The sequence below is a fragment of the Homo sapiens genome, chromosome 2 (assembly GCF_000001405.40).
Source record: "Homo sapiens chromosome 2, GRCh38.p14 Primary Assembly".
Classification (NCBI taxonomy): Eukaryota; Metazoa; Chordata; class Mammalia; order Primates; family Hominidae; genus Homo; species Homo sapiens.
The window spans coordinates 107,614,025-107,674,972 of record NC_000002.12 but is presented as its reverse complement, the minus strand read 5'-3'; the positions used below and the strand labels follow the sequence as shown (position 1 = coordinate 107,674,972).

The following is a 60,948-nucleotide window of genomic DNA, read 5'->3' as shown; positions in this document are numbered from 1 at the left end:
TACTTTCAAGACGAGTTCTTTATCTACAGTTTAACTGACTTGGATTTTACCAGTGCCTAACCAACCTGGAAGAGGGGATTACCCAATTCCAGACCCGTCTAGCCTTTCTATTTCATCTAGGGTGGGGAAGGGACTGAGAAGCACTTGGGAAGGTCACAGCCCAAGGACAAAGACTCAGTAAAAGCCTGAGAGCAAATTACAGGCCCACAGAATGCTATGCCTTCCTCTCACAGCTTATTACTACCTCAACAAGGCCTCTGTGACTGGGCATTACATTGCACAAAACTGCACATCTCAGACCTTATTTAAGATGAAGTGATACAGGAGTTAAAATGAAATTATTTGGGCAGTTAATGAGGGTAAGAGAGTCATTGGTAAGGCTTCCCTTTTAATGAAGAGCAGCCCCCAAATTGCAGCATATAAATTTGAGCTGCAGACATAGGTAAGCAAGCTGGAAGCTTGCACTGGTGAATGCCAGCAGGTGTGCCATTAGGAAAAGGCTACCTGGGGGCCAGCTGTGTTCAACATAGAGGCTTTCTCTTCCGTTTTCTATGTTGCCACATGTACAGTAAAGAAGCAGGCAACATGGTGCTGGCCAGATAGGGACCCCATCTGCATATAAAATACTAGGGTGGGATGGCAGGCTTCTTTGCGTGTTATATAAATGGCACACCTTGTCCAAGCAATTCTCTGTGCCCTATGCAAATCAGACACTGCCTCCTCAAACTCATCTATAAAACCCTGTGCATTTCACCATGGAAGCGGAAGACCCACTCAGGAGCCCCTCTCTGCAGGAGAGATAACCTTTCTCTGTCTTTCATCTGTTAAATCTCTACTCTTAACCTCACTCCTTGTGTGTCCATGTCCTTGATTTCCTTGATGTGAGACAATGAACCTCAGGTACTACTCCAGATGAACGACATCACTTCAGAAGTGTCTAGGGAAACTCAAAGACAAGAGGGAAGAAAAAACAAGGACACCAGAAGAATTTTAGCCTCTGATATCCACAGCAACAGCAAACAGTAAACACTGTCTAACTCGTGGCCCAAGAAACATAAAATCTCATGTTAAAGACCTTTTTACCTGTTTCCATTACCCATTACAACATGTCTGTCTTTCAACACAAAAATCACGAGGCATACAATAGGAAAACACAATTTGAAGAGACGCAGCAAGGATAAGAACCAGACTTAGATATGGCAGAGATACTACAATTATTAGACCAATAATTTAAAATAATTTCAATTTAAATATGACTAATATGCTAACGCCCAGAATGGGAAAAGTGGATGACATGCAAAAGCATATCATTAATATAAACAGAGAGATGAAAACTCTAAGAAAGAATCAAAAGGAAATCCTACTAATAAAAAACACTGTATCACAGGCATGACAAATGCCTGTGATGGGCTCATTTGGAGACTGAAAATAGCAAAGGCAATAATCAGTGAGCTTGATGATATGTCAATAAAAACTTTGTGAAATTAAATGCAAAGACAAAAAGAATGAAAAATAAAACCCAGAACAAAAAACCAGGACATTCAAGAATTGTGGGATAATCTCAAAAGGTATAACATATGTATAATGGGAATGGTAGAAAAAGAAGGGAGAGAAAAAAAAAACAAAAAAAATTGAAATTATCACTCTGCAATGTTTTCCAAAATTAATGACAGACACAAAATACAGGAATCTCAGAGAATATCAAACAGGATAAACATCCGAAATGACCCCAAATCAAAAAAGCAAAAAAAAAAAAAAAAGCACCTACTGTATTGTATTCAAATTGCAAAAAAATCAAAGACAAAGAGAAAACCTTGAAATAAGCTGTCACGGGTGTGGAAGGAATACAGGAGAAATAAAAAGTGTTCTCAAAAATGTAGAAAAAGGAAACATTGGCCAGGTGTGCTGGCTCACATCTGTAATTCTAGCACTTTGGGAGGCCAAAGCAGGTGGATCAGATCACCTGAGGTCAAGAGTTCAAGACCAGCCTGGCCAACATGGTGAAACATGGTCTCTACTAAAAATACAAAAATTAGCAGGGTGTGGTGGCAGCCACCTGTAATCCCAGCTACTTGTGGGGCTGAGGCAGGAGAATCACTTGAACCCAGGAGGTGGGGATTGCAGTGAGCCAAGATCATGACACTGCACTCCAGCCTGGGACAGAGCGAGACTCCGTCTCAAAATAAATAAATAAATAAATTAGAATACATAAAACATTGAGGGAATTTGGCATCAATAGAGCTACCTTGCAAGAAATGTTAAAAGGATTTCTTCAAAGAGAAGAAAATATACATTGATTAGAAACTCAGATTTACATAATGAAAGGAAGAGTTTTAGAAGAATAAAGTAAAATAAAATAGTTTATTCTTAATCTATCAGATAATAGTTTGTTCAAAATAATGGGAGTGATATATTCTGTGATTTTAGCTTATTGATAAGTGAGATGAATAACAGCAATTTTATAAAGAACAGGAGAGGGAAATTGAGACACTCGTTTAAGTACTTGCACTCCTTTGAAGAAGTATAGTGTTATTTGAATGCAGACTTAAATTTGTTGTAAATGTATATTGCAAACTATAAGATAGCCACTAAAAAGAGTAAATGAGTATAATTGATATGCTAAGAGAGGAAAGAAAGTGGAATCACACAAAATTCTCAATTAAAGCCGGGTGCAATGGCTCACACCTGTAATGCCAGCACTTTAGGAGGCCGAGGTTGGCAGATCACAAGGTCAAAAGATGGAGACCATCCTGGCCAGCATGGTGAAACCCCATCTCTACTAAAAATACAAAAAAAAAAAAATTAGCTGGGCATGGTCACACGCCTGTAGTCCCAGCTACTCGGGAGGCTGAGGCAGGAGAATTGCTTGAACTTGGGAGGCGGAGGTTGCAGTGAGCTGAGATCTCACCACTGCACTCTAGCCTGCGACAGAGTGCGACTCTGTCCCCCACCGCCCCCCCAAAAAGACCAAAAAAACCCAGATAAGGCAGAAAAATAGTGGAATAAAAAAAATAAAAAGGACAGCAAATTCCTAAAAGCAGTAACAAATATACGGTAGACGTTCATCCAACAATAGCAATTATCACATTAAACATGAATAGCCTAAATATGCCAATTATGACAGAGACTATCAGAATAGGAGAAAAACAAAGATGCAACTGTATGTTGTCTAACAAGAAATCTATGTCAAATGGAAAGATTTTGATAAGTTGTAAATAAAGTAATATGGGAAAATAACTGTGCTAACACTAATCATAAAAAACACTAAAGTAACTATTAATTTCAGATTAAACTGACTTAAGAAAAAATATCAAAGATTAAAGAGGAACATTACATAATAATGAGGGGTTAATTCTCCAAGCATGCATAACAACCCTTATATGTATATACTGAAGAACAATCTGTCAAAATATGTGAAGCAAAAATGAACATCAAGGAGAAATAGACAAATCTCCTCTTATAATTGAAGATTTCAACACCCTCCATCAGTAATTGACAGATCCACTAAGGACATATTTGAAGGGAACAGCACCATAAGTCATCTTGAGTGAATTGAAATTTATAAAATATTTAATTCAACAACAGCATAATTCACATTCCTTTTTTTTTTTTCTTTTTTTGAGTCAGGGTCTTGCTCTGTCACCCAGGCTGGAGTGCACTGGCATGATCATAGCTCCCCGCGGCCTCAAATTTCTGGGCTTGAGCAATCCTCCCACCTCAGCCTCCTGAGTAGCTGGGATACAGGTGTCAGCCACCACACCTGGTGAATTTTTTTTATCTTTTGTAGAGAAGTGGTCTCACTAAGTTGCCCATGCTTAATTCACTTTCTTCACTAGCTCACATGGGTCATCCACCAAGATAGATCTCATTCTGTGCCATAAAACATGCCTTAACAAATTAAAAAATTCCAAATCTTACTAAGTATACTCTCAGATCATGATGGGATTAAACTGGAAATTAGTAACAGAAAGATAACAGGAAAATCCGAACATATGTTGAAATTAAACAAGACACTTCTAAATAACACGTGTTAACAAGAACTTTCAATAAAAATTAAAAAAAATTGAACTAAATGAAAATGAAAATACAACTTTTCAACATTTGTGGGATGCAGCATAAGCAGTGTTTAGAGGAAACTTTATAGTGTTAATGTGTGTATTAGAAAAAGAGAAAGTTCAAAAAATAATAATCTCAGCTTCCACTTTAGGAACTAGGAAAAGGAGAGTAAATTAAATATAAAGTAAGCAGAAGAAAATAAATATAAACATTAGAGGAAAAATTAATTTAGTTGAAAACAAGAAACAGAGCAAATTAATGAAACATAAAGCTGGTTCTTTTAAAAAAATCAATAATTTTGACTCTTTAAATAACAGTAACCAACATATAATCTCAAGGACACCATATATTATTGGAGCTGGTAATGTCTTTCCCCTAGAGAGTAGGACTGTCTTTTGGAGAATCCTGGTTTTCTTTCACAGTGTGTGTTCCTCCCCTACCCTGGGAGAGAGAGGAAGGAATTTTTAACTCTGTATTGTGAAAACCTGGTGGATTCGCTGGAAGTAAAATGCAAAAAAGCATGGAATGCTCCCTAAGACTGTAGCCCCCCAAGTTTCTTGCCCTCATGCCAGTCCACACACAGGCTCCAGTAGTTAGACAAAATTACCATTTTAGTATTCCTAGAAGTTTATAGCTCCATTTGCTTCTGCTCCAGGTAAGCAGATGTCAGCTACCACTCTCTAGATTCATCTGTTCCTGCTGATTTTGGGGGTGATAGTTTGCCTTGAAACCTCAGTTCTCTGATGGGCTCAAAAAAGTTGTTAATTTTCAGTTTGTTTAGGTTTTGTTCTTCAAGGGCAGGATTGACAACTCCCATGCTCTTTATATGTAGCAGGTTAAACCAGAAGTCTAAGATGTATAATTCTTATACTATAAATCATAGGGTTTTTACAATCTGCCATCAGCACAGCTTACATTTTCTTCAAATTATGTTGTGATATTTAGTAGTGATCAGTTAATTTAAAGACAGCAAAATGCATTATTTAAATTGGAAATGTCTTCACAGTTTCATGAGTTTATTTAATCTGTATCTTCCATTGTGGTAACTTAATTGCTTCAAGGCTAAAAATATACATTAATTTTCAATAACCATTTACTAAATTTTTACAAATTATAAGGCTCTATGCGTGGGGAGCTGTATGATACAAGGATAAGTGCAAAGTGAATGTTTTCCTTAAAAAAATTAGTGGAGTAATACATAAAACAGAGAATGTATATCTCACTGCAATGCTATGCAGTATGCACTAGACCAGGGTTCTTCTTCCTGGGCATTGTTGATATGTGGGCCAGATAACCCTTTTATGTGAGGGACTGCTCCGTACATTGCAGGATGCTTAGCAGCATTCCTAACCTCTACTTCGGATGTCAGTAGCACTTCACTCCCAGCTATGACATCGTAATGTCACAAAATATCCACTGAGGGGCACTGACACAGTTGCTAATTCCTGAACTAAACAAATTCCAAAATCAAAATACACCAGTGGCCAGAAATGGATAGAACTAAATGTGAAACTCAAAACTATAAGACTTCTAGAAGATAATAGAGAAAAAAAATCTAACGACCATTGGTTTGGTGGTGACTTTTTAGGTATGACACCAAACACATAATCTATGAAAGAAAAAAAATCAGTAAGTAGGATTCAACTAAAAGTAAAATACGGTTGGGTGGAGGGAGGAAAAAAAGTAAAAACTTCTGCTTTAAGAAAATGAAAACAGAAACCATGACTCAGGAGAAAATATTTATAAAATGTGTATCTGATAAAGAACCTGTATCCATAGTATATGGAGAACTATTAAAACTTAACAGTAAGAAAATAACCCAATTTAAAAGATCAGCAAATATCTGAATAGACACACCATCAGAGAAGATATACTGATGGCAAATAAACATATAAAACTATGTTCAATATTATATATTATTAGATAATTGCAAATTAAAATAATTACTACCCATTTTTTTTCTTCAAATTTTATTTTAAGTTCCAGGGTACATGTGCAGTATGCACAGGTTTGTTACAGAGGTAAACGTGTGCCATGATGCACAGAAGCCATGATGCACACACAGATCAACCCATCACCTAGGTATTAAGCCCAGCATTCATTAGCTATTCTTCCTGATGCTCTCCCTACCCTCACCCCCTCCCATGACAGGCCACAGTGTGTGCTGTTCCCACCCATGTGTACATGTGTTCTCATCGTTCAACTCCCACTTATAAGTGATAACATTCGGTGTTTGGTTGTCTGTTCCTGCATTAGTTTGCTGAGGATAATGGCTTCCAGCTCCATCCATGTCCCTGAAAAGGACATGATGTCATTCCTTTTTAAACCTGCATAGTATTCCATGGTGTATGTGTACCATATTTTCTTTATCCATTCTATCATTGAAGGGTATTTGGGTTGATTCCATGTCTATGCTATCGTGAATAGTGCTGCAATGAACATACGTATGCATGTTTCTTTATAATAGAACGATTTATATTCCTTTGGGTATATACCCAGTAATGAGATTACTGGATTAAATGGTATTTCTGCTTCTAGATCTTTGAGGAATCCCCACACTATCTTCTGCAATGGTTGAACAAATTTACACTCCCATGAACAGTGTATAAGCATTCCTTTTTCTCCACAACCTTTCTCGCACCTGTTGTTTCTTGACTTGAGAAGTGTCTGTTCGTGTCCTTTGCTCACTTTTTAATGGGGCTATTTGTTTTTATCTTGTAAATTTAAGTTCCTTGTAGACTCTGGATATTAGACCTTTGCCAGATGAATAGATTGCAAAAATTTTCTCCCATTCTGTAGGTTGTCTGTTCACTTTGATGATAGTTTCTTTTGCAGAAGCTCTTTAGTTTAATTAGATCCCATTTGTTAATTTTTGCTTTTGTTGCAGTTGCTTTTGGCATTTTCATCATGAAATCTTTGCTCATGCCTATGTTGTGAATGGTATTGCCTAGATTTTCTTCTAGGGTTTTTATGGTTTGGGGTTTTACATTTAAGTCTTTAATCCATCTTGAGTTAATTTTTGTATAAGGTGTGAAGAAGGGGTCCAATTTCATTTTTCTGCATATTGCTAGCCAGTTCTTCCAGCACCATTTATTACATAGGGAATCCTTTCTCCATGGCTTATTTGTGTCAGGTTTTCGAAGGTCAGATGGCTGTAGGTGTGCAGTCTTATTTCTGAGTTCTCTAATCTCTTCCATTGGTTTATGTGTCTGTTTTTGTACCAGTGCTGTGCTGCTTTGGTAACTGTAGCCTTAATTACTACCATTTTTTACAACAGCTAAAATCCAAGAAAACAGACAATATCAAATTCTGGTAAAGATGTGGAGCAACAGGACTTCTCATTCATTGCTAGTGGGAATACAAAATGGTACAGTCACTTTTCAAAACAATCAACTCCTAGGTATTAACTCAAATGAGTTAAAAATTTATGTCCACACAAAAACTTGCACATGGATGTTTATTGTAGCTTTATTCATAATTGTCAGAAATGGAAAGTCACCAAATATACCTCAGTAGGCAGATGAACAAACAAACTGCTACCTCCATTCTGTGGAATATAGATCACCAACAACAAAACAATGAGCTATCAAGCTGTGAAAAGACATGGAAGATACGTAAATACATATTTTATAGTAAAAGCAGCCAGTCTAAAAAGGATATATACTGTATTATTCCAACTATAGGGCATACCGGAAAAGAGAAAACTATGGAGACAGTAAAAGGATTAGTGGTTGTCAGGAATTGGGGAAAAGGGAGGGATGAAAAGGCAGAGCACAGAGGGTTTTTAAGGCCATGAAATTACTCTGTATGTTACTTTAAGAGTGGATAAATGACATTGTCCATTTGTCAAAACTCATAGTGCTGTACAACACAAAGAGTAAATGCCAAGGTAAGCTATGGTATTTAGTTAATAATAACATATCAATATTGGTTCATCAGTTGTAACAAAGGTACCACATTCATGGGTGATACTAACAATAGGTGGACTGAGTGGAGGTGAGAAGACGTATAAATGCAAAAATTGTTTAACTTTCATAATTAAAAGAAAGGCTATGGTCTGCTTGTCTTGAATGATTATGAAAGCATCACATAACCCATAGATATTTTGTTTATTTATTAAGAACAGTACATATATGTGGAAATTTTTAAATTGTGGTTATTGAGTTTTGTTTTCTAAAGATAACAGTTTTAACATTTTCAATTAAAATGAAGTTCTTTAAAAAAATCTCACAACTCTTGAAGAACATAAACTAGGACAACTTTCTGCTTCGGGTATCAAGGAATAGTCACTCTGGGATGGGAATAGTAAGAAATCAGGAGACTTTCCTAGATGTTCTTCCTGCTAGCTGTATGCAGAGGACAAGTGGTGTAGCCATTGGATGAGAGTGGCCTGAATGCCTGGAGGAGAATCAATGGCCCACCAGGATCACCAGCCTTTGAGTGTTAGAGGAGTGATAAATAAATCACTGTTGTAATTGAGCCATTTGCATTTTGGGTCTATTTATTAGGGCAATCTAGCTTACATTAACTAATCCAAGTGACATGGGGCATCCAAGTTCCATCTCAGGAGGTGGAGCAGTGGAGGAAGAGTCAGTTTGTCAGAGAGACAAATAACATTTTTTAACTGGTGAATTGGGAACAAATGTTAAACAGTTAATATTCTTTCAGAAAATTCTGAAAGATATTTAGAGTAGGCTGGGCGCCGTGGCTCACGCCTGTAATGCCAGCACTTTGGGAGGCCGAAGCGGGCGGATCACGAGGTCAGGAGATCAAGACCATCCTGGCTAACATGGTGAAACCCTGTCTCTAGTAAAAATACAAAAAAAAAATAAAAAAAAAAATAAAAAAATTAGCTGGGCGCGGTGGCGGGCGTCTGTGGTCCCAGCTCCTCTGGAGGCTGAGGCAGGAGAATGGCATGAACCTGGGAGGCGGAGCTTGCAGTGAGCTGAGATAGCACCACTGCAGTCTGGCCTGGGCGGAAGAGCGAGACTCCGTCTCAAAAAAAAAAAAAAAAAAAAAAAAAAGATATTTAGAATATTCAGAATATTCTGACTCGGTCACAATCACATTTAACAAAATTTCTGTCCCACAAGAAATTTGTGTTCAGGCTTTAAAATACTTACTAACCAGTCCACTGCAATGGATTCTGTTCTGAGAGGTAATTGTTCCGAAGCACTGATTTAGTGTTCTTCAGTTATCTCCTTGACACAGAAGCTTACCTTCTCTCCCTCTGCCCAAACTTCCCATCAAAGAACATTTGCCTTAGCTCAACCCTTCTAATTATTGTTTTCTCAGAGTTTCCCTGAGTAGCTTATTCTATTGCTCAAATATTATTTTTACCAAAATACAGTTATCCTGCAGAAATTAAAAGCCAATACCTGTGATCACACAGCCATGTGATTGAGCAGCTGTTGGTTGGCCTGAGAAGCTAATATAAGGTTGAATTGGAGTGAAACTTGGATGAAAGACCGCTTATCCAGTGATTTCTATAAACACTTTGCTTCCATAGACACATTGTCTGATATTTTCTTACATTCTCCTTTGCCTGACACTAGAATTTAATGCCTGTCCTGATAAAGGTGTGTTTGCCACCTGTCATAGATGTAACTATTTATTGACAAGTAAAAATTTTATAGGTAACATTGATTCTTTCAAAATCTAATAACATGAATAATATTTCATTTGAATTATTAAAATGTTGCAAATAAATATGCAGCAGAAAATGTGGAGCTTTAACTTTTCATAGAAATGAACTCATGCCGAACTACTATGTCTGCAAAATAAGCAATGTGCCACCATGACTCCATCAATACATATGCCCTAATGATCTCCTGCATAGTAAGGCTATTTTTCTTCTACTGCCATGTGTTTTATTTAGGTGATGAGAGTAATTATTCTGGCTATCATTAAATATGATTGTCACATTTATTATGGTACTTTCGTAGTTACTTTTTGGAATATTTAAAATGCCTCAAGGCATGGTTCAGAGGAGAGTAATGGCATTTTTTTATACACATGTATCCATTCAGTCAACAAATATATATAGGGAGCCTATGATGAGTCAAGTGCTCTGGGTAATGTGGGATGAACATAATGAGAATGTTTGATGACCTCTGGATAAACAATATATACCACTTAGCTATTTATGTAGAAATAAATTTAACACATGAATTAACTAGTGATACATGCTTAAGATTTCTCTATATCTTTTTATGGCTTAATGGCTCATTTCTTTTTATCAATGAATAATATTACATTTTCTGGATATTATTTACTCATGCACCTATTTAAGGACATCTTGATTATTTATGAGTTTTGACAATTATGAATAGAGCTGCTGTAAACCTCCATGTGCAGGATTTTGTGTAGACACACTTTTTAACACATTTGAGCAAATATCATGGAGTAGGATTGTTAGATTGTATGTTAACAGTAATATTTAGTTTTGTAAGAAACTGCCAGCAAGGTATGGAGACTTCACATTTGTAATCTCAATATTACCAATGATGAATCCATACCAGTCTGCAGCAAATTTGATCCTTGCCTCCTCAGAGGAAAGAATTTGGCCTAGGGCAGAAGTAGGTTTACGGCAGAGAGAAAGACCAAGGCAAGTTTTAGATCAGCAGTAAGAGTTTCTTTATAAGTTTTAGAGCAGGAGCAAAAGCAAGCAAAATACATCTGGAAGAGGCCCAAGAGTGTGACTTGAGAGGTCCAAGAGCCCCATTCAGCCTTTGACTTGGGGTTTTCTATATTGGCTTAGTTTCAGGGTTTGTGTTTCTCTTCCCTTGATTTTTCTATGGGGAGGGCTGTTGCTCAACTGCTGCATGTGTAGTGTGGGTCTGCACTTGGGAGAGTGACCGAATGCATAGTGCATTTACTAAGGTTGTGCTCATGCTTTCTAGGGGTGATTTTCCTTTACCCATTGAACGCCCCCAGAGGAAGGTCATAATCCACTATTATTGCCTCTTAGTTTGCATACTTGAGCCCACTTGCCCAACTCCTGAGATCTTATCAGGAAACGTCTGATCACCAGCTCCAGGTGTTTTCTGTCTATTGGGAGACTGGCTGTCCCCTGGCACCAGCTGCAACCAATTATCATTTGAGAGCGACAGTGTAGCAACTGCCTCACCATCACCTGATGGTTGCCTGACATTCCTGGCAGGCGTCCTCTCCTGCCCTGCTTATATCTGTGTAACTGCCTACTCTAACATCGCTTTGGGAAGCTGAGATCGCTTGAACTCAGGAGTTCAAGATCAGCCTGGGCAACAAAGTGAGACCCCATGTCTACTAAAATAAAATAAAATAGAAAATAAAATTAGCTGGGTGTGCTGGCATGCGCCTGTAGTCCCAGCTGTTTGGGAGGCTGAGGTTGGAGGGTGGCTTGGGCCTGGGAGGTTGAGGTCTAGCCTGGGTTACAAAGTGAGACCCTGCCTCAAAAAATAATTAATTAATTAAAAAAAGAAAGAAAGAAAGAAAGAAACTGCCAAGTTTTATTCCAAAGTAGCTATACCATTTTGCATTACCATCATCAATGAATGAGAGTTCTTTTTGCTCCACATCCTTTGCAAGCATGTGGTGTTGTCAGTACTTTGGATTTTGGCCATTCAAATAGGTATGTAATGGTAGTTCGCTGTTGTTTTTATTTGCAATTTCCTAATGACCTATGATGTTAAGTATCTTTTCATATGCTTATTTGCCATGTGTAGATCTTCGGTGAGGTGTCTGTTAAGGTCCTTTGCCAGTGTTTAAGTTAGATTGTTCTCTTTCTTATCATTGAGTTAAAGAGGTCTTTGTATATTTTGGAAAATAGTCCTTTATCAGATATGTGTTTTGCAATTTTTTTTCAGTAGACTGTCTTCTTTCCTCATTTTCTTGGCAGTATCTTTTCAAGAGCAGAAATTTTTAATGTTAATGAAGTTTAGCTTATCAGTTAATTCTTCCAAATGAGGACTAAGCTCTGATTTTTTTATCTTCCCAAAATTCCTATCTAAAGGGTCTGGGAAGTCATACCGTACAAACCATAAATTATCGTCAGATGGGTTTCATTTAACCCTATATATCATGACTTACTTTCCAGTCTGACTCTGGCGTAACATTACGCGACAAAGAAGAAAGTCATGTTTCTTTGCCATATTTTGAAATGGCCCTCCAAAGCTGTCCTTTGTAGGGGATAATTTGTATCTGTAAAGAATCTCTATTAACATAGCTAGATATTTTTCTTCCAGGCCCTCCCAATCCTGAAGAGATTAAGAGTCTAGCACCTTTATTTATTTATTTTTTTTAATTTTTTTTTTGACTCAGATTCTTGTTCTGTCACTGGGCTGGAGTACAGTGGTGCGATCTTGGCTCACTGCAACCTCCGCCTCCCGGGTTCAAGCGATTCTCCTGCCTCAGCCTCCCAAGTAGCTGGGACTACAGGTGCATGCTGCCACACCCGGCTAATTTTTTGCATTTTTTTAGTAGAGACAGGGTTTCACCATGTTAGCCAGCATGGTCTCAATCTCCTGACCTCGTGATCTGCCTGCCTTGGCCTCCCAAAGTGCTAGGATTACAGGCATGAGCCACCATGCCCGGCCGTGTCTAGCACCTTTTAAAGGTCTGAATAGGAAACATTTGTCATCTATTCTCTCTAAGGGCAGCCACTGTAAGACTTCAAAAGAACCTTGGTCTCCACAATCTTTTATCTTAACCTGAACATTTCCTTTCTATCAATCCCAGGTCTTCAGACAAACTCAACCAATTATCAACCAAAAAGTGTTTAAATTTACCTATAGCCTAGCCTAGAATTGCCACCCTCCCACCCCTCTTTGGGTTGTCCCACCTTTCTGGACCAAACTAATATATTTCTTAAATGTATTTGATTCATGTCTCATGCCTCCCTAAAAGCATAAAACCAAGCTGCGCCCCGACCACCTTGGGCACATGTTCTCAGGACCTCCTGAGGGTTGTGTCATGGGCCGTAGTCTCTTATATTTGGCTCAGAATAAATCTCTTCAAATATTTTAGAGTCTGACTCTTTGCATTGACACATGGATCCTTTGGTGATGTGTATAGAAAGACATCACCATACCCAAGATTATCCAGATTTTCTCCTATATTATCTTCTAAGAGTTTTGTAGATTTGCAGTTTACATTTGAGTCAATGATCTAATTCGAGCTAATTTTTGTAAAAGATGTGAGGTCTGTGTCTAGAAAAATATATTTGCATGTGAAACTTCAGTTGTTCCAGCACCACTTATTGAAGAGATTATATTTTCTCCATTGTATTGCCCATGATCTTTTGTCAAAGATCAATTGTTACTATTTATGTCTGTCTATTTCTAGACTTTCTATTCCCTTCCATTGAACTATTTGTTTATTCCTTCTGTAATACTACACTGCCTGAATTACTATAGCTTTATAATAAGTCTTGAAATTGGGTAGTGTCAGACTTTTGACTTTGTTCTTCTCCTTTAAGTTTGTGTTGGCTATTCTGAATCTTTTGCCTCAGCATAGAAAATTTAGCATCAGTTTGTCAATATGTGGAAAACAACTTGCTGAAGTTTTGATTGAAATTTAAGAGAAAATCTACTTTTTTGTCAGCTTCAACATGTAAAGTGGTTAGAAGTTGTTGCTTTCAGCCTTACAACAAGAAAAAACTGAACAAATTTGAAAGCAATGACTGTTCTTGGATGCAGGGATAATTTAGGTTGTAGGACAGACCACCACCACCACATCTGGGGAGATGAGTGAATACACAGTCACAGCAGACATTTCACCTGGAGCAGGAGCTGCTGAAGCCATAAACTAGTAAGAACAGTTCAGTGATCATTTTGAAAAATTCTGGAGGCTTAATGTGGAGTACTTTGAGAGTGAGAAACTTATAAGGACCATAGTCTTAGGGGAGTTCCCACACTAATGTGAATTTTAACTTCAGGAACCCTACCAGATTTTCATGTTGAAAAGTCAAGGAAGATCTCCTCCTGTCTCTGGCAGGAAATGGGAAGAGTAACCACCATGAAATGTTCCCATGGTCTTCTCCATAACAAACGCCTACTCCAGGAAAAATGACGTTACCATAGCAGAATCCCACTAGGAAGGACAGTTCTCAGACTCTCTCTCTCTCTTGCCTTCCTACCTCCCCTAAGGGAGAAAACTCAAAACAACAAAACAAAACAAAATAAAACAGACTTGTGAAGGTCAAAGGCCCACCAAAAACTGAAAGGTAATTATAATATTACTGAATTCTTACCTTTCCCCATTGGTTGTCATTACCTAACACGTCTCCAGTGTAACAGATGAAGGAGCTGCAGGATGCAAACTCTAGCTAAGAAGGAGTTCTCAGGGAATCCTGAAACAACATGGGAGATGAAAACAAAGACACCAAAGTAATATGTAATATGTAATATAAAGCCTCTGGCTCCTGCAGCTACAGAAAACATTAAACGTAGTCCAATTTCTAGTCAAATAACATAAATCCTTACAGTAAAGGCCTGTTTATCTCAATTCTAATCCATGATGTTCAATAGAAAATTAGATGGCCTATTAAAAGGCAAGAAAAGCACAGTCTGATGAGATGAGACAAAGCATGCATGAGAACAAGATACAAATATGGAAAAATTGTGAAATTGCCATGCAGGGAATTTAGAATAACTATGAATAATATATTATGGGCTCTAATAGAAAATGTAGACTACATCAAGAGCAGATGGATATTGAAAGCAGAGAGGTGGAAACTCTGAGAAATAATTGAAAGAAAATGCTAGAATTAAGAACTTCTATGGCATAAATGAAGATTGCCTTTGATAATCTTATTGGTAAACTAGACACAGCTGAGGAAATAATCAGTGAGCTTAAAGATAGGTCAGCAGGACTACCCCATACAAAGATTCAAAGAGAAGACAGAATGAATAAACATGGCACAAAACATTCAAGAACTGTGAGACATTTTTCAAAGATGTAACAAGTATATAGTTGGATATCAGAAAAAGATAAAAAAAAGTATAGAAAAGAATAATATTTAAAGAGTAATGGCCAAGAATTTTTCAAAATCAATGGCAGAATGAAAAGCAAAATCCAGGAATTATAGCTAATACCAAGCAAGATAAATACCAAGAAGAGGGGATGGAGAGTAGCATGAGATGTTTAAATGTGGCAGTGAGTTATGATTCAGATTACAGGAGAATTTCTAGATTTGGACATAAGTGTTAACTCCTATTTTATTGGGATTGAGGGGACAGTTATAAATGTAGCGGGCTTGCTTGATGTTGGAAAGATTAGGTAATATCAATCTGTAAGTAGTTTATCCTCCCTCTCCTCTCTTCCTCCTCCTTTTTCCCTTTCTTCTTCCCCTTTTCTTCCTCCTTCTCCTCCTCTTTCTCTTCTACCTTCTTCTTCTGTAATGCAGAAATAATTCTTGACCATGTGCTCAGGTTTAGGAGAGAGAGCACTTTCAAATTTAAAGATTTTGGTGAAGTTTTATTGAGTACTGAAGCCCAAGATGAGGGGAGCAACTATATATTCAAGATTCTACGATTGCTATCACTGGTACTCAGGAGTCTCAATGTAGTTGGTATGAAGAGTCTGGACTTTGGGATTTATGAAGAGAGTTCTTGCCAGTTTAGTAACTCATGTAGTGGAGGAACTACATGGAAACTTCTCCTCCTGTACCACCTCCCCTAACCCCAGTCTTGCCTTCCCTCATCTTAGCATGAATTCTCCCCCTTCTTATCTTCTCATAGTTCTTATTCATGCTTCTCATGCAACACATTTACACTGTCTAGTTACTTCTTACATTCTTTCTTGAAACAAAATATGGTATATAAAATAAACATATATAATCAGTAATATGCATAATTTACAATGATTTATATGCCTTATTTTTTGTTGCTCCTTCCATATTGTAAATGTGATAGATAGTATGTATAAAGTAGTAATACATGGTAAGATAATACATGAAAAGATTATTTCATCTACTGTTAACCCTCTTGTGCAGCCAACTATCTCAGATTTGACAATCAGATGAGAAGGCACTAGTAGAGTAAAGAACCAAGAAAAAATACCCACATTTATACTTAGTGTCTAAGTTCAAATTAGGGCCTAGTGTAGATCAAAACAGACTTGAAAGACAACACAAACAGGTAGAACAGGTATCTCCTAGACTCTCCCCCCAAAGAACACTATGACCACCAAACTGGGTTGGAAAAGAACACATTTTGAGGAGAAGAATAGAGTTGGAACTGTCTTAGTCTATTAGTGTATTTATAGCAAAGTACCTGAGACTGAGCAAATTTATAAATAATGGAAGTTTATTATCTCTCTCTTCTGAAGGCTGAGAAGTTCAAGATCAAGGTCTCAGCAGGTTTGATGATCTGATAAAGGCTGTTCTCTGTTTCCAAAATGGCATCTTGTTGCTGAATCCTCCAGAGGGGTGGAATGCTGTGTCCTCATACACTGGAAGGGACAGAGCAGGAGAAAAGTGGCAAATTCCCTTCATTTAGTCCTTTTATAGTAACAACTAATCCCATTCATGTGGGATTATCCCCTCATTGCTAACTCGTCTCCCAGGGACAACACTTCCCAATACTGTTGCATCGAAGATTCAGTTTTAACATGAATTTTGGCAGGAACGAAAACATTCAAACTGTAAAAGAAGCCCTGTGTGGGCCATGTATCTTCCCCAATGCCATCATCTTGAGATGAGAGAGATGAGCAGCAAAATAGAACACTCCTTGGTATTTTGGAAAATGTAGAAGTGCACAGGACTTATAATCTACTTTGAAGGCAGCAGGCTCACAAATGCAACACCCCACGCCACTAAGGTACAGAGTAAGTAGCCACCAGAGCTCCAGAACTTCACCTGGCAATTTTTTGGAATAAAAGAAGATCTGTAAATTACCATGGGGCCCCAGCAGGGTCCTGAAGTCGGCTGAGAGGGGGCACATACCTCCTCAGGAGGTCAGCAGGAAGGAACAAGAGAAAATGCACCAAAAGGATGTTCTATGAACTGCCTGTCAGGGGATAAGAGAAAAATCCATTGCAACTTGATATATAAGTGACACCAGGAAAACAAAGTGGGGCTGGTGGGGGTTCAGAAGCCTGTCAAGCCCTGCTAGAAAGAGAAGGTCTGTTGTCTGTGCTTACTACCAAGACTGGAGCAGGGCTTAGGCAAGGAGACCTGCAGAGAAGCCAAATAAAAAGGCAGACTTTCTTTCTCCATAGCCTTGATGAGACAGGGGCCACATCAATTACCAGAAGTCTAGGGACCACCCCAGGGAGGAGGGAATGAATGGGATATTTCTTTTCTTTTCTTTCTTTACTTTTTCCTTCTCCTTTCCTCTTTCCCTTCCTTCCTTTCTTCAGTCATATGTCTAAATTGTAGGTTTGAATTGACTGAGGAATCACTGGATTGGATTGAAGACAAATCTGGAGTTGACTTGATTAAGTTGTCTGCCTAGGCTGGGGCCTACAGCCAAAAACCTAAATTGAGTTAAAGACACACAATTACAACTTCACCCACCTAGGGTTTTGGGGCTTGTTGTGATTATACAATTCATACTCACTAAATAGACTTCCTGGCAATTAGCACCATGTAGAATGGTATTTGTTCCTAACATTTTATTATGCGATTGTTCAGGCACCTGCACTAAAAATGGAAAGAACTTCACAGTGAAAATAAATATGCTGACCACTTAGATTCTACTAACATTTTAGTGTAATTGCATTATCACATATCCATACATTCATTCGTTCCTTTATCAGTCTATAAATATATCTTATTTTTTGAAGCACTTTGGAGTAACTTGCAGATATCTGTGTAATTCCCCAAGTATTTATTTCAGCAGCTTTATTATTATTAACTGAAGTTCTATTTTTGACGTTTTTTTATTTGATGTAAAATATGCACAAAATGAAATGCTAAACTATTAAGTGTATATTTTCTGAGTTTTGAAAATGTTTCCACCTGTGTAACCAAAATCTATATTATGACATAGAACAGGAGTCAGCACCTGTTTCTTATAAAAATCCAGATAGTATGTATTTAAAGTTTTATGAGTCATGTATGACTCTGTTATATATTCTTCTTATGTGTTTGTTTATAATGTTTTTTAAAATGTAAAAACCATTCATAGCTTGCGGGCCACACAATATAGGTTATCTGGGAACTTGGGTTCCTCATCTGGTACTATATCACCTTATTTTTAATGGGTTTTCCAACTTTAGGCAACCCATGACGCTATGAGAGAATTACCTACAATTATTTTTTCAGTGAGTCAGCCTATCATATTTGGTTCCTTTATAAAGAAAAATATGCTATTCAAACCTTTATTCTTTCTTTCTGGATGGTGTCACACTGGCCAGTTCAAATTTGAAAAATACACACGCAAACAAGCCCTTTGAGGTCCCCAAAGAAAAGTAATTAAAGTGGAGTGAACTATTCTGATTCAAATGTAATGTAAGATTATTTACCAGGGAATGTTAATACTGTAGGTTCTGGATTTTTGTATAAATATATTGATTTCCCTAACACACACTGCAGTAAAAATAAATAGAAGTAAATAATTTTGCTTTTAAAAAATTGGTTGCCACTCTTGCCATTTGTATTAGCCATCTATTGTTATTGCTGTGTAATAAATGATCAGCAACTTAATGGCTTCAAAACAACACACCCCAACTATCTCACTGTTTCTGTGATCAGGAACCTTGGGATAGTTTAGCTGGATTCCCTGCTCCCAGGTCTCTCACAGGACTGCAATCAAGGTGATTGCCAGGGCTAGAGTCTCATCTGAAAACTCAATTGGGCCAGTCTCCACTTCCAAACTCACTTTTATGATTGCTGGCAAGATGTGGTTGTTTTTAGGGCATTGGCCAGAGGGTCTCAACTCCTAGCTGGGTCTTGGCCAGAAGCCACTCTCAATATCTTGCCACTTGAGCCTCTTAAAAGTGCCAACTTGCTTCATCAAAACTAACAAGGGGGAGAGTCTACTAGTGAGATGGAAGTCAGAATCTTTTGTAATTTAATCATGGAAGGTATGTCTCCTCAATGATATGGGATTCTATTATTTAGAAGCAAGGCTCACAAGAGGAAAAAATTATACAACACTTTGAATGTCAGGAGGTGGAATCTTTGGGACCATCTTAGAAGCTGTGGACTACACCATTTTATTTTGCACTTCAAATGGATCAAGGGTAAAATCTGATGATTTAATTAATTGTGTTTATAATCTGGTCATTGCATAAACATATGCTGTAAAAAGACTTTCTTTTCTGTGAAAGCAGGTAAATGTTGTTCTCAGGAATTAAAAGCCGATATTAAGGGCGCCCTTCTTTTATATTTCCCTGCCAACTTAACACAGGTTTTAAAAGCAGCTTGGGGCCTATATCACTTGTGTCGGGGCACTTCAAGAAAATAGCTAGAGAACACAGCAGAAAAACTAATTTTCTTTTTATTTGACAGGGAACTCTTTCTCAGGAAAGTGTTTCACAGTGCCATTACTCTCAAGCTTCCCCTGAAAATCTTTATTCAACTGAGTGAATTTCTTCTCTTTTGCCTCTATGCAGCCAGTTTCCAAATTAGTCTTCTGTGTGATAATTAATGCCTGGTGGCTACATGAAAGCATAACCTGAATGAGGATTTTTCTGAAAATACTGTTTTTGAAGTGGCTGAAAGGAAAATCATAATTAGCCTTCAAAACTATTAGAAGACAGGTAAGAAGAGCAAGAATGGATTAGGCTTCATCAGTGTTATCCTTGCCTAGTTGGGGAAAAAAATCACAACGCTTTATTTCAGCAAACTGGAATGTCATTAATTCTCTAGTTCTGGATGAGCTATTCCTCATTCCATTTTTACTCACCTTACAACTTTTGCTTTAGTAAGAACACAGTTATATTCATTTGCTTACGTCTTTCAGTCCTAGGTATAGAGAAGGTATATTCACATTTTTGTATGAATAAAATAATACATTTATCCTTTCTTGATGGTAAAACCTTCTTCTATTTTATGTGTAATAAAATACTTACAACCTTCCACCTGTAATCCCAGCACTTTGGGAGGCCGAGGCAGGTGGATCACCTGAGTTCATGACCAGCCTGGTCAACATGGCAAAACCCTGTCTCTACTAAAAAAAAAAAAAAAAAAAAAAAAAAGGCTGGGCATGGTGGTCAGTGCCTGTAATCCCAGCTACTTGGGAGGCTGAGGCAGGAGAATTGCTTGAACCTGGGAGGTGGAGGTTGCAATGAGCCGAGATCTCACCATTGCACTCCAGCCTGGGTGACAAGAGCAAAACTCCATCTCAAAAAACAAACAAACAAACAAAAAAAACTTACCACCTTCCTTAAGCTTATCATTTTTCCTAACTACTTTTGTGTCTGCAGTGCCTTGATTTATAAAATCAATATAGCATTAGTCATGTATCATTATTCTGACCACATGTAGGTTGCATTGTCATTTAGTCAAATCTGTTTGACTTATTATTTGTAAAAACTAACCTAACATAGTTTATGTGCATTAACTTGGTGTCATATAATTCATTCATCTATTGAAGGTATGTGATTTTTTAATATCTTTCCTGAATTTCTTGGCTAACTTTCTACAAATATGGGGTACAAACTATTAACTTCAAGTCACAGATCTTATATATACAAAAATGTTACTTTATTTTTCTATTCTGTATTAGTCCATTCTCACATTGCCATAAAGAACTTCCCAAGACCAGGTAATTTATAAAGGCAAGAGGTTTAATTGACTCACATTTTCTTAAGGCTGGGGAGGCATCAGATAGCTTACAATCATGACGGAAGGTGAAGGGGAGGCAGGCACCTTCTTCACAAAGTGGCAGGAGAGAGAATGACTGAACCAGGAACTTGGCCAAGTACATATAAAACCATCAGATCTTGTGAGAACAGACTCACTTCATGAGAACAGCATGGGAAAAACCACTCCCATGATCCAGTTACCTCCACCTGGTCTCCCCCTTGACATGTGAGGATTATGGTGGTTATAATTCAAGATGAAATTTGGGTGGGGATACAAATTTGGGAATACAAAGCCTAACCATAACAATTCCAAAAATAAAGTGCTATCTTTAACCCCTACACTGCAAAATGGCATACAAATTAATATAGTCCTCCACAGATAAACTAATCACTTCAGGATTTGAACTCAAGAAATTCAAGTTTCGCCACCTCATTGTTGGAGAAGGGCATTTCAGGACCTCCGTGATGCTCAGGCTCTGGCTGGAGCACACTGAGGTCTGCTTCTCTCATTTCTTCTTTGAGGTAGGGCCCTCTATCCTCAGTCTCATAAGTGGTTAGTGTCCACAGTTCCACTGTGGTCTCAATTGCCAGCATTGCTCAGCATCTCTCTTGTCCTCTCCTTCAGCCCTTTTGTATCTGTGTGTGTGTGTGTGTGTGTGTGTGTGTGTGTGTGTGTGTATGGGTGGGTGGGGGGTGGGGCGGTCATTAACTCCAAGCTGCTTTTCTAACAGTGCTGGGGTACAAAGACTCTGTGAGCTCTTCTCAGTCCCATCTAGTCATTGTCAGAATGTGTATAGGTACCTTATTGTGGATTTCAGTTACATTTCCTTCATAAGTAAAATATGTTGAACATCTTTTCATGTGGTTATTGGACATCCATACATATGTTAAGAAATGCCTGTTAAAATTTTGCCTTTTAAAAAGTGTCATCTTCTAAATATTTATGCAACCTGGTCTCATTTCTCTTTAGCCTGAAAAACTTTTATATAGAATGATTTGTAATGCAGATATGCTGATGATATTTCATCTTAGTTTTTTGTTTATATAAAATGTATTTATGTTGCCCTGATTTCTGAATAATAGTTTATTAAATATAGATTTAAAAATTTAGTTTTAAGGTTTTCTTTTCATTTTTTTCTAGCACTTTGGATATATCATTTGTATGTCTCTGGGCCTCAACTTTTTCCCAGTGAAAAATCAGCCACTCATATTGAATAAATAAAATGTGGTACAGATACACCATGGAATACTATGCAGCTATAAAAAAGAATAAGGTCATGTTCTTTGCAGGAACATGGATGAAGCTTGAGGCCATTATCCTCAGCAAACTAATGCAGGAACAGAAAACCAAATACCTCATTTTCTCACTTTTGAGTGTGAACTAAATGATGAGAACACATGGACACAAAGAGGGGAACAACAGACACTGGGGCCTACCTGAAGTGGATGCTGGGGGGAAGGAAAGGATCAGGAAAAATAACCATTGGTTTCTAGGCTTAGTACCTGGGCAAAATAATTTGTACAACTACCCCCAATGACATGAGTTTACCTATATAAGAAACCTGCACACTTACCCTGAACCTAAAATACAAGTTAAATAAATAAGTAAATAAATAAATAAAATAAAAATAGAAAATCAGCCACTAATGACATCATTGTTCTCAAATATGTAATTGTAATTTTTTTTAGTTAGTTCTTTTAACATTGTTTCTTTATTTTTAGATTTCAGCAGTTTGACATTGCCTAGAAGTAAATTTCTTTGTGTTATGTGTTAATCTTACATGGTGTCTGTTAAGCTTTTGAATTGTTAGGTCATTTTTTAACAAAATTAGGGGATTTGGGGCCATCATTTCTTTAAAATATTTTTATGTACCCCCTCTCACCTTCAATGTTCTAGGAATCCAGGTGTACTTAGATTGGACCACTTGATATTTTTCCATGTGTTCCTGAGTCTTCTTGCTGTTGGTGGTGGCTTTGTTGTTGTTGTTGTTGGCAGTCTTTTTTTCTTTTTTGCTATTTTTTAGGGAAGGTTACTTTTATTGATTTATCTTCAAGTTTCCTGGTTTTGTATTCTGCCTTGTCTAATCTGTTAGCATTTCTAGTTAATTTTACATAGTTATCCTTTTTGCATGTAGAATTTCCATTTATTTTAATTTCATTTTTCTTCTGTTGAAATTCCTTATATATTAACTCATTAAAATCACTTTTCTTCTAATTATTTGGACATATTTACAATGGTTGATTTGAAAACTTTGGGTAAAAAATTCTTACTAAATTTGCTTTTATTCAGCATCAGTTTCTATTGACTGCCATTTTTTCCCAAGTATAAGTTACATTTTCCTGTTTGTATACATGTCTGGTAGTATTTAGTTGAAAACTGGACATAGTAGATCATACATTTTAGTGACACTAGATTCTTTTGTATTTATCTGAGGATTGTTGCGTCATTGTTCTGGTAACCAATTAACTTGCCTATACTCAGACTTCAAGGTCTGTTTTCCCTGCAAAATATAGCACTATTTTCTACACTTAATTCTTACAGTTTCTAGCTGCTGTCTATTTTATCCTAGTAAACACGGTCTCCTTTGCACTTATTGTGCATGGATTTATGAAGTTACTCAGTTAAGAAAGAAGTAAAATCGAAAATCTGTATTTATTTTATTTATTTGCGACGGAGTCTTGCTCTGTTGCCCAGGCTGCAGTGCAGTGGCAAGATCTTGGCTCATGGCAAGCTCCGCCTCCAGGGTTCACGCCATTCTCCTGCCTCAGGCTCCCAAGTAGCTGGGAATACAGGCGCCTGCCACCACGCCCTGCTAATTTTTTTGTATTTTTAGTAGAGATGGGGTTTCACCATGTTAGCCAGGCTGGTCTCTATCTCCTGACCTTGTGATCCCCACCCACCGCCGCCTCCCAAAGTTCTGGGGTTACAGGCGTGAGCCACTGCGCCTGGCCAAAAATCTGTACTTTAAACACAGATATCTCCATTGTCTCTTCCTGCTTTTCCATTTGGTCTCCTGGGGTTTTTCTATGCTTGCATATTTTTACAGCCAGACGGGGATTTGAGTAGAGCTTATACCCTCATTTTGAACTTCACAACTTCTGTGATCATGTTATTTCTAAGACTTTCTATTAAATTTATAATTTTTTTTCCCCAGGCTGGAACCTATCCTCTGCTACCCCAAGCTCATAATGGTGTGGTTTTTCACAACCATAGTCACAGGGATTGTGGAATACCCTCAGGCAAGACGTATACAACTTTATTATTCTTATTCATTACAGTTGCAGTTTTTCAAGTAACCATTCCTCCACATTTTTTTCCTACTTCTAACATTTTTAGTCAATTGTTCATATTTCAGCAATGTTTTCTCATTGTTGTCTGCAGGAGATTTTCCATGTCTACTCTGGTGCCATTACTGGAAGATCCTTCCATTTTCTACAAGGGATTTTTACCTATATTGTTGAGGTATGTGTATATACACGTGTGTGTGTATGTGGGTTGAGGGCAGTATTTGAGAAGATTAAGTTAAAGTATGTGTCATGGGAATTATCTTTAAAATTTCTTTATAAATAAGTTTATATGAAAAATCTTTGGGATTCTGGGTCTTGATAGTTATAGACAAGTTTTGAAACTCAAAATCCCTACTTTTTCTCAAATAATAGGTTTTCAATATTTTGACTCTGGTCAAAATTTTTAAAAGTTTTTGAAAATTTGTTGATGTAATTACTTTCTATAGTTTCTACTGTATTCATCGTTTTGGCAAATGAATGTCCTCTGAGGCAATAAAGGTTGTCTCTAAAACAAAACGAAGATCACTATTGCAAAACAAAACAAAACAAAAAAGCGAGGAGATAGTTAATATTGCCAAGTTATGTTCTGCCACGGGTAGCATTCATATTATCATACTTATATAACTTAGGCAACTAACAACATTCTGCCATATTCGTGGGCATTAAACTATATTTTTGGAGACACTTACATAATTATTTCTCTTTTATGCTGTCTCGGATGGTGTTTCCAGAAGTGGAATCCCCTTTGGTAGCTCTGTACCTTCAGCTTCTCCCTCTGTGGTATCCATTCCCTGCCACAACTATAGAATCTGCAATCTGGTAAGCCACCACTTTTCTATGTCCCTTCAGCCAGAGGTAGATAGGAGCTTCTTGCTCCTAATAATTCGTAATATTCCTTGCAGTCTATTCTTTAGTGTGTCAGCTATCCCATCACCGTTTTAACCAGTTTATTTTTTTTGTCAAATTTTATTTTATTCAGGAGTACATGTGCAGGTTTGTTACACAGGCAAACTTGTGTTATGGGAGTTTGTTGTACAGTTTATTTCATCACCCAGGTATTAAGCCTAGTACTCATTGGTTATTTTTCCTAATTCTCTCCCTCCTCCCAGCTTCCATCCTCCAATAGGCCCCAGTGTGTGTTGTTCCCCTGTATGTGTCCATGTGTTCGAATCATTCAGCTCCCACTTATAAGTGAGAACATATGGTGTTTGATTTTCTGTTTCTGCTTTAGTTTGCTAAAGATAATGGCTTCCAGCTCCATCCATGTTCCTTCAAAGGACATGATCTCGTTCTTTTTAAGGGCTGCTTTGTGGGCTTATCTAACTTCCATCTTTGAGGTTGCTGACCTTTGGATTTTTTTTTTCTTTTATCCTCTTTTATGACCTTGAGGGTTTGATTGTGGTATGTGGTGGATTCAGCCAACTGGCTTCCTTTCTGGGAGATTTTAGAGGGCCGATGCTCAGCTTCCAATCCTGGACTGTGTGCTCTAGCTCTGGGGTACCTGTATTGGGTTCTGACTTTGTTCTCTGACTCCTTGAAATTTGGAGTCCACTGCGTTGGGGTTTGGCAGGGAATGGGGGGCGCGAGGTGTGGCAGCTGCCCCAGAGTGCTAGCAGATGCAGGGGTGCCTGTCTCCCTGCGGGTATTCACCACAGTGGTGGAGGTAAGGCAGCTTCGGAGGAAGTGGGGGACCTCTGCTGGAGACTGTGTGCAGTGTTGCACTGGAGATAGTGTTGGCTTGGGGTGGGGTGCTGGCTGGGGCTGATCTGCGTGTCTTCTCTATGCTCCACAAACAGGAGTCATGGCTCAGGGTGTGGGAGGATCCCCTGTGCTCTGCTTAACGTTAGTGCAAAGACAGAGCACGGGTGAGGGCAGGGCTCGCTGGCTCTGTGCCCCCCAGGGATCCTTCTGCAATGGTGGGGATGTGGGTGCGGTTGGGGTTTGGGGGGTATATTGCACTCCTGCATGCCAGCTGAGCAAGTAAAGCAAAACCCACCCATGCAGACATGAGCCAGCAAAGTGATGTGGGGGCCTTCCATGGGCTCGAGGGGAGGAAGTGTGTGGGCTGATGTGAGGCCACAGAGACTGCTTTGCAAGAGCTCTCCACCAGACCAGTGCAGAAGCTATGGTGTGGGTCCCCAGGGTACCTGAGACTGCTCTGTAAGCAGGCCTGGCCAAGCTGGGACCCAGGAGAGGACAGCAGACCAAGGAGCGCTCAGAATGGATCAGCCTGTCTGACGTGCAAGACCACCTTGCAGAGATCAGGTCAAACAGTTCCCCTAGAGCTAAAGTCTCTTATGATATAGCAAGAGGAACCTAGAGGGATGCCCATCCCTGACCATGCTCCACTACAGGCGCTCCCACACCAAACCTTCTGGGCTCCACATCAGCTGGTTTGCTGTCCCACCACTTCTCTAAGCAGCTATCCCTGCCAACTCAAGTGCCCCTGGTGGTTGAGGGGTCCCTTCCTTCCAGGATTCCAGAGGCCCAAGGCAAGTGCAGGTTGCTTCTTGCCAGTTCAACTTACCCATTGCCCTAAAGCTCTTGTGGTTCAGAAATGAGTCCTGGTGTGCTGGTAGCCTGTGCTGGGTTCCCAGATTTTTCCCACTTCAGCCCTCTTCTGTGTCTTCTCTCCATCCACTCTTGGCACCTTCCCTCTGAAGGTCTTTTAAAAGTATACCAGGCCGGGCATGGTGGCTCAGGCCTGTAATCCCAACACTGGGAGGCTGACGTGGGTGGATCGCCTGAGGTCAGGAGTTCAAGGCCAGCCTAGCCAACATGGTAAAACCCCGTCTCTACTAAAAATACAAAAATTAGCTGGGTGTGGTGGCAGGCGCCTGTAATCCCAGTTACTTGGGAGGCTGAGGCAGGAGAATCGCTGGAACCCGGGAGGTGGAGGTTGCAGTGAGCCGAGATCATGCCATTGCACTCTGGCCTGGGTGACAAAAATGAAACTCCATCTCAAAATAAATAAACAAATGCACACCAGTCATCTCAGTCCCTCAGTGGGAACCGTTCCACTTGTCTGCCTCCAGTCGGCCATCTTACCCTCGATTCCTAACCAATTTCTTATTTCAATTTTCTCTAAACACAGTGGTTTATGTTTTCCTGACAGAACACTGAAAGGCATTGCCCATAAACAGTTGAACTGCTCCATTGGAATGAGCAGAAAGGTGTGGAATATAAATAAACAAAATAATTAACATGGGAGTAATTTAACATACAACTGATTATTTAGTAAGAAATAAAATAATTTAGTAATAAATTGAACAAAAGAATTGCTATGGGAGAATATAACACATAACTGATTCCAAGAGATGATGGCCTTTCAATGAACTACAGAAAGCAGCACAAGGAGCAGCGAGCAAGCCAACCAAGTTTTCTATTCTGTCTGGCTTGTCTACATTTTTATAGACAGTGTTCACAATCTTCCTCTCTTTTGACTCTCCTCAATTATGATAGGTTCATGGTATTTTTTCAAAATAAATGTGACTAAACTTTGTTAATTGAAAAGTACATTATTTTAATTTGCAATTGGTTTCCATTATTGTGGTATTCCTGTGTTCTGAATGTGGAATTGTATAGACAGGTTTACCTACTGCTTAATCCATAATATAGCAATCCTGTTGACAAATTGCCATCTTTCACTCTTCAGTAGTGCTTCCATGAGCTTTCTGCAACCTGCTAATACTTTGTTGTTCAAGTTAATATTGAGCACTTTTGGTGACCATCCACAATAGTTAGGGATGGGTAGAGTGGCTCCGCTATGGGAATCCATTACAATTCCCATTGTGGAGCCACTTTACACATCCCTAACTATTGTGTTGGATAACAAAGGCAAAGAGTTACACTCTTCTTCGAGTAACTGTCTTAATTTATGAATTTTCCTGTCCCAAGATATCTGAGAGTGACCAAAAGAAGAGAATAAATGTCCAGCCTCCTTGTCACAAGGCAGGACAACATTATGTTGTTCCTTAGGCTCCAGAGCTCCCATGAATCTTGCTGAGGGTAAGCACAACCTAATCCCACATCCATGCTTAGTTTCTCCCTTGTTTTATCCTACTTTCTTCACTTATTTTATAGGTTATTCCTAAAAAGCATTCTTCCAGTAAATCATTGTGTAACAACCCCAATTTCAAGCTCTGATTCTAGGGAACTCTCTCTAAGTCAGGGTGAAATGCTGTCATGTGTATAGCCAGGCATTACTGCTTATATCACACATGACACAAACAGATTTCTTTCATAAGATGTTGGAACACTTGCCCTGATTATAATACTTTATAAAACATGTCCTTATCTATTTAAAAAAAACTAGAAATATATAGATGGGATATGAAATCTGTGTATCTGTCTTCAGGAAATTTCAATTTCCAGATAGAGATAACAATACTTCCATTACAAATTTTTATGACAATGGAATGGGATACTACTAGCGATGTTAAGTAGGAAACTGCTCAGTACACAGTAGGTTTTAAATGAATGTTTAAAAATATATATTATAACATTAGAGACAGTTTTCCAGTATATCATACTACTTTTCAATTTGAAAGAAGTGTAGATATAGTAGAGTCTATAAAAAAAAACCCTTTTTTATATACTAAGAATGATTAGGGGAAAAAAGGTCATTGTTTTGAAGGTAAAAGAATATCTCCAAATTATTTTGAGCATGATTAAAACTCTATAGAAAACTGAACTTAGAATAAACAATCTCAGAGCCATATTACCCATATGGTATAATGAAATGTCCCAGCAATCTTTCCCCTACAAAAAGACAGATTTAGCAACAATATTAGCAACAAAATATTTATGAGATGTGCAGACTCCTGTTAAAAAGTTATAATACCCCAGATGACTATAAAATTGAGATGATAAACTGCACTGATAAAGGCAAGAAGAGCAGTTTCACTTTGCTTGCATCAATTCTTTCCCCAAGTTTTGACAGCCCATCCCCAAGAGAAATTGCAACTTCTGTAGGGTACAGGGGAAGAGGAAGTGGGGCAAATGTCCAATGTCTATGGCCTTTCACTGTACTATATGAGGGGCTGGCTTCTGCCCTGACTCATACAGAGAACTGAAAAAACCAGCAGAGTTTGAATGCCTGGCATAGCTGCAGCCAGTATGGGTCTGTAAGATAGGACAAAGATGCATAACTGAGGCTTCTTTCCCAGCAGGGAGGTGATAGGCAGAGTATGCTCCCAGTATCTCAGGAGTTTCAGTGCATTGTCAAAGGGCTGGTTTTTATCTTACCTGACATGGAGTGCTGATGGAACAAACATAGCTAGACACTAAAGACAGCATAACATTACAGACTCTTGTGCGGATGGGGAACAGGGAACTGAATGCCTGGGGTGGCTAGGAATAAAGGCCCAGCATCTGTAGCCATGTTGACAGATGAAGGTTTTTCCCAGTCAAAATTAGTTCTTAAAGACTAGAAAGGAGGCTATTTCTGCAAAGGCTCAATTACCAAAACAAGGCTATAAGGAACAAGAATGAGAAAATCAAAATACAATAAAAAGTACAAAATATATTTTCATTAAATGACCCAAAAGAAATGAAGAACATGAATTACCTGACAAATAATTTTTTAAAAGTCTTAAAGAAACTCAGTGAATTATAAGAGAACACAGAAAGACAAGTAAATAAAATCAAGAAAATAATACATGAATAAAACAACTAATACTAACAAAGAAATAGAAATAATAAAGAAGAACCAAACAGGAATTTTCGAGCTGAAGGATATAACTAAACTAAAACATTACTGGAGGAATTTAACTTCAAACTTGATTAAGCAGAAAAAAGAATCAGTGAACTTGAAGACAGATTATTTGAAAATATCATCAGAGGAGGAAAAAGAAAAAAAAAGATAGACTGAAGAAAGTTTAAGAGAATTGTGAGACACCATCAATTATAAAAAATAAGAGATGCCTTAGGGGGAAAAAGGGAAAGTGAAAGAAAGCTTATATGAAGAAATAATGGTTAAAAACTTCCCAAATCTGGAAAAAAAAATAGTCATTCATTTCCATAAAACTTAAAAGACCTCAAAAAGAAAGAAATCTAGGAAGTTTACACCATAACACATTAAAATCAAATTGTCAAAAACCAGAGAGTTTTAAAAACAAGACAAAAGTGACTTACTATGTACAAAGGAGTCTCCATAAGACTATGAGTGGATTTCTCAGCACTCAACAATATGTATATTTACAAAAGAAGGAAGTGAAATGATACACTCAAAGTGCTAAAAGAAAAAAAAATAGCAACCATAAATTCTATACCTGAAAATGTTGTCCTTCATAAATAAAAGAAAGATAAAGACTTACCCAGGCAAACAAAAGCTGAGGGAGTTCACCACCACTAGACCTGCTACTATGATCTAAGCTACATAGTTTAGACATAGTTTATGTCTAAACTACAAAACAGAAAATAATTGACAAAATGGAAATAGTAAGTCATTACCTATAAATAATTACTTTAAATGTACATGGAGTAGATTTCCCAAACAAAAACACTTAGACTAGCAGAATAACTTTAAAAACCAAAGAGAATAGGAGTGACTATATTTATATTAGAAAAAATGGACTTTAAGTAAAAAACTTTCACAAGAGAGAAAGAAGGTCATTAATTATGTAATGATGAAGATACAATTCAGCAGGAAAATATGAAAACTATGAATACATATATTCCCAACATCAGAGCACCTACATATGTAAACCAAACATTGGCAGGTCTGAAGGGAGAAATAGCTAGCAATATGATAGCAGTAATAGATTTCACCAAAGGACAGAAAATCCTGACAAAAAATTAATAAGGAAACATCAGACTTGAACAAAACTGTCGATCAAAGGGACCCAACAGAGATATAGAGAACATTCCACCCAACGGCACTGGAATAAAACTTCTTCACAAGTGTACATGAAACATTCTTCAGGATAGATCACAGGTTAGGTCACAAAACAAGTCTTAACAATTTGAAAAAGATTGATATTATATCAAATATCTTTTCTTACCAAATGAATGAAACTAGAAATTAAGAACAGATGGAAAACAGGAAAAGTTACAACATATGCAAATTTAAAAACACTACTAAATACCCAGTGAGTCAAGTAAAAAAATAAAAAAGGAAATTAGGAAATCATTCAAGACAACCAGAAACAAAAACACAGCATACCAAAACTTATGCCATGCAGCAAAAACATTGGTAAGCAGAAAGTTTATAGCAATAAACACCTCTATTAAAAAAGGAAGATTTTAAATGAACAACCTGATTTTATACTTCAAGTAACTAGAAAAAGAAGAATAAACTAAGGCCAAAGTAGAAAGAAGAAAATAATAGTAATTGGAGCAAAAATAAACAAAATACAATATAGAAAAAAGACAAAATAAATCAACAAAATTAAGAATTGGTTTTCTGAAACAGTCAACAAAATTGATACACTCTTAGCTAGACTAAAAATAAGAGAGTAGACTGGCTATTATATAAATGTTTCTCTGAGGGTTCATGTGTTGGAAACTTAATCACCAATGCAACAGTATTGAGAAGTGTATTAGTCCATTTTCACACTTCTAATAAAGACATACTCAAGAATGGACGATTTACAAAAGAAAGAGGGGTTTAATGGACTTACAATTCCATGTGGCTGCGGGGCCTCACAATCATGGCGGAAGGCAAGGAGGAGCAAGTCACTTACTACATGGATGGCAGCAGGCAAAGAGAGAGCTTGTGCAGGGAAACTCCTCTTTATAAAACCTTCAGATCTTGTGAGACTTATTCACTATCAAGAGAAAAGCACCAGAAAGACCCACCCCCACAATTCAGTTAGCTCCCACTGGGTCCCTCCCATGACATGTTGGACTTGTGAGAGTTACAATTGAAGATGAGAGTTGGATGGGGACACAACCAAACCGTGTCAAGAGGTAAGATCTTGAAGAGGTGATTAGGCCATGAGGGCCTTACCCTCATGAATGAATTAGTGCTGTTACCATGGGAGTGGGTTAGTTATTGCAGGAGTGGTACCCTTACACAGGATGAGTTTGACTCCATCCCTCTTGCTCTCTTGTGTGCTCTCTTACCTTTCTGTTTTCCACAACAATACAATGCAGCAAGAAGGCCCTCACCAGGTTCAAGCCCTTCAACCTTGGATTTCTCAGCTACAGAACTGTACGAAATACATTCATTTTCTTTATAAATTATCCAGTCTCTGGTATGCTATTATAGCAACACAAAACAGACTAAGATAAAACTCAAATAAATAAAATCATAAATGACAAAGACATTACAACTGGTGCCATGAAATAAAAGGGATTACAAGAGACTATTATGAATTATCATATACCAACAAATTGGATAACCTAGAAGAAATTTTTAAATTCATAAAAATATACAACCTATCAAGACTGAATCTTGAAGCAATAGAAACCTGAATCAACCAATAAGAAATAAGTAGTTTGAATCAGTAATAAAAAAACCTCCCAGTGAAGAAAAGCCCTGGCCCAAATGGCTTCACTGATGAATTCTAACAAACATTTAAAGAAAACTTAGGACCAATTCTTTCTGAATACTTCAAAAATGGAGAAGAGGAAATACTTCTGAGCTCATTTTATGAGGCCAGAATTACCCTAAAACCAAGCCAGACAAAGACACTACAAGAAAAGAATACTACAGGGAAATAAACCTGATAAACATAGATGCAAAAATCTTCAACAAAATACTAGCAAACTGAATCCAACAGCATATTAAAAGGATCATACACCATGAGCAGGTGGGATTTATTTTTAGGATGCAAGTTTCAACATGCAAAAATCAATTAATGTGATACACCACACTAATAAACTGAAGGATAAATATTACATTATTATCTCAATAAATGCAGGAAAAGCATTTGATATAATTCAACACCCTTTTATAATTTAATATGGAAGAAAAAAAACACAGCAAAACAGAAAAACCTTTCAGCAAACTAGATACATAAAGAATATACCTCAACACCATAATGGCCATCTATGAAAAGACATAGCTAATATCATGCTCTATAGTTTAAAAAACAGAGAGAAAGAGCTTTTGCTCTAAGAATTAGAACAAAGAAGCCCATTCTTGCCACTTTTATTTAATATAGTATTGAAGTCCTAGCCAGAGGAATTAGGCATTTTAAAAAGGCATGCAAATTAGAATGGAAGAAGTAAAATTACCTTTGTTTACAGATGACACAATCTTATATGTAGAAAATCCCAAAGACTATGTGTAAAATAAATCTAAAAATGAATACAGTGAAATTACATGATAAAATATTAACCATAAAAAGGAGTTGCATTTCTACACTCTAACGAAACTATCCAAAGAGTAATTTAAAAAACAATACCATCTGTAATAGCATCAAAAATAATAAAATACTGGGAATAAACTCAACAAAGGAAGTAAAAGACTCATTTATTAAAAACTACAAATTGTCAAATAAAGAAATTAAGACACAAATAAGTGAAAATATTTTATGCTCATAGATTGGAATACATGCTGGTGTTAAAATGTCCATCCTACTTAAAGATATCTACAAACCATAAGTGAGGCATATCAACAACTCAATGGTAGGTTGTTTTTTTTTTTAAGAAATAGAAAAAAATGTTAAAATGTATATGGAACCACAAAAGCCTCTAAATAGCCAATGAAATTTTGAAAAAGAACAAAGCTGGAGACATCATAGTTATTGTTTTCAAAGATATTGCAAAGCTATAGTAATTAAAACAGTATGGCTGGGTGCAGTGGCTCATGCCTATAATCCTAGCACTTTGGGAGGCTGAGGTGGGAGGATAACCTTAGGTCGGGAGTTCGAGACCAGTCTGACCAACATGGAGAAATCCTGTCTCTACTAAAAATACAAAACCCAGGCATGGTGGCACATGCCTGTACTCCCAGCTACTCAAGAGGCTGAGGCAGAAAAATCACTCGAACCCAGGAGGCAGAGGTTGTAGTGAGCCAAGATCGTGCCATTGCACTCCAGCCTGGGTAACAAGAGTGAAACTCCATCTCAAAAAACAAACAAAAACAAACAAAAAAAAAATATGAGACTAACATTAAAACAGACTTACAAACCATGGAACAGAGTAGGGATCCCAAAAATAAACTCAAACATAGATGGTTAAGGTATTTGACAAGGGTGCCAAGAATACACAATGAGAAAATGACAGTCTCTTCAACAAGTATGGTTGAGAAATTAAATTTCCACATGCAAGAGAATGAAATTGCAACTTTATTTTACACCACAGAGAAAAGTCAACTTAAAATGGGTTGAAGATTTTAACATAAGACCTGAAACTGTAGAACTCCTAGAAGAAACGTATGGGAAAAGTCTCATGGCATTGGGCTTGCTAATAATTTCTTAGATATGACACCAAAAGCACAATGAACAAAAGCAATATTACATAAATGGGACTACAGCAAACTAAAAGGCTTCTGCACAGCAAAGAAAACAATCAACAGAGTGAAGAGACAATGAACAGAATAGGAGAAAATATTGGCAAACCAGATATCTGATAAAAGGTTAATATTCAACATATGTAAGGAACTCATACCACTAAAAGACAAACAAAACCAAACAATCCAACTAAAAATGGGCAAAGAATCTAATTAGACATTTTCTTCTTCCAAAGAAGACATACAAATGCCCAGCAAGTATATGAAAAAAAATGTTCAACATTGCTAATTGTCACAGAAATACAAATCAAAATCACAATGAAATATCACCTCCACCTCTTGGAAAGACTATTTTTAAGGAGAAAGAGAGAGAGAGAGACAGAGAGTTGAGAGAGGAAATATAACAAGTGTTAGTGAAAGTGGGAAAAAAAGAGAACATTTGTATACTGTTGATGGAAATATAAATTGGTGCAGCCATTATGGAAAATGGTATGAACTTTCCTCAAAAAATTTAAAAATAGAACTACCATATGACCCAACAAGCCCACTTTTATGTATATTTCCAAAATAATTGAAATCAGGATCTTGAAGTTATCTGCACTCCTATGCTCATTGCAGGACTATTCACAATAGCCAAGATTTGGAAACAACCTAATTGTCCATTAATAGATGAATGCATAAAGAAAGTGTGGCATGTACATACAATGAAATATTATTCAGACTTAAAAAAGGGGGAAATCCTGACATTTGCAACAACATGAGCGAATCTGGAAGATATTATGCTAAGTGAAATAAACACAAGAGCAAATACTACATAATTCCACTTACTTGAGGTATCTAAAATAGTCAAACTCAGAAACAGAGTAGATTGATGGTTTTCAGGGGCTGAAGAAAAAGGTAATGGAGAGTGGCTGGCCAACAGGTATAACATTTCAACTATGCAAGATGATTTCTAGAAATATGCTGTACAACGTTGTTCCTATAGTTAACCTTGGAAAAAATTAAGACTTTGTTTTCTCATACAGGAAAAAATGACATAACCACTAAAAAGTAAGTAAAGTTATTTTAACAAGCAATATTTTATCAAGAAACTTGAAGCTTAGTCTAAAGACAAACATAACTAGCTAATAAAGATAATATTCTGCCAACACATATGATTAAGCTAAAAACAAGCTTAGAATAACGTTTGTGGTGATTTGCATTATTGTAATTAGAATACATGTTGTTGCTTCTCTTTCGGTAGCTGCTTAAATTTCTATGTTGAATAGTTGTAATCCTGTTAAATTATATTGTTGCATATATCTCATTAAATAGTTTTTAATTAGTTTTCATTTGGAAAAAGAATATTATGATGCTCAATGATAGAAACTGTCAAAATAATATTAATGAAGCATACACTTCATTTGTACTCATATGGGATATTAAAATTATCTGTTAATTTGTAGATAGTGATTTTTCCCCAATTTTACTTTTTACTTATTTTGTACAAAGTTGTACCTACATTGGTAGTAATTATGACAGATCAATTGTAAATTTATTTTGCGTATTTATTACATTTTTTAAAATGGATATTTCTTTCAATTGTAGTGTTTTTTCAGAGTTACAAAAATATGTCAGCAACTCTACCATATTCTACAAATTTTCTATTAGCTGGGAAGTGTTTATATCATGTACATTATAAAAAATAATAACCTAATAATCTTTTTAACTTAGGAATGACTGCTAAAGATCAGGACAAGACTTTGACCAGTGGAAGTCAGGAACAGCAAATAAACATTTTCCTCATCTCTTCCCACCATACTAACTGTCCTGAGATGCAAAAGTCCATAAGGTCTCTCCTAAGACTGTCCCACAAAATGTAGCAATTAGTTATTCTTGCTGTCAAGCAGTGCTCAGCTCATATTATACCTTATATTTTCTCTTCCTCATTCTCTGTATCACTCATCTTTTCTGTCATTTCTAGTTCCCTGTATTTTATTCCACAATATATTAGTAGCAAATAAACTTTTGTGCTTTCTGAGAAAACGGGCTAATTGAGTTGGTACCAGGATTTGATTTAGAAAGCAGAGCCTCAAGATGGGATTTGGGGATTTGGTTATTTATCATTCTGTTGCAAGTGGGAGCCCATTGCTAAAGATAAGTGGCTTAGTGATAATACCCAGCATCACAGTCATAGAAATTTGTACCTGTGAGAAAGTATACACCAGGAGATATATGTGGAAAATTAAATATTGGGATATAAAGTAACTGGAATATAAAGTGTTGAGGTATATTGGATTGGTAATGCTCAGAAGGTATGGTGACAGTGATAATATTAATAACTGTAGAATAGGCTGGCTTTCATTGACAACTTTGAAGTTTTGGGAAAAAAATATGGATTCAAGACAGCTGACTGCGAAACTAGGTCATGCTGTGAAAGCTAGTGATTCTATATGGCAGGGTTTAAGAAAGGATTAATCTCCCACAATAAGGAGCAAACCAGACTGAAAAGCAGACCCAAATTCTCATTATGAGATAGGTTCAACTCCTTATTACCTTCTTTTGTTGCACCAATTCCTTTCTCTTAAATCAGACCTTAACATTGAGAGGAGTTCCCTCAAACCCGGTGATGGTGTAGCAAAGTATTCAGCCCTAATTCACAGAGGGTGGCTTCATCATATGTTATTGCTACCCTAATATAGACTGCTGTTAAATCACAATTCTACTAAGTGGTAGTTATAAAGTAGAACGGTGAAGCAAAATCTTCTAAGTGTGTCTTACCTTTGTGTGAAAAGAGATACGGTCTAAAGCACGGATATCCATTATCCGCTTACAGTGGCAAATAGTTTGGCTAGTGGATAAGAAGCCTAGAGGAAAGAAGACTGAAAGGTCAGGAAGAAGCAAGTCTGGAGAAGAGACACATGGGTGAGCCTATTAAAAGGACACAAAGGGCCCGGCGTGGTGGCTCACGCCTGTAATCTCAGCACTTTGAGAGGCCAAGGTAGATGGATCACGAGGTCAGGAGTTTGAGACCAGCCTGACCAACATGGTGAAACCCTGCCTCTACTGAAAATACAAAAATTAGCCAGCCATGGTGACGTGTGCCTGTACTCCCAGCTACTCAGGCGGCTGAGGCAGGAGAATCGCTTGAAGCCAGGAGGCGGAGGTTGCAGTGAGCCGAGATCGCGACATTGCACTCCAGCCTGGGTGAGCAAGACTCCGTCTCAAAAAACAAAACAAAACAAACAAACAAAAAAGAAAGGACACAAAGCCTGAAGCTTTTTATGTCTCAAATTAATGCTCACCAGATGGGCAATCACCACAGGAGATGGTGTCAATAACAGGGGTCTATCCAGTGTCCACTGAATGGGTTTATAAATTTAGTTGTCTTAGTGCAAGGGATAGAGACTATTTATGGGCCCGAAAGCTCCTTTCAATCAACATTATTCTAGCTTTTGCCCCTGATAAATGTCTAATCTGCCAGATTGTCTCTACAGTCTTAGCCCTGTATATGAAGCTATCCCATGAGAAGACAAATCAGTCCTTTTGATGGCAGATCGTGACATCACATATCTATCCCTACCACATTGGATGGGATAGACGTTTGTTCTCCCTAGAGTTAACACACATTATGTATATATATACCTATCCTATTTGCAGTTATTCAACCAGCACAACAATCTGAGGTATTAAAAAATACCTAATATATTGACCGCATTTGCTGCACATTACCTGAGAAGAAGATTTATTAAACAGCATGTGAAAAAATGGTTGTATAACTAAATAATCCATTAAACTCAGCATATATCCAGAAGCAACTGGCCTTATAGCATGATAGAAAGTCAACTAAATCTTCAATGTAGGAACAACATGGTCGGGGAGAGGGGCATTGTGCTCCAGGCTGAGGTCCATGTAACAAACCAAAGGCCAGTATGTAATACAAATTTAGAATACATATGTGGAGGGTGAAGGGGTGTAAGTGGGAATGACCCATCTCACAGCAGTTACTCTCAGTGAATCTTTTTCAGAATTTATGTTTTCTGTATACTAAAACTTTAGATATAGGCAACTTCTGACCCATATATAGAACTTGTATCTGAGGGTTCTCTGGAGAAGCAATAGCATCTGTGTGTGTACGTGTGTGTGTGTGTGTGTGTGTGTGTGTGTGTGTGTGTGTATGATTTATCCTAAAAAATTTGCTTTTGTGATTATAGAGGCTAAGAAGTTCCATGATCTGCTCTCTGCAAGCTGGATACCTGCCTGGCCTGGTAGGCCATAAAGCCAATGATATAAATTCCAGTTCAAGCCTGAAGGCATGACAACAAGGAGCACTGAAGGCAGGAGGAGATTGATGTGCTGACTCAAACAGCCAGGAAGAACATGAATTCAACCTTCCTCTGCCTTTTGGTTCCAGTCCAGCTCTCAGTGGTTTGAGTAATGCTCACCCAGGTTGGGGAGGGCCATCTGTTTTACTAGGTCGACTAATTTAAATTTTAATCTCATCCAGAAACAACCTCACAGGCACACCCAGAAATGACGTTTATCCAGCACTCTGGGTATCCAGTGGCCCAGTCAAGTTGACACATAAAAATAACCATCACAGATTGGAAGTTGCCACACCGCCATCTTTACCAAAAGAAAAAAAAAAGCCCCCAGAATCTAACTTTTCCTGAACACTTTAGTGTACTGCAAAATTAGACAGATTAGTAAATCAAGAGCATTCAGATCCACCTACCTGTAATGAAGCCACTAAAGCCATAAACTAGCAGAAAGTTTTAAATGGTAATTTTGGTGAATTGCTGGAGGCTGAGAGTGGACCAGTTTGAGATTAAACACTCCTATGGGCGACAGTCTGAGGAGGTGCCTAGGAACCTTGTGGATTTTATTTCCAGTAACCTCATCAGATTCTTATGGTGAGGAGCTAAGAACTTTCCCCCTCCCTCTGTGACTCTGGCAGAGGGAGGGGTATAGTAACTCTTGTAAAATATACTGAGAAAATTTTTCATAACAAAAGACTATAAGGGAAAAGAATTTACTGGAGCCTTATCTCACATGGGGAAGGACATTATTCCCAATTTAGTACCATCTAGGCTTTAGTCTTCTTGTCTTATTCAGTGGGAGAAAGAAAAAGGAGAAATGCTATCTTAGTAGAGAAATAATTGTGAAGATCATGGCCTAGGGAAACAGACCCAGTAAATGTTTGAGATTTAATTGTAACTGTAAAGAAGGCCTCCCTTCCCTTACACCCTGTCACAACACCAGCGTGGCTCCAGCATAAAAACAATAGACTATAGGTAAAAGAGCAGCAAGACAAAGAATTTTTCTGAGGAGGAGAACTTAAAATAGCCCAGAGTCTAGAAGATAGACACAAACAAAGACACTAAAGGAATTTGAAGCCTCTTGCACCTAAGCTACTTTAAACAATAATTATACTCCAAGTCCTAGCAATAGCAAGAGTAACATAAAAACCTCTCATTGAAGTCTTCTTAGCTAACAAAAAAAAAAACAAAAATACAAAAAAAACCATGACTGACTGACATGGTTTGGCTCTGTGCCCCCACCCAAATCTCATCGGGAGTTTTAATGCCCATGTGTCGAGGGAGGAACTTGGTGGGAGGTGATTGGATCATGGGGGCAGTTTCCTCCATGCTGTTCTCATAATGGTGAGGAAGTTCTCACCAGATCTGCTGCTTTAAAAGTCGTTTAAAAAGAAAGTGGGAGCTCTCTCTCTCTCCTGCTGCCTTGCAAGACGTACCTTGCTTCCCCTTCACCTTCCACCATGACTGTAAGTTTCCTGAGGCCTTCTAAGCCATGCAGAATGGTGAGTCAATTAAACCTCTGTCCTTTATGAATTACCTAGTCAGGTAGTATCTTTATAACAGCGTGAAAATGGATTAATACATTGGCTTTCAACAAAAAATTAGAAGGCATGCTAAAAGGCAAGAAATACATAGCCTGAAGAGACAAAGGAAGCATCAGAACCAGACAGAGGTGTGATATCAATGTTGAAATTATCAGATGAAAAATTTAAAATAACTGAAACTGCCTTCGCCAAAAATATAACAGTGAGAAATTTACCATAACTGGCTCCATCTTGCTTCTAACCTCACAAGCTGCCTTTGCTCATTCCTGAACATAGGCCAAGTGAACTATTGGAGTAATATAGTTTACAGTTTAGCTTCAAAGCAAAGATAATTATAATCCCTTACCAAAACTTACTCCCTCCAGAGGTTGAAACTGCTTTTGTAGACCAATAAAATATCATCAGGATAAGATTAAGGGAGAGGCATGAATTCTGCTAAAATATAGGCATAGTTAAGTTATAACCTGCCATTGTTTTCTATCTTGCTTTTCTATAATCTCTTACTCCTCAGGAGTCAGGTAGCTGGAGTATACAAGATTTGTAACTCCCCGAATTGCTCCCATAAATAACATCAATATTGTAAAACCTAAGATTGATCTTTGGGATATTTTTCAGACTTTTGCATTCTGACGACTGACTGACTCCAGACTTATGACTCATACCAAGGAACTTACTCAACTGGCCCTGTGACTCCCATCCAGAAAATGACTCAGCAGAATGTTTTTGACACTTCTATTATTTCACCCCCCAGTGAAACAGCAGCACTCATTCCCTAGCTTCCTTCCAGACAAATTATCCTTAAAAAACCCAACCTCTGAGTTCCTGGTGAGGTGAATTTGAGAAATATCTCCCGTCATTCTGCTTGACTCCCTTGCAGTATACTCTTTCTTTACTGCAACACTACTGTCTCAGTGTATTGGCTTTATCTGTGCAGCAGGCATGTAGAACTTGTTGGGCTGTAACATAGCTATGAAAAATATATAAAAGGCTCTAATTGAAAAAGGAGACAACCTGCAAGAACAGAAGAGTAATTTAAGCAAAGCAATGGAAACCCAAAGTAAGAATCAAAAAGAAATGCTGAAAAAAAATACTGTTATGAAAATGAAAAATGTTTTTGATGTATTTATTAGTAGACTAGATATAACAAAGGTAAAAAAATTACAAAAATCAAAGACAGGTGAATAGAAAGTTTCCAAACTGAAATTCAATAATAATACTAATAATAATCATAATTTAAAGAATAAACCATACAGAGCATTTATTAGTAGACTAGATATAGCAAAGGAAAAAAAATTACGAAAATCAAAGACAGGTGAATAGAAAGTTTCCAAACTGAAATTCAATAATAATAATAATAATAATAACAACAATAATTTAAAGAATAAACCATACAGAGCATCCAAGAATTCTGAGACAAATTCCAAATTGTAACATGCATAATTGCAATGCTAGAAAGAATGGAGTAGAAAAAATATTTGAAGTAATGGTTTCTAAAAACTTTTCAAAATGGATAACCAAAATCAAGTCACAGATCCAGGAAGCTAAGAAAAACACCAAGAATGGTAAGTATTTCCTCCCCTCAAAAACCCAAAAAACAAAATTAAAAACTGAACCTACACATATATTAAACTTCAGGAAACCAAAGGTAGAAGGAAATACTGAAAATAGCCAGTGGGGACAGAGAGAGGTATGTATCACCTTTACAGGGAAAGAATAAACATTACATCAGACTTCTCATCATGAATTATGCAAGCAGAAAGAGGATAAAATATTAACAAAACATTTAAATTATTGCAAGAGAAAACAAAAACATCAAACTAGAGTTCCATATTCAAGCAAATTATACCAGAAGGAAAAATGAAGATGTTCTCAGAGAAAAAGTGCTTTGGCTAAAATCTCAGATCTACATAAATAAAGGAAGAAATTCAGAGAAGAAATAAGTGAAGGTAAAATAAAGTATTTTGTTTTATACTTAATTGATCCAAAAATAACTATTAAAATGCAATAACAGTAATAATATATTGTATAATTCTAGAATATAAATAAGATGAATAATTAGAATGTCATAAAAAAGGGAAGAATTGAAAATATTCTGTTGGTAGCAACGTTACAGGTAAAATAACGTTGTTATTTGAAGGTGGTCATAGATTAGTTTAAAACAGGGATGTCCAACCTTTTGACTTCCCTGGGCCACATTCGAAGAAGAATAATTGTCTTGGCCACACAAAAAATACAATAACACCAATGATAGCTGAAGAGCTAAAAAAAATTACAAAAATATCTCATGATGTTTTAAGAAAGTTTACACATTTGGGTTGGGCCTCATTCAAAGCTGTCCTGGGTTGTATGCAGCCAACAGGCCATGGCTTGGGCAAGCTTGGTTTATAATGTATATTGGAAACTCTCAAGATACTAGAAAAAATTTTAAAAATATAATATGTTAAAAGCAGACATAAATGAAATAACAAAACATGCCAAATTAAAACCAGAGAAGATATAAAAACAGGAAAGAGAAAAACAGAATAAGTGCAATAAATAAAAAAACATTACACATGTGGTAGGTTAACTTAAGTATTAATATATCAATAATCAATTTAAATGGTTAATATCTCAGTGCACCAAGAGAAAGAGACTGACAAAATAGACTTAACAAAAGAAAACAAACTATATGATGTCTACAAGAAACAAACTTTAAATATAAAGATTGAGATAAGCTAAAAGTAAATAAATGGAAATAGCTATATCAGGCTAGCACTAATCAAAAGAAAGCTGAAATGGTTATATCAATTTCAGACAAAGCAGGAACCAGAAAAATTTACTGGAATAACCAAGGCACTACATAATGATAAAAGGATCAATTCTCAAAGAAGACATAACAATCATAAATGTGTATGTACCTGACAACATGGCATCAAAATGTGTGAGGTGAAATCTGGTCAACTGAAGGAAGAAATAAATTCACTATTAGAATTGGAGACTTCAATGCCCCACATTCAGTATTTAATAGATAAAGTAGGCAGAAAATTAGTAAGAATATGGTTGACCTGAGAAGATCTACTAATGTATTTGAGATTTATAGAATAATTCATCTAGCAACAGGAGAATGCACATTCTTCTCAAGCTTTTGTGAAGGATTCCCCAAGATAGACCACATTGTAGGCCACAAAACACATGTCAACAAATTTATAAAAGAGAAATTTTTAAAAATTTGTTCTCAGGCCACAATTAATGTAAACTAGAAATCAAATAACAGAAAGATAACTGGAAATTCCACAAAATATTTGGAGACTGTTCATCAAACTTCTAAATAACACACAAGTTAAATATGTCCAGAGAAACTTAAAAATATAATATTTTGAACTACAGAAAAATGAAAATACAACTTATCAAGTTTTAGGATGCAATGAAAGCAGTGCATAGAGAAAAATGTATAGCATATATTAGAAAAGAATATCATATATATCTATATCTATATATATACAATCATTAGGTTGTACACTTTTTTTTTTTTGAGGCAGAGTCTTGCTCTATTACCCAGGCTGGAGTGCAGTGGCACAATCTCAGCTCAATGCAACCTTCGCCAGTCAGGCTGAAGCAATCCCCTGACCGTGGCCTCCCAAGTAGCTGAGACTACAGGCATGTGCCACCATTCCAGGCTAAGTTTTGTACTTTTTATAGGATGGGATTTCACCATGTTGCCCAGGCTGGACTCAAACTCCTGAACTCAGGTAATCCACCCACTTTGGCCTCCCAAAGTGCTGGGATTACAGGTATAAGCCACCAGGCCTGGCCCACTTTTTCAAAATATATAATCTTTATTTGTCAGTTAAATATTTAAAATATAAAAGTAGAGAGAAATTTCTAAAATTAATCATTTAAGCTTCTATGGTAGGAAATTAGAGGAAGAAGAGCAACTTAAACCTAAAGCATGCAGAAGAAAGAAAATAATAAAATTTAGAAATAAAACCACTGAAATAAAAAACAGGAAAGCAATAGAGATAATCAACACAACTAAAAGGTGGCACTTTGAATGATCAAAATTAATAAACTTCTTGTTAGGCTAACCAAGAAAGGATCCTCAATTATGATTATCAGAAATGAAGGAGGTTTCATTACTACTGATGCTACAGATGTTCAATGAAAAAGAAAAGAATACTAAGATCATCTCTATGCCCAGAAATTTTATAACTCAGATGAAGTAAATCAATTCTTTAAGAGACAGAAAATACTAAAATTCACATAAGGAAAAACAGATAATTGAGGTAGTTCTTGTCCTGGGTTGAACTGTGCCCCTCAAAGACATGTTAAAGCCCTAGACCCTGCTACCTGTGAATGTGACCTTATTTAAAAACAGAGATTTTGCAAATCTAATGAAGTTAAGATGAAGTCATTAGTGTAGTCCTTAATTCAATATAGCAGGCATTCTTATAAGAGGAGGGAAAACTGTCCACAACACACACAGAGAGGAGAAAGTTGTGTAAAAAAAGAGATGAGATGATAGCAATATAAAAATTATGTAGAGATTGGAGCTATGCTGTCACAAGCCATGGAAAACTCAGGGATACCAAAAACTGAAAGATATAGTGAAACATTCTCCTCTAGAAGCTTCAGAAAGACCACCACCTAGCCCATACCTTGATTTTAGAATCCTAGTCTCTAGAATTGTGAGATAATAAATTTCTGTTTCTTTAAACCCATGTAACTTTGTTACGTCACTCCTAGGAAACTAATACAGAAGCAAAGGCAATTCAATAGCTAAAAGATAGCCTTTGAACAAATAGTTCTAAAACAATTGGACATCCATATTTAAAAAAATATATATATATAAAGAGACACAGACCTTACACATTTAACAAATACCAACTCAAAATGAGTCATAGGTCTAAATGTGAAATGCAGAACTATAAAACTTCTAAAAGAGAACACAGAAAAATATCTCAGTTGTTTGGGGTTTGTTTGTCAATGAGTTGTTTTTTTTTTTTTTTTTCAAATCCAAAATCCACAATCCACTTTAAAAACAATATGTTGGGCTGGGTGCGGTGGCTCATACCTGTAATCCCAGCACTTTGGGAGGCTGAGGTGGGCAGATCATGAGTTCAGGAGATTGAGACCATCCTGGCTAACATGGTGAAACCCCATCTCTACTAAAAATACAAAAAATTAGCCGGGCATGGTGGCGGGCACCTGTAGTCCCAGCTACTGGGGAGGCTGAGACAGGCGAATGGCGTGAACTCGGGAGGCAGAGCTTGCAGTGAGCTGAGATCACGTCACTGCACTCCAGCCTGGGTGACAGAATGAGACTCCATCTCAAAAAAAACAAAAACAAAAACAAACCTGATATGTTGAACTTCATTAAAATTAAAAACTGTACTGTGAAAGATGCTATTAAGAAAATTAAAAGGTAAAGTATAGACTGGGATATAACATTTGCAAAACACATATGTGACAAAAGATCTGCATCTACCACATACAAATAACTTTCAGAACTCAAGAAATAAACAGTCCAATTGAAAAATGGGTAAAAATTAGAATAGGCACCTCTTTAAAGAAGATATGCAGGTAATACATAGATATATGAAAGATTGTCCAACATCATTTGTCATTAGGCAATTGGAAATTAGGACAAAAATATGATACCACCACATACCTATTAGAATTGATAGAATCTTAAAAAAATGTCAATTACAGTTGATGGGGAAAATGCAGAAGAACAAGAGCTATCATTTTTTGCTGATGGGAATGGAAAACATTATAGTCACTTTGAAAGGCAATTAGGCAGTTTCTTATAAAGCTGAACATAATCTTACCATATAAAACTGCAAGTGTGCTTCTGGGTATTTAGTGCAAGTGATTTGAAAGTGTATGCCAACGCAAAAACCTAATCATGAATATTTATAGCAGGTTTATTTATAATCCCCTAAAACCTGAAACAACCAAAATGTTCTTCAATAGGTAGGGATAAGAAATTGTGATTCATCCATCCAATGTAATATTATTCAGTGATTAAAAGAAGTTTGAAGCATCCAGCCACAAAAAAATGGATGGATGAATCTTAAATGCATATTGTTATATGAAAGAAATAAGTCAGAAGAGATTACACACTGTATGATTCCAATTATATAACATTCTGGAAAATGTAACAGTATAGAAGTGATAAAAAGATCAGTGATTGCCATGGGTTTGGGGGGAAGTGGGAGAGAGTTAAAAGGTGAAGCATGAGAGATTTTATTTGGCATTTCAACTATGGCATTATTTATGATACTGTATGTTGGGTACATGACACTACGCATTTTCTAAAACCCATAGTAATTTACAGCACAAAGAGTGAACCCTCATGTATGCAAATTTTAAAATATTCAAGAGGTTAGGGAATAATCCCAGGATTCAATGCAGAATGTGAGAAAACAGTCTAACTATATTATAAATGTATGAAAGAGCCTTAGTGAAGGGGCAAAAAGCTTCTAACCTAAGAAACTTCAACAATAAAGGAACTCTGTAAAAGTAAAATAAACTGTGCGTAAGCACTGTATCCTAATTGATAAAGTTGTTTCCCATAGTATGGGTTAACAGTTCTGATACCACTATACATATGTATTGGAATTGAACAATAAGAAAATAAATGTCAGACGCTTAAAATTAGTTTTCACACTCTTGGTATTGGTAGTTTACAGACAAATAAGAGAAGAGTCTAGAATGATCCATGCGGTAATAGAGTTGGAGATATCAACAGAAACTCATGCTTAACATAATATAGGTACAGATGGTTACATAAAGAAATAATTGTTGAATACTAGGGTTCTTTGATCTGTCAGCTCAGAGGATCTAGAAAGAGCAATATCCCAGTAATAATAAACACATCTGGCACCATATCTTGGTTTCTAATACCATTCTGTAATAGTAATAATAATAATAGTCCGGGCTCCTTAAATAAATGGTTGATTCTAGGACAGGGACAGAAAATATACAAAATGAGCACAGAGCAGCTTGTAGTCTCAGAGTGAGGAAGTACCCCAAAAAAATTAAACTAAAAATCCACAATAATGGGGATATGTCAAAGAGATAGAATCCAACTAAAAGAGCCACAGCTGGAACAATTTTTGCACAAAACATACAAATTTATACTGGAATGTAACTAGAAGTATAAAATCAAAATTCTTATCTATACTGAAATAATGATTGAATAAATAAATAAATGGAAAAAGAGACAAACCTCCCATGCAGAAGAATATCAAATGATCCATGTACATACTCGACCCTCAAGCAGGTGGAGCATTATCTCTGTAGCTCTTAAATGTAGATTGTATACAGTGTCTGTCTTCCAAAAAGTACAGTATGAGAAAGAGAGTAAAGAGTAACACCAGAGTGGAGAAACCTGACAGACACTACCTTAGCCAGTGATCAAGGTCAACATTCACAGGAATAAATCATGTTGAAAGCATATATCCTTGATGTGCTGCATTAAGAATGGTACTTTACATCTTAGTCCTCCTATCCTAAATATATAGCTCTAGTGTAATCATGATAAAAACCCCCAACCAACAGCCGTTGTAGGGCATTCTATAAAATGCCCAATCAACTCTCCACAAAGTTGTCAAGGTTATCAATAATAAAACATGTCTGAAAAATTGCCACAGTTGGCCTAAGAGCCAACTAAATGTAATGTGGTATCCTGGTTGAGCTCCTAGAACAACAACAAAAAATAGACATCTAAATAAAGTATGGGCTTTAATGATAATCAATTCAATCAATACTAGTTCATTGATGGTGACAAATACATTAAAGTAAGATGAAGGAGAACTTGAGTGTGTAATATATGGGGACTTTCAGTACTATTTTTGCAATTTTTCTGTAATTGCATTTGGAATTGGCTCAAATCTTATATTTGTCTTTTTCTCAATTCTTGCCCATTTTTTAAAGGATTAATCACATATATTTGCTGTCATTTTATTTTCTTCTATGAACTTGTTGGAAGCACATTATTTTACTATTCTCTCACTGGTCACCTTATACGTTGCCACATTCACCCATGATTTGTTATAATCTCATATAAACATTTACTTTAACCTGTATTTCTATATTGCTAGGATCTTAGAACCTTAACTCAATTTATAGGCCTCTCTGGTTGTTACATATAATCTCTATTTCTATATTGCTAGGACCTTAGAACCTTAACTCAATTTATAGCCCTCTCTGGTTGTTACATAATTGTCGTGCATATTGTTCATGTATATTTTTTAAGATATTACTTAAATTATTTTGCAAATCCAATATTGCTTTTATTCACATATTTATCAATTTTTGTACTCTATTCTTTTTTACAGTCTGTACTTTCATCTGGGATCATTTTCATTCAGCCTAAATAATTCCTTTAAATATTCTTATAATGCAGGTTTCCTGGTTTCTATTTCTGTCAGCTCTTGTTTATTGGACACAATTTTATTTCATCTGTATTATGAAGATTATTTTTTGCTGAGTATCAAATTCTAGGTTAGTAGTCCCCCATCCCCAGTAAAAAAACAAAAACAAGATAAAATTTTTCAGACTTTGATAATATTTTTGAAAAGGCAGTTACTTAACTAATTATTTCTTCATGAAGATAATGTAGCCTTTTAGTCAGTCTACTTTTAATCAGTATTCAACATTTTAAATTGGATGTGCTAAATGTGTATGTTTTGTTTTGTTAGCTTATCTCTTGGTGCTTCTAGATGTAATGAATCTGTAGGCTAATATCTTTCATAATTTTTGTGAAATTTCCATTTATTATCTTTTGAACAGTGATTTTGCCCCCTTTTCTCTCTTCTCTCATTCGAAGAGTTCCATATATTTACTTGCTAGAAATTTGGAGTTTATTTCACATGGATTTAGGCTATATTCTCTTTATTTTTCTGCTGTTATTTCTCTATTCTCTTCAATTTAGATATTATTTGTAGTCCTATCATTTGATTCACTAATCCTACAGTTGATTATATCTAATGTGCTGTCAAATCTATGCATTTACTTTTTAATTTTTTTATTGCATCTTCAATTCTGGAATGTCCATTTGATTCTTTACGTATTCCAATATTTTGTAAAAATTCTTTCTCTTGTCATCCACTTTGCCCATATTTTCCCCTAATTTCTCTATCATAGTAATCATTGCAAGTCCGTGTCTATTACTTCAACATCTGGATTAACTATGGATTTGCCTTTATTGCCTTGTTTTTCTTTTTATTCTTAGTTATGTTTTTGTACCTAAGGCTGCAAAACCGTGGAATAGAAGTGTATTAGTTTTCTAATGCTGCTGAACAAGTTACCCAAAATTTAGCAGCTTAACACCACAACACTTTCTATTGTACAATTCTATAGGTCTAAAATCTGGCAGTGTGTTCTGCTTCTCTCCTCACGACTGTGTCATAACAAAGTCAAGATGCTGCCTGGCCTGAGAATAATTCACTTTCAAGCTCATGGAAGTTATCAGCAGGATTCAGCTCTATGTGGTTGTGGACGAAGGTCTTCTTGCTGGCTGTTGACTGGGGTTGCTCTGAGCTCCCAGGCGACACCCATGTTCCCTGGCTCATGGTCCCCTTTCTCCATTCTCAAAGCCAGCAGTAGCGGAATGAGTCCTTCTCATAACTCAAATCTCTCAAACTGATCCTTCTGCCTCATGGTCCTAATGGTTTTTCCACAGCATCCCTCTGAGCTTTTGATCTTTTTGTGCTTTCAAGAAAGTGTTATAGAGTCACACCCCAGGCTTTTTTTTTTTAAGCACCCTTTCTAGGCTGAGTGTGGTTGCTCTTACACCCATAATTCTAGAACTTTGGGAGGCCAAGGCAGGAGGATCACTTGGGCCCAGGAATTTGAGACCAGCCTGGGCAACATAGCAAGACCCCATCACTACAAAAACTTTTTAAAACTACTTAACCAGGCATGGCAGTGCATGCCTGTAGCCCCAGATTCTTGGGAGGCTAAGATGGGAGTAGGATCACTTGAGCCTGGAAGGTCAAGCCTGCAGTGAGCTGTGATCATGCCACCTCATAGGGAAGGTAGTGAGGGCCTGGGTAAAAGAGCAAGGCCGCGTCACACACAAAAGAGGACCCTTTCTAGGCAGCAAATTTCTTAATTTTAGCATCTTTTGCTGTCCAGATAGGCTGATTTCTCAAATTATAAAGTCCTAGCTCCATTTTCTTTAACAGTTCCCTCAGTTTCTCTTCCTTCTCTGGCATCCTGCTATAAGCAGTAAGAAGGCAACAGGCTGTCTCTACAGCACTATGCTGCAAATCTCCTCAGCTGAAAATCCAAGTTCTGCTTCTTACATACATATAAGACACTCCTCCTCTGAACTCCTACAGGTATATAACAAGGATCCCCCTTTCTCTTGCTTCTAATAACATATTTTTCCTTTCCTTTTCAGCTCTCACCACAGCATTTTTGACATGTATATTTTTACTGATAGTCTATTCAAGGTGTTAAAGGCCTTTTCTACAGTGTTCCTGAAAGTTCTTCCTCAATGTCTAATTCCAAAGCCACCTCCATGTTTTTACGTATTTGTTACAGTGACATAGCACTCTTGGCATTAAAATCTGTATTATTTTCTGATTGCTGTCAAATAAATGAGCATATTGTTAGTGGTTTAAGATGATATCCATTTATCATCTCAGAGTTGCCTCAGTCATACATCCAGGCTTAGGGTGACTCAGCTGGTTCCCTCCTTTGGTTTTCACAAGGCCAAGATCAAGGTGTTTGCAGTGCCTTGTTCCTTTCTGGAGACTGAGAAAGTCTACTTCCAGACTCATCCAAGTTGGTGGCAGAGTTCAGCTTCTGGTGGTCCCCATTTCCTTCCCTTCTTTTTTTATTTGAGGTGGAGTCTCACTCTATCACCCAGGCTGGAGTGCAGTGTCTCAGTCTCGGCTCACTGCAACCTCTGCCTCCCAGGTTCAAGAGATTCTCTTGCCTCAGCTTCCCGAGTGGCCGGGATTACAGGCATGCACCACCATGCCCAGCTAATTTTTGTATTTTTAGTAGAGACACGTTTTCATCATGTGGGCCAGGCTAGTCTTGAACTCCTGACCTCAGGTGATCTACCGCCTTGGCCTTCCAAAGTGCTGGGATTACAGACGTGAGCCACTGCACCGGACCCGTCCGCATTTTCTCACTGGCTGTCAGCTGGGGGTTGTTTTCAGCTTTGAGAGACTTGAGAGGCCACCTGCATTCCTTGATGTGTGTCCCTCTTCCTTTATCTTCAAAACCAGCAGTAGGGGGTAGAGTGCTTCCATGTTTAGATCGAGTGCTTTCATGTTTAGAAAATGATCTCTCCTTCTGCCTCATCTCCCCCTGCTTTCTTCTTCCACCACATTTCTCTCAAGACTCCTCTGCATTTTTCTTCTGGTTTCACAGGCTCATCTGGATAATCCAGGATACTATCCCAACTTTAAGGTCAGTGTATGCTTAATTCCACATGTCAATCCCCTTCACCGCAGCACCTAAATTAGTGTTTGATTGAATAACCAGGGGAAGAGAATTCATGCCGAGGGGATCTTTGGAATCTGCCTACTGTGAAAAGTCCTTACCTTATCTTTCTAGCCTCCGTTGCAGCCACAGAATTCACCAAATGCCTTGTGAATAAAACAGAACAAATATTTGAGGTTGATCATGTTCCCTCCCCCACTTTTTTCAGTCCATTTGACCGTTAAATTTTTTGTGTTTTTCTTTCCCCCACCCTGGGGTTTTTCAGGGTCATGCCCAATTCTCAGCTTATGCACATGATTGGCAAATGTCCCTGGATAGGCAAACAGCTAGCAACAATTCACTCACAGCTCACCTAGGAAGGGTTCTCCTCTCTCTGGAATTGTAGTTTTGGCAGGCTTATGTGATTGATTTCATTTATTCTATAACTATCTGATGCTTTTAAAATTATATTAGTTCTGTAAGTTATCTGGCTTTTTCCTAAAGTTTGCAGAAAGCGGTGTTGTCCTACACAGAAATGCAATCCCTTTACTTCTGTTTAAGCTAACTAGAGCAGGTCTCTGAGCACTGACTAGTAAAATAAATTTAGGGGCACTATTAACCTAGTTCCAAAAGTTTTCCTTGCTATGTAACTTCTTCTTAGGTATTAAGGACACCTATTAATAATCCTTTTTTTATTACTAAAACCGTAATTAGTTTTAGTCCCATAGATTCTTCTTTTTTTATCTCTTACTTTTTACTGTTTCTATGCTAGTTCAGTACATATAGTACATATACACATGCACATATATATCTTCTAATTTAAATTTATATGTAAAAATCAAATTTTCATATTATTATGTAACTTTTTCCCACTCAACACTTAGTGTTCCCACATCATTACATATTTTCCCAGCCTGATTTTAATGGCTATGAAATACTCTTTAAATTGAATTTGTCATAATTTATTAAATGAACTTACTGTTATTGGACATTTAGTATATGCCTAATTTTTACTTTTATAAGGAAATGTAAAAATTGAGTATACAGTTATTCATCTACTCAGCAAGTTTGATATTAGTTTATAGAATTATTTTCACACTGCATTGCCCAAGTGTATCATAATGAGGTATTTTTCACATCTCATTAGCGATTCTTTTAAACAGATTGTTTGAAAAACGAATAATGCTTTTGAATAATGTGTAAATGGCAGGCCTTGTGAGATCTGGTTCCCTGAGACACAACAGATTGGACACACAGTTGACAGATGAAGGCACAACAAGCTGAGCACACTACATACAAGGCAAGAGCCTTTGTGTTCCCTTGGGAGTGACAGCCACAAATGAAAACGAAAAGTTAATTGCTGGTATTTTAGCATCTTATCAACCTAACACTTACAAAAACAATTGCTCTAAAAAAGAATTTTTTTTTTAATAAAGTGAAAGCAAGTTTATTAGGAAAATAAAGGAATAAAAGTGGCTATTCTGTAGGAAGAGCAGCTTTGAGGGCAGCTGGTTGCCCATTTTTGTGGTTATTTCTTGATTTTACGCTAAACAAGGGGTGGATTGTTCATGAGTTTTCTGGGAAAGGAGTGGCAGTTCCCAGAACTGAGGGTTCCTCCCCATTATAGACCATATGGAGTAACTTCCTGGCATTGCCATGGCATTTGTAAATGGTCATGGCACTGGTGGGAGTGTCTTTTAGCATGCTAATACATTATAACTAGCATATAAAGAGCAGTGAGGGTGAACAGAGGTCACTTTTGTGACCATCTTGGTTTTGGCTGGTTTCTTTACCTCATGCTGTTTTATCAGCAAGGTCTTTGTGACCTATATCTTGTGCCAACCTCCTATCTCATTCTGTGACTGAGAATTCCTGACCTCCTGGGAATGCCGCCCAGTGGGTCTCAGCCTTATTTTAGCCAGCCCTTATTCAAGATGGAGTTGCTCTGGTTTAAATGCCTCTGACATATTTACCCCCTCCCTTTTACAAGGGAACCTTTAATCCTAAGAATTGCAGAGGGATGAAGATCCATCTTCTCTAACTTCTTCAAGCTGAATAGGGGAGATGATATTCCTCCCTAACTATTAGGGTCTCTTGTATTCAGGGTGGAGAGAGGCTCAGTCAGAAAGCATCAGTATGCTGAGGGCAATTTTTGACTCCTAGTACCAACAAAAGGTGGTATCTCGAAGACTAATAAGCGTTCAGTTTAAGAAAACATTCAGTAAGCTTATCTTGCATTCCTACACAGAATACAGCAGCAATATATTCCACAGCAGTAAAACAAAATAAGTAAAATTATCCCAAGTAAACTAAATAAAAAGGCTTTCCATGAACTGGGAAATCACTGGAACCAAGCTAATGTGGAGTCGTTAGCTGATTCCAATATGTGCCCAGAATTAAAATACTGATTTTTTTATAAAGTGAAAGCAAGTTTATTAGGAAAGTAAAGGAATAAAAGAATGGCTACACCACAGGCAGAGCAGTCTTGAGGGCTGCTGGTTGTCCATTTTTGTGGTTATTTCTTGATTATATGCTAAACAAGGGGTAGATTATTCATGAGTTTTCTGGGAAAGGTGTGAGAAATTCTGGAACTGAGAGTACCTCCCCTTTTTAGACCATATGGAGTAACTTTATCTCTTGCTTCTTCTGAGCAGAAGCCAAAGATCACCGGTTGATTCACAAAAATAAGCAGTGTTAGTCTCAATTGCAGAAAAAAACTCAAAAACAACTGACGAGGCTAGAATCTAATAACAGGTGTACCATAGCTCTAGAAACATATTTTTTATTCCAGCCCTCATTTTTATTAAAGACAAATCATGAGAGGACTGATTTGTTTTATTATACCTGGCCTGATTATTTGTATAAAGTACAGTAAGAATAATTATTTTTCACGTAGGCTTTTGAAATTAGCTTTGATGGAACTCCATTCCATAAGGAATCTCAAGTAAGATTTTTAAAAATGCCGAGCCCAGCCATGGGTTTATACTCTCAAATACCTATATGCCTTGGGTAAATTATTCTCCTCTTGAGGTCCCAAGATAACTTGGGGCTCCTGGGCCTATCAGAAACTGACATTATTTACTCACCACAGGTCAGGAACCTTGCACAGGGACTGCATAGACAAGTTATGAGGCCAGTTTTCCCAAGGGACTTTTATTGGCCCTATAAGCCAAGTTTGATTCCTTAAAGGAAAGCACACCATTCCAGTCAAAGCCATGGTAAAATAACCAGTTTCTCCATTTGTATCCTGTTACAAATGAAAACAGATTCTTATTACACTTAAGCAAATAGCTATATTGCCATAAGTTAAAAATACTCACAACTAGTTTCCAAATTCTGGAAAAATCAGGTAATAAGAAACAAATATGCTCCAAATTTTGTTCACAGGAGTATAGTTTACTCAATTGCTACAAGCTGTAAATAGCTTAAAATAAATGTTTTCTTGGCTCCGAAAAACATAACAAGAAATCAGCAACGTTTTAAGCAAAAGTTAAAAAAGATTACTTCAGTCTTCCACCAGTTCAGTCCATGCAGTTAACTCCTGTTCTGCTTAATATTCATGGACATTCCAGCTCTCCATGAGAGTTCCAGAAGTTTTTCCTCTATTTTAATGTTTTGATCTCCAAAATTATCAGAAACCTGTATTCAAGAGTACCTGTTAGTCTTATTGCTAATTATAAACTACCTTTTAAAGAGGATCAAAATAAGACAACAATTGTCTATGGATGAAAAAAGTCCACTATTAGAGCCACAATTGACAAGGAATTTTGGTTACTTCTGTGGCATACAAAAATTTTACTAACAACTATAATTATTACTGATAATGCACACTAAATCATATCAGAATTATATGAGTTTCCCATAATTTTGGAACATATACAAATAACACACTTACATAAATACAGCCCAAAGAAAGTCTAATACCATTTCATATTTGACATTGTTTCCTGTATGATTTTTATACAAAATAAGTCAAATTTTATCTTTACATTAGTGTACTATTAATGTTAAAGCCAATTCTCTAAAACCTTATAGACAATTCGATCCAATCTTAATCAGTTTGACCATAAGGTAAGATTTTCATAAACTTTCTATAACCCTTTACAATTTTGGTTAAAGAATAGATCAGTGCTTTTATTCAAATATTCAACTGATGGAAAAACTTGAACTTTAGCCAATGTTTACACACAGAATTTCTTTTACAAAGTTAATTTTTCACAAACCTTGCACAACTTGTTCAAACCTTCAGCTTTATCTTATCTAACTTAAAACAATCCTTTAACTGTTTAAACTAGGCAAAAAAAATCCACCTCCCATGACTTATTATCTTTTTCCAAAAACACACTTGACTTTCCAAAAATACCTTGCATGTACAACTGTTTTTATTTCCCAAATATTACTTAAGTCATGTGAATGAAAAGGCATTTCACTTTTTACTTTTCTGATAAAATATTTGATTTAAGCACTTATTATTTTTAAGCCAATTAATCAAAGCTCTTTTATATCACACACACAACACATATAAATACACAGATAGATGAAGATCCAGTAGTTGTATGATTTTTTTTATTTGCCAGTTTCTTAATTGGATTACTGGCTTCAGGGTGGAGCCCTTGGAGGAATAGGGCTAGAAAAGCATGCAGTTTCTATGGCCTAATAAGTAGGCACAGCTGGAAGGCAAAAAAGATCCCTAAAATTAAGGATTCCACTTTTATATCAGATCCTGGATCTGAAAAAGAGGGAATCAGCCCATCTTCCAAAGAAGTCTTCTCTCTCAGTTTTGTGGGGGGAAGGGGATGGGGACATTTCCTTACTTTCTAGGTGGCCAAGAGCATGCTTCTTTATCCAAATGTGCAAATAGCCAAGTATCCCTTGATAAATGCCATTAGCCTTCACTAAAAGTATATTTCCTACTTTCCTACTTAGTTTACACACCAAAGCTCTCTCATAATGCAAAGTATTTTTTGATTACTCTCAAAAATAAAAAAAGTCAGATAATACAATGCAAAAAAGAACAAAGCCATAGATTTTTAGAGGGATCAATCCATTTCCAATTCCTGGGGAATGAGGAAAACAGTTTTTTTTTCCAAAACGGGGTCTGTGGCACCTCCTCTGTTTTCCCTAAGGAGTCCCAGGCTGTTAGAGCTTGAATATCCACTTTTAATTAAGCTGACTTTTAACCATACCACTCTTTAAAAAAATACTTTTAAATTTCTTATTTACCTGACTTTAGCCACACCAAACCTCCAATATTTCTGGCTTTTGACCTTTACCAAAAGTAACCTCACAGGTGAAACCAATGAGCTCTAGCTACTAAGCTACAGTTTCCATTGCTCTTCCTAGAAGGAGCCTAGAGCAGTCAAATTTGAACTTGCAAAGGCTTTTAACTGCTCAAGATAGTTTTTAGGGCTACCTATGACATGAACCCCCAAATTCCTGTTCCCTGGAAGGTGGAGACCAAGAGAAAGTACCAACATGTGGTTACAAGGTCAAGCTCCCAAGGACATTTTTCAACATGTGGTCTCTGGGCAAGATGAAAGAGCAGACAGTTGCCCTGAGTAACATAAAAGATAGAAAAGAGAAAGGAAAAAAAGCATTGCCTGTAGCGGGGTGGGGAAGGTGAGGTACTCAAGGAGGCCAGAGAAAGACCCACCCATTTCAGTGACACTGAAAAGTTCAAGTGGCCTCTTATTTGTCAGGAAGGTATATTTTCCAGCAGTTCCAACAGCTCTCAAGTTTCCCCTTTTGGGGAGGAAAAAGCTCCCCATGTCCCATGGTCCCATATATGCCTAATTCCATAGCCCTCAGCAAAAAGTACAAGGTAGATTAATCCAAAGAGAGTAGCAGTTAACATCCCATAGTGCCAAACCTGTTCTTAGCTGAGAGAGACTTCACCGAGTGGGGCTTCTAACCCCCTAAATCTTAGGAAGAACTCTAACCTTCCTAAGTTGGGCCTCGAGCCCAAGTTAGGTCAAGTGTCTGCCTTTTTTTTAAGAGGAACCTTTAACCCTTTCTGTCTTAGGAGAGACTCAAAATCCCCAAGATGGGCTTCTAGCCCAATCCCATCCTCTACCTGGGTACCCTTACCACTGACCCAAAGTTGGCCAATCAGTGCTGCAGTCTATTTTCTTTGGGTTGGGGGTCTCCTCAGTATCATCCCTTCAGTGCTCACCAGGAAGATGTTACTGGAAAGAGGTCCTGATCTAGACCCCAAGAGAAGGTTCTTTGATCTTGCAAAAGAACAAATTCAAGGCGAACCCATAGAATAAAATGATAACAAGTTCATGAGGAAGATAAAGGAATAAAAGAATGGCTACTTCATAGGCAGAGCAGCTAGAAATTTAAAGACTAATGATTTTTCCCTCATTTTCATAAATTGATATTATCACCAGTGAAAACATTTCTTATTAAATGATTATTCTCTTGATTTAACATGACATGCAAGTTTTGATGACTGACATGTGAAAACTGTTATTTTTTTGGTTTGGTGCTTCCAAACCAAAATGTCTCCTTGAAGTTCAGATTTTTGTTAGCCCACACGTCCTATAAACCTCCTTAAAACAACTGGCAGAGCTTAACCACAACTAAAACGCAGAAACCCATTGTCATATATGTCACGTTTTCTAGAAATAGAGCCTAAGATGGAGATTCTTGAGAATGTGATGTTTGGAGAAGGGGAGTGAGAAAGCAGGATAGAAAGAAGAAAGTTAAGTGGGGACATGCTCTCAGCTGCAGGTGAGTTTCCATCTGATCCTATGAATGGTACCACAGAATTACTCCAACCTTGGGACAAGGAACCTTTATATCCCCACTTAAGCAATTCTGGCAAATGGGCATCTCAAAGTTGTCCGCAGCCAATGCTCACAGCATATCTGAGTAGAGCACCAACAGCAACTACTACAGTCCAATATTTGCATTGGTTTGATCCACTTTCTTATTTATTTATTTGTTTATTTTGAGACAGGGTGTCACTCTGTTGCCCAGGCTGGAGTGCAATGGCATGATCACAGCTCACTGTAGGCTCAACCTCCTGGGCTCAAGTACTCCTCCCATCTCAGTCTCCTATGTAGCTGGGACTACAAGCATGTGCCACCGCACTTGGCTGATTTTTGTATTTTTGTAGGGACAGGCTTTTGCTATGTTGCCCAGGCTAGTCTCAAATTCCTGGGCTCAAGTGATACACCCGCTTCAGTCTCCCAAAGTGCTGGGATTATAGGTGTGAGCCACCATGACTGGCCCACTTCCTTCTTATATTGAGCTTATTTCATCCAGACTCTGCCTCTTCCAGATTCTGGCTGGCATCATTTATTGGAAAACTTACAGGAAGTGTGTTATTGTGAGAAACTACAAGTACTACTACTGCAGTTATTTCAGAGGCCATCAAATATATTTGAAATAACTGCAGTAGTAGTTATATATATATATACACACACACACACACACACACACACACACAGAGAGAGAGAGAGAGAGAGAGAGAGACAGACAGACAGACAGAGAGAGAGAGAGAGAGAGAGAGATTTTTTTTTTTAATTAGACCTTTCTGCCTTCCCATGCTACACACTCCTCCTCCATTGGCTACTTAATCAAGGTGTCTTGCCTAATGAGATAAACCATTTCTTAACTCCTGAGAGGTCTAAGCATTAAATATCCATCCCCTTATCAATCATTGTATTAATCTGTTCTCACACTGCTATGAGGAAATACCCGAGACTCGATAATTTATTTTAAAAAAAAAGAGGTTTAATGACTCACATTTCTGCATGGCTGGGGAGGCTTCAGGAAATTTACTATCAGGGCAGAAGGGGAAGCAATATGTCCTTCTTCACATGAAGTCAGGAAGAAATGCTGAGCAGAAGGGGTAAAAGCCCCTTATAAAACCATCAGATCTCACTAGCAGTCACTCAGTATCATGAGAATAGCACAAGGATAACCACTGTCATGACTAAATTACCTCCCACAGGGTCCCTCCCATGAAATGTGAAGATTATGGGAACTACAATTCAAGATGAGATTGGGTGGAGACACAGCCAAACCATATCAGTCATGGTTCTTATATTTGCCCATTTACAGTTAAAACAAGGTATGGACACAAAAGATTCTGTCATCTCCTTTGTTACCATGGAGCTCAGTTTTGTAATAGTGTTTCCAACCATTATCCTTATCTTACACAGGGCATGTACCATTGAGCTTTTCATTAACAGTGGTGACCCATTTACCTGCAAGTTTCTTATTGCCTTGGTACACAGTATCTCAGAACTGTTGAGCCTGAAGATTACCTGGTAGATTTTTCTGAACTTAAGTGGTAACATGCCTTCTTCTCTGAGTATTTCGATTCCTTACTACACTGTCTGCCACAGTCTTTACTTTATTTAATGTGGGCTATTGCTTCTTCCAAGCTTCTTAAGAGCCATCCCAGTGATATCTTAGATCTTGTACCTAGGGAACTTGCCAGGGTGTTAAATCCTGTGTAATGGTAGAGTGTCCCCATATCAAAGCACTTTTACTTATTTAGGCTTCTCTTCAGCCTCCCTGAAACAGCACCTAAGCATCTACTCCCAGGCACTGACTCCTGGTTCTTTCTGGGACATATTTCTTAGGTACTGCAGTGTCTTTGATGTACAATTTCTTTTGTCCCTTAACAAGAAAGCTTAACACTTTTTAAACAGCTTTATTGAGATATTATTGGCATATGAAAGTCTGAATATATTTAAAGTAGACCATTTAATAAGTCTTGACACACATGTAAGCTCAGAAACCATCACACAGTCTAGATAGTAAATATATCTATCACAACCAGAAGTATTTTCTTGCACATTTGTAATCTCTCCTACTACCCCTCTCCCAGTCCTCAGGCCATCACTCATCGGATTTCTGTGATTATAGCCCCTATGTTCTAAAGTGTTACACAAGTAGAATCATACTTGTATACTCTTTTTCTGTCTGGCTTCTTTCACTCAGCATAATTATTTTAGGAATTATCCATGTTGTTGCATGTATCAACAATGTATTTAGTTTTACTTTTGAGTAGTAAATATTCCATTGTGTGTATATACCACAATTCGTTTCCATACCTACACAGAGAATTGATTGTATTTGTCATCAAATCAATATGTTGTGCCTTTAATATGTATTATTATTTGTAGGCAATTTCACTAAGTATTGCAAACACAGATGAAATTTACAAAATAATTTCTTCTTC

The 60,948-nt window shown here is 37.2% G+C and overlaps 1 long non-coding RNA gene across 1 annotated transcript, besides 1 other annotated feature; it reads left to right on the top strand.

The window, feature by feature from the left end:
- The first annotated feature begins 24,169 nt into the window (after positions 1-24,169).
- LOC105373539 (uncharacterized) lies at positions 24,170-36,505 on the top strand. The gene is made up of 5 exons (XR_001739634.2): positions 24,170-24,253; positions 24,810-24,897; positions 27,976-28,086; positions 35,506-35,530; positions 36,194-36,505. It is a non-coding gene; the product is annotated as an uncharacterized LOC105373539 (long non-coding RNA).
- Positions 40,175-41,374: an enhancer, noted in NCBI's record as "MED14-independent group 3 enhancer chr2:108250055-108251254 (GRCh37/hg19 assembly coordinates)". NCBI's record gives its function as "activates an origin of replication core promoter dependent on BRD2, BRD4, P300/CBP and CDK7 cofactors, and independent of MED14, by STARR-seq in HCT116 cells {active_cell/tissue: HCT116}" and the evidence as "EXISTENCE:reporter gene assay evidence [ECO:0000049][PMID:35650434]".